This window comes from Vigna unguiculata, chromosome 4 (assembly GCF_037176805.1).
Source record: "Vigna unguiculata cultivar grain cowpea cultivar isolate G323 ecotype 2 chromosome 4, ASM3717680v1, whole genome shotgun sequence".
NCBI classification, from domain to species: Eukaryota; Viridiplantae; Streptophyta; class Magnoliopsida; order Fabales; family Fabaceae; genus Vigna; species Vigna unguiculata.
Genome location: NC_140795.1, coordinates 45,994,472 through 46,065,698, shown reverse-complemented (window position 1 = coordinate 46,065,698; position 71,227 = coordinate 45,994,472). Strand labels below are relative to the sequence as shown.

Here is a 71,227-nt window from a genome sequence, read left to right as displayed (position 1 = left end):
TGGATTTGAACTTTGATTTAGACTTAGATCTTTCTAATGAAATTTTTTATAATTATTAATATAGAAAAAATAGGAATTAAGATTAATCTCTCTTGTAGAAAATACATATAGAGACTTAATTTATAATAAAGAATATATGGACTAAGTCCTAAATATATATGAAGAATAATAACAGAAAAATAAGATATTTAAATATATCTTAACAATAGTATATTAAAAAGGTTTTTAGTATATTTTAAAACATCATAATCAATATATTTTGAAGTACAACATAGGAACCGAAAAAAGAAATTGAACAAATTAAGTAGAAAATTCAAATTTGACTTTTTGCTTTTGTAATAGCAATACGAATGCTCTAGCCAGTGAAATAACTGTCCCGTTTCTTAACAGTTGGTTAAAGTTTTCATTTTGGCTTTGCTTTCTAGCCACTTGCTGATAGTAGGTTGTAGAAGAATTTGGATTTTTTTTATTGATTTTTTTTTGTTGTTTTTTTGCTTTACTTCAAAATATACATATGAGCATTGATTTTGATGTTTCAAAATATATTAAAAAGATTTTTAAAGTACCAATATTAATATTTAGTAGAAAATAACATTAAAAAACTCAACTGAGAATTTGAGAATTTGAACTTGTTGGGGAGAGGTTGTTTGTCTATCTTTTTCTCCTTGCATTTGTAGGAATTCATGCCAAATATCATGACCAAGTACTTATTCAGCACAGATATGTAAATAATTTATTGATTAGTATTACCTAAATTATATCAATGTACGCAGACCTCGTAATATTAATAAGAAATATATTGAAATTCCAGTTAAAAGCGATTGGATGACAAATTTCCTGATTATGATTTAGGAGATATTGATGACGAACCCATGTATTACCATCAGCTAATCACTAACAGAAGGCCAAAGATGTACAAGATTTTACTAATCTCAAGGATTTATTAAACCACGTAAGATATAAAACATTGGTCTTAACTGGAGTCGGGGTAGTCAAACAATAAGAAAATAAATAGAAAGCATATACACGAACCACTAGTAATAGGTCACGAACACAGTAAATATACATCGGAAGGAGAGGAAAAAGGGATTTGAGAAGCCTTATTTCAGTACATTATAAAATTTTTTCAAGCCCTGCTGATCCCTAGCTATTGTATTGATTTTAATTCCTGTGGTATTCAACTAACACATTAGGATGAAGTAAAGATGGAAATGGTTGACAAATCAATACTATAGCTAGATGATCCTCCTGAATTCTGACCCAGTGTGATGATAACATAGTGATGTAGATATTCCAAGAGGGAAACACCAACTTACAGCATGTTACATCATTAAGTTGTATGTTGCAGGGGAGAAATTTTTATTTCATGTCTACAGAATCACCTTTCTCTACAATGAGGATCACTATAGTTAGATTTTATGTTAGTACCACGGACTTGCCCTATTACTAATTGAAGGGTTGTGAACGGGGGAACTTTTCTATGTTTATGACTGGGTAGAAAATGTAACTACTAGCCATGTATAAAAGCTCATCTGACTATACCGTAATTGTGACAATAAATTAACAGATGCATTGATCTTCGAACATATTTTTTCACTAGTTTAAGACATTTTACAAACTCACGAACCAAAGTTATCTGATAAAACCTACTTGCTCTACTATTGGCTTTACATACATGTACACTAACATTGGATATATGGGAATCTAGCACCTATTATATAAATCAGGTATGTAATCTTGAAGATTGATTTCAAGGCCTCCCCTTCTAGTAGATCATTGAATGCGTTTTTCACTCTAGGATTACGAAATATGCATGTATAATGACAGACGAAGATAGCTGCACGTTCAGATCACATCATGCAATCATTCTTGCCTCCTCAGGGTCCGGAATTATAATGTCAAGCCTCATCATGGGCTTGTACTCATCTGGTATCTGTGCTCCAGCTTGCGTGCACACTTCAACAACAGCAGGAGCCTTTCCATAATATCTCCTTAGTGCAGATGCCAAGGGAGGCCCATTAGGGTCTCTCACGTGCCACACATAATTTGGAGGGAAAACTTCATCCACAGTAGCATCCTGCCAACCATGCTTCCCATCCCTCCACTGATGCTTAAATTCACCACAAAGCTTAGCATTGTGACCCCATGGCCCCACATGAACCTCAGTGCAATAACCACACGCTTTCACAGTGTACATCCTCATCAACTTCCTGACACCCTTTTTCACAATTTCATATGCAGCCATTGTTTCTTCGGCAATTTTAGGTAGATCTGACAATGATGGTCGAGAAAATCGTTCAAAAGCTCTGTAAGTATCGAAGTCATTGAGTGAAGAGGGGTCCGCAAAGCGCCATGGTTTAGGTTCCTCTAAATTTCCACCTCTATCAATTACTCTCTTCCCTAACATCCGTATGGGATTGGTCCTTCGGCGTGAAGGATATTCTGGGATATCAACACCAGCTTGTATGCATAGCTCAACAATGGCTGGAATCCGGTCATATTCAAATCGTGTATCATGTTTAATACGCCTACCAAAGGGGTCAAAAAGATGATAGGACTCAATTGGGACAAGTATATCATTGACGGAACCCTTTACCCAAGCATGAGAACTCCGACGCTCCCTACCATTAGGACCAGAGCAATCCCGAAAGTTGTGACCAGTTTGAGCTACATGAACTTCTGAGCATTCGCTGCATGAATTCAATTGGTAAGAATATAACTCTTGTATCAACAAAACAAATGCAAAGAAACTAAGACATTCATCAAAAAAATATAATATAATCTACCTACAGCCATGTACAGGAATGTGATGCAAGAGCTGGGCAAGACCCTTGATCAAAAGCTTCCAAGCTTCAAACACTTCATAGGCAACAGGAACTAGGTCTGGAACAAGCAATCCATTCTTCGGAGGCTCAAGAGGTTTCTCTATTCCCATCTGCGCAAGTTTCTTGTCCTCCCTTGCAGCCTGTTGTATATCCTTAAAGGGAATTGGGTAGGGTTTTTTCTTATTCTTTGGTAAAATTGGCGGTAAATCCTCATTTTGTGGTAATTTTTTTCGTTTCCACACAGTTTCTTTGCTTTTGGGCCTTCGACTGGAACAAACTAAAACTCCCGGCATTGTTGATCTACCTTTGCAAAATTGCTGGCACTTAAACTGCAACATAAGCAAAACTAAACTGTAAGTTCCAACAAGGATGTTTGGAAAGAAAAAAAATAAGGACAACAATTCATTTAGAAGACTAAGAAAATACTTTCTTCAATGTCAGATAAAGGATAACAGCAATCAGAATTTTCTGCAGCTAATCAGTAGGAGTAAGGCCACAATAAAATTGAATTTCAAGAAAATTAGACTACATAAAATTTAAGAATCTTGGCAACTAGAGTTACAAACACGCATCCATTATATATAGCACATAAGTGACTTGAATCACTACATTAGAAATAAATAACATTTTCTCAAAGGTTTATCCAGAAGAACTCATTGCAATCCACACTTAGAAGTTGAAACTAGTAGATTACGAATATGAAGGGAGGACCGAGTATAATAATTAAAGTGCACAGGACCTAACCAATATTGTGTGAAGATTAATAGCTTTTGCAGTTAGATTAGAGAATATTACAACTCTGCCTAGCACAAGAAGCAAATTCAATTGAGGAACAACAAATTGCATTGAATAACTAGAAAAGGTTAAAACAAAAAAGTGAAATACCGGGATATCCCTTGAAACAGCATAGAAGGTATTTTGGGAAATTCTAACAGTAATAGCAACCAAGAACTACATCTTCAAGATAGTACAAACAAAAATCACTGATCTGTAGCTAATGCTTTATAAATATCTCAACAGTCCATAATAACCTCCGAGATAAACAATCACCACACCACCACAACAAAAGCCAACCAAATAAAATAAAGATGTAGTCTTAAGATAGAGGACTCCAAAAGACATTGACATTGAAATCATTTCTCAGTCAACAGATTAATTTAATGTGACGCTTATTTTTTCCTTTAGCAGTTGCTTCCCCAAGGCTTGTACACGTAATTCCATTTGAGGAATGAACCAATACAATTCTAGAAATGTGTATATTATTAAATAAAAATAAATGGGAGAAAAGCAAATGCAACCTTCAACCCAAGACAATATGACTTAGAAGATAGATGGGGCCAGATAAGCTTCACATTGGGGGAAAAACCTGCAAATAAAAAATCACATTAAAACAAGATAAAGTTGTTGTTGTTTCCCTTTTTGGATTGTATCCAAAATATTGTTAAAAGCAAAATATAATAAAATTAAATTAAGAGCAAAGCGTAACTCACAGCTATGAGAAGGATCCCATAACGCAGAAGAAAGTAGCGGCAACCCCATGTATGTCTGTTCTCTGTTCCTGTAGTTCACTGCAAACTAGAACAAGATGGGCTTTGGAATCAAACAAAGCTGTATTTGCAGCAATGAATCAACACAGGAAGAAGACAGGGAAAAATAATATAGATTTAGCGGAGCAACTGATGCTGGTGACAGAAGATGAGAGCTTGGATTTTTAAATTTTGCCTGAGCACAGAAACTGATTAGTGCTAATTCATGTTCCTAAACTTCTGGGACGTTCATAAATTAATCGGGGAACTGTTAAATGTTACCAGAAGAGATAGAACCTTACCATTGTTCCCACGGAGGTGGTATGTCCAATTTTTAAAAAAAAACTGAAAAAACGAACAGCATACAACCTTTGGTTCTCACTTCTAAGAATTGTAAACCCAAACCAAACCAAACCAAACCAACACAACTATTTTCCCCACAATGGCCTTTTTACAAACATCTTACAGGCTTATACTTGCAAAGTTTATATTTTTCTTTACTTCAAGAACTTTCGAATTTAATCCACGATCAAAACGCTGCCGTTTCTTAGTTCCAATCATGGGTATGAAGAAAGATGAATAGCCATACCTCAGTCTTTCGCCGCTTCTTCTCTGTTTCTGAGACGTGCGCGAAACAGAGCACATGTGGCACGCCAAAGTGATATTTCGATCAGAAAGTTTCTTTCACTTATAAAATTAATTTTATTAGTTTAGAGCATTCTTTAAAAACAATTGAAACACTTTAATATATTTTTAAAAAATTATTAATGGAAAAATTAACTAACTCATATGAAGATTTCTAATGAGATGACAGCGTAAAACTAGTGCTATGATGAATCTTCAAAAATATTTGAACTTAATTGAGATACATACAAAAATCAAATTGTTTAAAATAAAAATTACGTTGAATTGATTTATTAAGGTGATTTTTAAATTTATTGAAGAATATACTTCAACATTAGATTTCCTCTTATAATAATTTAAATCATTCATAAAGTTTTAAGTCACTGGTCATTTAAACAGTTTATGAATTTTTAATTCACTTGAGTTTAGTTCAATTAATTTAAGTCAATATCTTATTGAATTCAAATCTTTTAGACTATTTTTAAAGTTTAATTCAAATATACAATTCATATATTTTTCATAACTTATTTTTCTTTTTAATAATTTTTCCTTTAATATTACACTATTTTATTATTATAAATTTTATAAATATTGATATTTTTTTCATCGTAATGTCAAATATATATTACTTTATATATTACTATTATCTAATCATAAACCTCCTGATTAAGGAATAAGAAGTACCAAACTACTACTTCTGTTCATTAATGTTAGATATTACTTTACTCTATGTGTCCTTGTTTATAACACCCTTTTTAACAATTTAACATCTTTAGAAAAAAAAAATTATTTAAATTAGTTAAAAATAAACAAATTTTGTAGTGCTTTTGTATTTGTTGTTCTAAAATTGTGCTTACACATTTGAAAGCAAAGTAATTAAGAGAAATTTTGTTATCTACCAGTACTTATATGTTTAAAAAATATTTTAGCAAAAAAAATAATAAATGCATTATTCTATTATAGACGAATGTTATAAATAAATGAGAAAATGGTTCTTGTAAAGAGGAAGTATTACCCTTTTTGTTTTTATTTTCTTGACAACAAATCTTAAATAAAAGATTCAGTAGTTTTGTAATGGGAAGATGGTATGCGTTTAATATTAATTTTAAAATTCTAAAATTATAATTATCAGAAGAATTATGTCATATTATTATTCAGTTAGTTCAACAATTAAAAAATTTTATGAATTATTTTTAAGGGCAAATGGGAAAAATCAAACAAGAAAAACGAGTACCAAAGAAACTGAAATACACTTCTTCAAAGTTCTTATTTCATTCAAAACCACAGCACAGCCATTTATTCATGAATGTGTCCTATTGTCTCATTCTCTATGAATATGAACTTGTAGATTCATCCACAGTTATAGTGCTTGTCAACAGCAACTAATACATCCCAAGTGCAAGTCAACCCTTTTGGAAACACAACCAAATCACCAGCAGCAATTTCCACTGACTCCTCTTTCCCATATAGGCTAATCTTCACTTTTCCTTCCAAGATATAGCAAGTCTCCTTATTTCCATATGTCCATCCGAATTTGCTCGGAGGGCAATTCCATCTGTTATACATCAGAATGCAAGTCACAGAGAGAAAGAACTTCATAAAAGAAGAACAGACATATAATTCAAGAAAATGTAACTGCTTCGTCTTCAAAGTTCCAGGCCCGTTTGATTTTTCATTGGAAAATCAATTCATGTACTTTCCAGTGAAAAATACATGTCTCAATGTAAGTTTATGGTTGAAACTAACCAAGACAAATATTAATAAGTGATTACATTTGAGTGCATAACTGCAAGCAGAGTGTGCCTCGCAGAAAGCAAACAGAAAGAATTTATAAATCAGACAAAAACATGCGCACATTCTTCACATGTTTGTTCACCAATCTGGATTAGTGGTCTCAAATTTACAATGTCATCCATGATAATGACAAAGTAATGAATGAATTCCAGGTACAAGTTGAGCATCATTTATTGAACCTCGTTTCTGCAGTAGATTTTTGGTAAATATATACCTTTCACCAAGGATTTTGATCCACCAAACCACAAATTCAAAGCACATGATTAACATAAGGGTTTCATATCTCTGAACATGGTATGTGACATTGTTTAGCAGTTAGTGGTCCTCTGTTCCCTCATTCCGTTTAACATCGTGAGAGAAAATGTGTAGCAGAAAGATCTGAATATGTTTGATTTTTTTTTTTCAAACTAGAGCTGGCCAACAACTATGAATACATCATTACTAACATTAACTATGAAACACCTAATAGGGTAATAGAAAACTTACTAACTAGCAAATATCAATCATTTATCCTGTGCCTAAAAATATAGAAAAATCACTGTGAAAGTAGATAGCAATCATAAAAGGAGTCAAAAATGCAACACAATTAAATATGTCACTGTCAATTTCATCACTGATCTAGAGCTAACCATCGCAGATTTCAAGGATACTCAGTTAGCTTTGTCAGGCATCACTATGATATTTTTTGTTGTCTCTATATTGACACATTTGCACAATACAGTAAAAAAATCTCAATTAACTTCTCTAAAAGTAATTTTTTCCCTTTGAAAAAAGTTTAATTCAATCTTCCTTTTGTATTTTCATATCTTATTAATGTTTATCGGAAGGTTTATCAATGCCTAAATCAGGTTGCATTTGAATAATAAACGATCCAAACCATCCACACATCCATTCAGATTAAACCATCTGCTACACAGTTTCAAATCCATCAAAACATGTTAAGAAAAAGGCTCAAATTAACGAAAGGCCTTGAAGAAATTAGTCCAAAATACATATTTCCAGACCTTAATAGTGAAATTTAAAATTTTCTCATGTCAGAAAAATTAGATTCATTACATAGAAAGCATCATAAATAAAATCAAACACAATCCTTTGGTATTCAATGCTGAAGAATATCAAAGAATAAATACGAGAAATTTAGGGTAAAAGTGAGAAGAAGATGCATACTTTGTCCATTTCCTAACACCAAGTTCAGTGAGGTTCTCTTCAGGAGGGTTCCTTACAATCTTAACGCCAAATTTCTCGATCACGTTACTCATTATTTCTCCCTTCTTAGGTTTTTGCGGAATCACTGATACAATGTAACACAATTGCTGGTTAGGGTATGTTTTACAGGAAATGAAAGACAGTGCTTGGTTTATCAGAAAAGATTAAACTTGATTTTAGTGTAATTAAGAAATCTTCATGTAAATTTAGAAAAAAAAAATTACCTTATAATTAATTTTGTATGTATACTTACTATTAATAGAAGGATTCATTATTTAATGTACACAAATTTTTTCAAATTTACCTTTTTAGTAATCCCTTCTCTAAATTTAAATAATTATTTAAAATATGAAACAATTATTTTTCACTTGCTAATTATTTTTTAATTCATATAATTACACAATAAAAAATTATTAATAATAAAATTATATTTTTTTTTACTTTTATGAATGTGTTTTAAGATCGGAGGTGCTAAGATGATTCTTTTGGAGAGCATTTTCTTTTTTGTCTGATCAATTATTTCAATCTTGTAAGTTGAACTTGTGTTTGTTTTTATGTCGGTTTTCACTATTTTACCTTGTATGCAGTCTTTCTTTTGGTTGTATGTGTCATTTAAGTCATCATTATGACTCTTTGATCAATGATCATAAAGGTTTGTTTTGATCACCTTTGTGATATGTCTATGTAGATAGAGCATCTTGTGGAGCTAAATATGTTGAGTTGTCTTAGGGTTGTTTGTGCAGTTTGGTCAAGTAAGGGAAGCTAGTTTGTATTGCTTGTGTGAGTGAGTTTGATAGAGATTGATTGAGTTCGGTAATGATCATTAATTGTATGGTTGATTTTGGTATGAAAATTGTATAATGAATCTTGTATGATTGGTTGTGAAGGAATGCAGGGAAATATAGGATTTGAGCCATCAATTAAACTAGCACCAATTTCTATGATTTAAAGACTGTTTTAAACCAATACCTAAAAGAGGAGACCCAAATTGAGTTACGAAACAAGTGCTGATTTACAAAATCTTAAATTGATAAATTAGTGTTAGACGCTGAGCGTGAATGATGAAACAAAGTTGAGCCTCATCATGACAACGTTGATCGCTGGTTTTTACAAATTGATCAATGTTGGACGCCATCTGGTGTTGGGCGCTACCCAGTTTTTAGCACGACATCCTCTTGGTAAAATGAAGATTCCTGCTCTGTTAACTGTTGGATTAAGCTGAAATTTTGACAACTAATCTTATACACATGAATTTTCACTTTGACTAATGAGATCTTTGTTTTAAAATCTGTGGTTAGAAAATTGATTTTCACCGTTTGAAAGTATTTTATGTATAACGTCATTTGCCCCATTTTGTTTTTTTTTTTTTGTTACTTTGGATGTCATGTGTATACTTAAACTAGATTATATAGTCGTTATTGCTATAAATTAAGTTGAATATATGATTATAAGCATGAAATGTGTTGTTGATGAAAGAATTTCAAGGAGAAATTCTAAGTGGTGGTATTTTAGTATATGCAATGACATAAGGATTCATTATTAGGAGGCATCCTTTCTCCAATCACTACTCACACTCAAGTATAGTAGAGTAGGTTATGTGGTGAAGAGAACAAGGAGGTCTTAGTCATTGGACTTTATTAGGTCCTAGGCAGAAAATTTACCTTGTGAGTGGTTGGGTGATAACCCCTTGAAGTCAAACTCTACGTAGTTTGGGAACCACCATAGGTGTAGGCCACTAGGAAATATGATGTCAATTGCATGTATCCGGATAATTTAGTTTAGTGTCAACTACTTGTGTGACTATAGATATAGATATGTTATATACCATGTTTGTAGGTTTTTGGGATGATATAAATATACGTATAAATATTTCTTTTGTACACTAGCTTACCATTTTGTGTGTTTCGTGTCTTCTTGTGATGTTCGTCTCTTCTTTTGCGATGATCACATATTTGTTGTGGGAGCATATGAAGTTGTAGGTATAAAGGCACCTCTATAGGATGAAGAGCTATTAGTTACTGGTGGAAGGTCATGAATAGTTTTAGTAAGTGGTTAGTTTTGTATAGGGTTTGTTAGCTTAAGTTGTGTATATAAATAGTATATTTTTATAATTATATCTTATGTAAGACTATAAATATTTTAATTTTAATTTTTGAAGGCCAATATCACGTTCAGAATGACAAGTAATATATCTGAGATTAGCAACATTCTTTTACAACATCAATAATTTCAAATTAAAATATAATAAATTTATTAATTTTATCTCTACAAGATACCTCTAATTTAATAATTTTATATCTTCAAGGACTAATTATCTTTTATATATTTTTTAATTAGGTCATTTTACTTTCTAATAGATAAAAAAGTTTATTAATTAATAAAAATAATAATTTGAATCATTTTTCTTTTAAGCAAAATTTACATAAATTCATTATTTAAAAAAAACTACTACCTATATCATTTTAATATTTCTTTTATAGAATTTACATTATTTGAAATTCTATTATTTAATTTTATTTTATAAAAATATAAATTTTAGAACCATATTATCTATAACAATATATAAAGAGGATTTCTTTTTTTGTGTTCACATTTCAAAATACCAATTTTACTCTTTAAATATAATAATTTATTAAATTTTTAAAAATTCACTGTTATTTTTACAAGTTTTTATAAAATCGGCTATCTCTGCTTTTTTTTTCTTTATATTCTTTCAAATATTCTTATATATTTCACTTTATTTTTAATAAATATAATTTTAATTTATATATTAACTTAAAAACATTACAATATTATTACTTTATAAAATATTATCACGCATATTTAAAAAATTATATACGCAGAAGGGTCAAGCCTGTATTTATTTTGCTAATAATAATTATTTTAACACTACATCCAAAATTCTTCCTTCCTTTTCTGTAAGAAAATGAGAAATAGAATATTTTTTACCCTTCGAGATTTAAATAGAAAAGAAATTGACCTTTATTTCCCTCTTTTCTATCACGCAGATTGACAGAAACTGCAAACAGATACATCGCAACTGCAAAAGATGGACGACGACAACAAGGGCTTGCTGTGGAAGCTTCCGCTGGTCAAGTCCGACCAATTCGGCAAGTTGGGCCCCGCCTTTGGCATCGGCGCCGGCTGCGGCCTTGGTTTCGGCGCTGGCGTTCTCGGAGGTTCGCTTCACTTGCTTCAATTTCGCATACTTGTTACTCGATGCTTTGATATTTCAGCGGGAAAAATCATTGTGTCACTAGAGTTTTCTTGCATGTGAATCTTGAAAATTTATGTGCAAAATCAAGTTAGGGCATTGAGCTTATACTTAAGTCTTTCTACCAGTGAAAATAAGGAAAAAAAAAATGAAAATTAGTTTGTTAAGTTAATTTGTAGAAACAATTTCTTATCATCTTTTAAGTTATTTTTTTTAGCACTGTTAGAGAAAACCTTATTTTTCCTTTTTAGAGAACTTGTGTAAAAATTTGTGTAAAACCATTCTTAATCACTCGGCGAAGAAAAGGACTGTTTGGATTGAGAAATCGTTTTCCATTTTCATTTTTTTGTACTTTATGTTTATGTTTAAGTTGCATATGGTTTTCTATGAAAGAAAGAATAAATTGTCGAGTTAAGCCCTCCACTTGTAACTTTGTCGAATACTCATTTGGAGAACTTTGTCATTCATAATTTTCTTAGTTAGCTTGAGCAATATTTTCCTCCTTAGGAGGATAGATGTGGTCTGTGCTAAAGAAAATGTGAGAGAAAGGTGAAGTTTGTAGTTAGAAATAAAAACAGAAATACTAAGGTGTTGAGTGTGGTGGAAAGGCATGTTCTTCACAATTTGGTGAACCAAGGTTTGAATATGTAATGTATTGGAGTAGTGTTCACATTTAGTGTCTGACGATGCATTGAACAAGACTGCCTCCAAAGCAAGATACAAGTGGGGAACAAAAATAATGAACATAGAAAACATTTTGTACCTTTATAGACCTTTATTTGTCATTTGAGTTCTAGTTTGCTGTTGAATGATTGAAATCTCAAAATCTGTAGTGTTTAAAGGTGCGATATTTTTTTATTGTTGACTAAGTAATGACTTCAACCCATTAAAGACGATGGACTTTCCGGAGAGAAATCTGTGCGATGGAGTGAGAGAAAAGGGAAGAACTAAAATAGGAATTATACTTTTTCTTGGAGATGTTGGCATTAAGTTCTTGCATGGGCTGACAATTCTTGGGAATCATTGGTGGGACTGGGATTAATAAATTTGTGTTAGCTATAAATGAATGGAAGGGGGCTCTCCTACAGTTGCTCAGTTGCACATTGTGATTGTTTTGCTCTATTTTGGGCTATTGCTCTCCTGTTGAGCCAAATATGACTGAGTCAACTATCTAAGACAGGTTGCCACTTTCTAACCCTATACTCAGTCTTTTTCATTCCGAAATGTAAACACTAAATTATGGAATACCCATTATCCCAGAAGGAAGGAGGGGGGGGGGGGGGGGGGGGGGGCGAATCGATGTTTATGGGGTACTGGAAGAGATGCCCATTAAGGCAGTGCAAGTCATTGGTAAATTACAGTTAAATTTTTGTGCTCGGTAGTTGGTTTGATCATTATGGTATAACCCATACACTTTGTTGACATCCTTAGTTATGCCTTCTGACAAATCTTTGTTAACTTTTGACCAATGGTTTTTTATTCCTCGGTGGAATTGGTGAAAAACTGAAAATATTCCTATAAATCTAAAATGGCATAATAGTAAGAGGTAGTCTGCTACTTTTCATCTTTTTGTTTCAACATTGCTGTAGATTCTTTTGTGCATGGCTTTAGGCTTGTACTTGCCTCTTCGGATGGGGCTATTAATAATTAGGACTATTCCTTGCCCTATTGCAGTGAGGAGATATAGTTTCTTTCTGTTGCTTACTGATTTGTTCTTGTTTTAATCATTAAGTTTGAACATATTTCCTGTAATGTTTTATGCTTCATAGAATCTTACACAACATTTGTTTGATTTCAGGAGTGGGTTTTGGCCCTGGAATTCCTGGTTTACAGGTTGGTGTTGGATTTGGTGCTGGATGTGGTGTTGGTTTAGGGTTTGGCTATGGTGTGGGGAAAGGAATTGCACAAGATGAAAACAAGAAGTACTCTAATGTTGGAAATCCTTTTCGTGGAGCTAGAAGCATATCTGAGTAAGTAAATCATCTAACTATCCGTATTTTTTGGTTTTTTGGTGTACATATTATCATTCTGTCTGAACCCTTTTTAATTATTTCATCCTATTAGTTTACTAATAATTGGTGAAAATCCTTTCTATTTTCTTTGCCAATACTTTTAATTGCCAAAAGAGATAAAATTCCTGTATTTGATATTTTTTCAAAAATTAATTTTGCAAATATGAATAAATAATGTCAGAAAAAAATGTGAAGACTTTGGCGTAGAATGCAAATAAAGTTCTTATTTTTACTTATCCTAAAATTTTCGTAAATTTTTGTTCGGTCAATTAGCTGCTCAATGAATTTTTAGATTTATATATTTATTAAATTTGAGACTACTAATTTTGTAAGAAGATCGGTGTTTAGATGTGGCGTTGAGAAAATCCGTGGACTTGATGATTTGATCTGGTTTCAAAATAAAACGCGATACAGAAATTGATAGATAGGTGCTTAGAATACTAAAAAATGTTAGCAACTTAGCACATTCAGGCCTATTGATTGCTCCAATAAAAAACACCAGAACCTGAAATAAAACTCTTAAGATTTTGCTGCCACTTTTAACAAAAAAATTTAGTAGTACGAAAATCTTGCAGCCTTGCTGTTCAAGTAGTATTAATTCTTAAGGCTTGTCGCTTCACATGATTTGACTAATGCTTCTTCAAAAAATATCTTGTTTGATATACATGATGGCACTCCACGACTTTTATGAAAGATGACATCGTCAAATTATGTGGTTATAATGAGCTCTATTCACTATTATTCAGATATACCATAACATAACTTCAAAGATCTTATTGCATGAAAGATTTTTATCCCATCTGATACTGTTCCGTGACTTCTGGCTGCTTTTCAAAATTCATCTCATTTTTAACGCCATTTGGATATTTCGTGTTATTTTCAGGGATGATATTTCTGCACTTGTGGACGACCTTGTCATCAATACTAAAAAGCTTATCAAGGCAACATCAAAAGAATTTGACAAGTGGAGAAGATAATGGAAGAAGCCATTGAAGTACATTTGTATAAAGTATAAAGAAAAAACTCTCTACTAGTATATTCAATTCTATATGTTAATTCATGGCAAACTCTGCATATTCAAACTCGTAGAAGTACACGAGATACTAAATTTTCATATGAATACTTAGCGGGGCTATTATTGAATTCTGCCAATGTTTAACTGGGGTATGAAATTGAATGCCAGAATATTGTGAAGTAACCAGAGCATTAGTGTGGCCTTATAAGCTAATTTTTACAGGTTTTGGTCAATTTCCAGCACCCGAGATATTAACCAGTGTCATCAAAACCGGTATATAGCTGGTCCGAACTGGTTGTTGGAGGAAATGCTATGGAACCTCTAACTAGACCGGTTATTTTGAGTGAATTAGTGATTTGGTGTGATGTGTGTAGTATGGTTCATTTAATAATTTTTTTAATCTGAAATTTACAGGTTATGAACTTTTAACAAATTTTAGTCTATGCAACTTAATTAATGATTACTAGTTTTAATAGTGACTTTGTAACCTATTTGTCTTCTTGGTCTAAATTGATAACAGAATCTCATACTATTGGATGAACCTTCTAATATCAAATTCGGACAGGGGTTTCAAATCTGATACATCGATTCATCGATTTTTAGGGGTGGGTCGTTCTTTAACAAACACTGAAATACTTGCAAGTATTTTCGTAAATAGCAAATCAGTAAGTGAACTCTTGCGTAGAAGAACAGCCACAAGCTGTTTTGTGGGATATAAACTTGGAAGCACTCACAATGTTGTTTTTGTGAAATCTGGTGGTCCACACACGAGACTTGGTGAGATTTTCTTTCAAAATACAAGACCGCCCACAGAATGGACCCAAAAGAAAACAAATTCTTTCACTCTTACTGTTTACTCATGTGAGTGTAACTTCAATTGTGTGGTAGCCCTTATTTCTGCTGAGTCTGAAGATAATTACAAAAAACCTAAAAACCTTGCCTGTGTGGGTATACAGAATGTAAATGGTTGATGGAAAAAGGTCCAAGATGTTAGAGGATAAAACATGTTATCAAGAACCAAGCAATCTTCCAGCTCAGGAGATACCATCATCCTTCACACATCAGGGTTTAGCCAATCAAATCCTTGCATTGGATTGCAAATCTCACGTCTAGGCCAATCAAAGTCCATGTTGATGAATCTGACGTGGCACGTTTACATCCACCAGTCCATGCATATAGTATCTGCATCAGCATTCGCTTAACCCTTCATCCTTTGCCCTCCTCCTTGTGACACATTCACCTGAGTTTTTGAGGCTTCCAAAGCATGGCTTCCCTTGCAGCTTCCACTGCTGCTGCATCCCTTGGCATGTCAGAAATGCTTGGAAACCCGATCAACCTCAGTGGTGCCACAAGGCCTGCTCCATCTCCCTCTAGCCCTGCCTCCTTCAAGACTGTGGCTCTTTTCTCCAAAAAGAAGGCAGCACCACCTAAAAAAGCTGCTGCTGTTGCCCCTGCCAATGATGAGCTTGCCAAGTGGTATGGTAAGTCCTCGAGTTATGTGTGCTTCATCTCAGTTATGTTGCTTCTGATGCTTCACATCCATATCACAGCCTTCTTAGTTACTCTACAGTGTAATTTGAACACAGTTAAATAAATTTTTGCTGTCCCATTTGTTTGCAGGTCCTGACAGAAGGATCTTCTTGCCAGAGGGTCTCTTGGACCGATCTGAGATCCCAGAGTACTTGACTGGAGAAGTCCCCGGAGAGTATGTGGCTTCTCCTCCCTCTAGTCCACTTTAATTCACATTGATATACCACCAGACATTGAACATACAATGTTTGTGAAGATTTTTATTTTAATTCTGTAATGTGTGTCTATGCAGTTATGGTTATGATCCTTTTGGTCTCAGCAAGAAGCCAGAGGACTTTGCCAAGTATGCCTAACACTCACAATTTAGATGTCTGTTTATGTGTTGTGTTACATTTCTTGTGTTGTAATGTTGGGGAGGTTGGTTTGTGGTCTGATGCAGATATCAGGCATTTGAGTTGATTCACGCCAGATGGGCAATGCTTGGTGCAGCTGGATTCATCATTCCTGAGGCCTTCAACAAATATGGAGCAAACTGTGGTCCTGAGGCTGTTTGGTTCAAGGTTTGCATTCTCTTTAGCAACTCTCACTATGCCAAGTTTAGTAATACATTGTTTTTTTCTGACAAGACTAAATAGATCTTACAAGTTCAAACCAAATTTTGAAACTATAATTTCATTTAAACAGGACTTTAAGCCTAATTCAAACTTATAAAATTAGTTTGTAAGGAGATGTTTGTTCCTAATTATATACTGTAAATGACAATTATGGTGTAAATTCAACATAGACTTGAACTTGGAAGAATGTTTCTTTCACTTGTATTTTATCCATCTCTTATTCAATTTTAGTGCTCATTTTTAACCCATGTCTTGAATAAATCCTGATAATTGTGCTAATAATGTACTTTTTACTCAATAGAGTTAATCTCAACCTTTCAATTTAGCTCATACCAATCTTTTTGTGATTACATATTGCTTACACTAAGCCAAATCAATTTTCTTTATGGAATTGTGCAGACAGGAGCTCTGCTTCTTGATGGGGGTACGTTGAACTACTTTGGGAAACCCATTCCCATCAATCTTATTGTGGCTGTCATTGCTGAGATAGTTCTTGTGGGAGGTGCAGAGTACTACAGAATTATCAATGGCCTGGTATGTAAATTTCTCAATCACAACATTTTCTGCAGCAGTTCTCATTGCATTTTTTCTTAATCTCTGTTGTAGCATCAGGATTATTACAACAACAAGGCTACTTTTTATTCAACCGAACAATCTTATTACTGTTATTTTTGTGAACTGTTTGAAAATTAGCAATGCATGTTCAGAAACTTGTAACAAAACTTCTAGTGTGAGCTTGTATATACTTTTGCAAACTTTCTATTTTCACTGATATTGATTTCATCTGATATTGAATTTGAAAGAGTTATGTTTAGAACCTTTGTCTCATAAGCAAGTTTGAAGTAAAGTTTACTATAACATTCTCATCCCAACACCAAGTTACATATTTTCACAGTTAGATGAATGTCTTCTATGATCATAGGAAACAAACTGCATTGAAAACGGATTCAGTAACTTTGGTAAAAGTCACGTAACTTTAGTTAACTTTGTTCAATGTTAACACATGAAAATCAACTAAAATTACGTGACTTTTCTTGAGAAGAAGTCACTGAATCCGTTCCCATAACTTTTTCTCCACATAATGAACTTTGTGGAGCATGAACACTCTTTCAAAGATATGATTAATCATTTGACTTACCAAATTGTGACATATTTTGAGCAGAATTTCGAAGACAAACTTCATCCAGGTGGTCCATTTGACCCATTGGGGCTTGCAAATGATCCAGATCAAGCTGCACTGCTAAAGGTGAAGGAAATCAAGAATGGTAGACTTGCTATGTTTGCCATGCTTGGTTTCTACTTCCAAGCCTATGTGACTGGAGAAGGTCCTGTTGAGAACCTTGCAAAGCATCTCAGTGACCCTTTTGGCAACAACTTGCTCACAGTCATTGCTGGAAATGCTGAAAGAGCTCCAACTCTCTAAACCATTCATCTTCTTCATGTTTTTCTCCAATCTTAATGTACAATACATATCAATGAGATATTTTAAGCCAAATCTATCTTTGTTCCTTGGAACTCAACTCACTCTTCATTTGTAGAGCCTGCCCTCAATCTCAACTTCACAAAATTCAATTTCTCCCAGTTTTTCTGTCTCTGATTAAGTTAAATCATTCCACAAAAACACTACGTAGAAGCAAAGTCTTAATTTCAAACTTATAATTCATAGTGCTTGAGCTGTTTCAAATGGGGCATGGCAATGAGGTTCTCTGGTTGTAGATCAATCATGTGTATCTCAGACTCAGTTAATTCTGATACAGACATCATTTGACAGAAAAAAATAATCGCAAAAAAAAAAAATTATACAAGGAAATTGTATGGTAAAAATCATTAACTTCAGGATAAGTTAAGTTCACAGTAAAATACTGCAGTTTTGTAGCAATAACTGGTTGCAGAAACATGTAGAGTTTCAGCTAGTATATACTCTCAAGAATCTGTGAAAGCTAATCATAAGAAATGACATAGGTGATTTTTCATGTATTAGGAAGCAAAATCATGGTTGGCGCACAATCAATGAAGTTGATTTTGTTAAAAAATGATTGTTAAAAAAGTAACTTATTTTTAAGTGATTCTAAGTAAAAATTGTTATTTGTTATTTTGGTGTCACAACTTATTTCTCTCTCTTTTATGACGTATATATTTATTTTTATGAGGAATAACTATTTTAAAAAGAAACAGAACTGTATTTTTATCTTTCTGTTTTTTTTTAAACAAGTTTATTCAAACATGTTAAGTGGTTATTTATTAAAAAACATTTTTGTGAGAGATAAATGCTTCTGAAAAAACAGAAAACTCTTTTTTAAATATATTTATCCAAACATGATAAGTGATTGTTTTATTAAAAAACATTTTTTTCCTAAAAACCAAAATTTAAACAACATGCTTTAGTGCATCCAAGACATGCAAAGTTCAAACCCATGAGTTTATTTATTGTTTTAGTGAGCAAAAATTAATCATACAAACTCAATTTAGAGAAACTATTTTTTATTGCCTTTTGTCTCGGTTCAAATTATTAATTTATTATTGAGTTTTTTCTTGCTTTGAAATAATTTTTTGAAGGCCATTTCATCCTTCTCCTCAATGATTTCGACCTACACCCCCATAAATTTTTATATTCCAAATTTTAGAATTTTGAATATAATTTTTTATATTTTAGATTGTACATGTTAAAATACAAAATAAAAAATAATTCTGAGTTATATAATACAGAATATAAATATATTTTAGATTGTGTATTTCAGAATACATACATACATATATATATATATATATATATATATATATATATATATATATATATATATGTATAAAGGTGCAATTATAAAAAAAAATTAAGGCCATGCAGCCCAGTCTAAAAGTCCACTCTAGAGCAAAGCACAGCACCTAAAAAATGATCCCTGTCATTGACACCCCCAGGTTACTATTTAAACTCCCATTCAAAGTGAAAAGTCAAACTTTTTGTATTTAATTGAAAATACTTCCGACATAAACATGTTTTTACTGAATAAGTAACTTATTCTTTTGAAAAAAAAAAAGACAGAAATTTATTTTTCCTTGTATCAATTTAAATAAAAAACAATAAAAACAAGTTATCCACATGTTATATTTCTTTTAAAATAATCAATACATCATAAGCAAGTTTTCAATACCTTTTCTTTTCGTTAAAAATAACACTATATAAACAAATTTTTGATGTATTAATTTTTTAAAAATTATATTTTAGAAAAAGAATTAGTTTAACACAAACAGAACCGTTAATTTTTCTTTTCAAAAAAGTTAACATAACACAACGGAAACTTATTTTCTAATGTTAATATTGTCCATTATGTTAATTTGTTTTTGAAAAATTAATACATCAAAAATTTATTTCTGCTGTATTGTTTTTTTGTAAAGGAAAAACAGAGTAAAAACTTTTTTCTTTAAAGATATTTTCATTAAACATATGGAGATTTTAAGTAGAAATAAAGGGACAATAGTAATTCAAGTAAGAAACTCCGTTATGGAACTTGGGCCGTGTAGAAATAATGCTGGCCTCTCTTTATGGAACTGATTATGATATTTCACCCTTTTTCGTTCTGTTTCTCTTTGCACCTTTTCATACTTCATACTTCGAAAATTATTTTTTCGAAAACTAGTTTTTAGACAAAAAATAAAGGAGGGAACGTATAAATTATCCCACGTAAGATCGAGTATTTGCAGGGGCTTACTTATTTCTGTTTTACTTTTGATTATTAATTAAAAATTATAGGGTTAAATAAGTTTTTTGTCTTTTAAGTTTCAGTAAAATTTGGAATTAGTTTATTTTGGAAACTGTTAACCAATTTAATCTTTCATTTTTAGAAATGTATGGATTTAGTCCTTTCAACCAGATTTTGTTAAGTTTATCTAACGTTTCAAGTGCATTTCATGATAGTATTTAAATTATTTATATCGTTTGACTCATTTTCGCTTAAATACTAACTCAAATATTATCATAAAACGCGTTCGAAACTTCAAATAAACTTAATAAAATTTGATTAAAATGACTAAATTCACGTATTTTTAAAGATGAATGACTAAATTGGTCAAAAATTTCGATGAGGGACTAATTTCAAATTTCACTAAAACTTGAGAGACCAAAAACATATTTAATCCAAAATTATACGATTAAGATTGTAATTAATTTTAATCTTTGTTATATATTTGTTTTTTTTTTTTTTGCATTTTATCACAATATCTAAACCAATTCTTGTGATAGTCTAACAAATTAAATTCTCATTTCCTTAAAATAAGTTCATTTAACGTCACACACCATGTTCTTCGTTGAACAATGCTTACCTAAGTTGAGAGTAGTTCCTTCTAAACTAATCAATACAAACTTTTTTATTTATAATTTTCATGTTGTGATAATACAATTAAAGATACTTTCTTTAAAACTTTAAAGCTATTTTAATGGGTTTATCTAGCATGGGCTTGCATAATAAACTAGAGTATAATAAAAACCTCTCTTTTTAGCATGGTATTTATTAATTAGTTAACAATCTAATGAAAGGGATAAAGGAAACCTAATTAATATTTTTTTACTTAAGTTGGATACTTGGGTCCATTGTCATCATTTCCAACTTTATGGTTGGAATCTTGGTTTTTTTATTTTAGGTTTTGTGTTTATCTTTTTCACCCTTTTCTTGCAGTGTAATGTATGAAAGACAGCCTAAGCTTTCTGCATATTCTATCAAAAAGAGATGCTCTTGATGTTGTTGATGTTGACCCATTCCTAAAGACTCCATTTTTCTAAGTGGAATGCACAAAACAAAGCACACATGCACACCCACTTCAATTCTCATACTAGACAAAAGAAAACTTCCAAGAAACTTTCTCCAATTAAGACAATTCTAGATCATCATGCAATTTCTCACACTTCAAAAAAATACAAAAAATATATTATAATTTTGGTATCTTTTAACTTTCATGCATCATTTTTTTTCTTTTTTCTTTTTCATCTTTAAACTATTGTAGTTTTCCATATTTGAAAATACTCATAATTTCATCCCATACCAAGTTTTTGGTAAATTTTTTTTCATATTTAATTAAGTTATTTTTATGGTGCCTTGAATATGTTATTAGATATCGTTAAATAGTGGACTTTAAACCTAACTCAACTCTATAAAAAATACAATAATACATTACAATTTTGTTATCTTTTTTAACTTTCATCCATCATTTTTTCTTTTTCCTTTTTATCTTTAAACTTCATAGTTTTCCATATATGAAGATACTCATAATTTCATCTCATACCAAGTTTTTGGTACATTTGTTTATTTATTTAATTAATTAAGTTGTTTTTATGGTGTCTTGAATATGTTATTAGATCTCATTAGAAAATGAATTTTAAGTCTAACACAACTCCACAAAATTGGTTAGTAATGTGATATTTATACCTCACCTTATTATGAAATTATTTTATCTCTAGTCGATGTAAAACTTCCAACGTATCTAAGATTTCATTAATCGAAAAAAAAAACTTGATAATTTGATCAAAATTCAAATTTCTTTAGAAAATAAAACTACACATCGAAAATTAAAAGGATGGTCAAAATTAAAAATTTAACCCAAATAAAATATCTCCAATCACCCACGAGAGAATTGAGTACTCACCATGTTATATTATAGTGATGCAAAGTTACCTTTCAATAATTATGCACATGAATAGAGAGAAAAAAAATTATATAGAAGAAGTGAATAATGTGAAAGCATGATAATTAATTTCCATGTTTGTTCCTTCCCTTCTATGTTGGCAGTTGCTCCATTACTACCCAACAGGGATGAGAGAATAACGGCTAATAATTTTTAGCCACATGACCTTAAAATCGTCACATCCAAGTTTTTTAATTCTGATTATTGTTTCCATCATTATTAAGCTGGTTGGAAAGAAGATTATGGAAACTAATCTTTTCATTTTTTTTTCTTTTTCATTTTTCCCACAAAAACAAGATATTAAGGTTAATTGAGCAAAATGATTTTATGCTTCTATTCAAATTGTTCTTCTTCAAACACTCAAGTTTTTTCTTTTTCATAGTGTGTAAGAAAAACACACATACGGCATTTTGATTATGAAAAAACTAATATAGGGTTTCTCGAATTTGGGACCATATGAATGAGGTATATATGATGTCTTATTAAATCTATTAGATTTGGACTTAAAGTTATTCGTCTTAACGTGATTATTACTATATGATTCTTTTGATATTATTTTAAAATAGTTCGATTAGTCATAACTAGGTACTAAAATACGTATTATTCTATCGGAATCTTCCATGAACATGTTCAATATTAGTTTAGAGGTTTGTGAAAGTAAAAAAATCCACTATAAATGATATAATAACGATCTTAATATAATATGTGGTAATCATTATTGTTCTAACTTCAATTTAGTTAAGATAACATTGATTATTAAAGTCCATTATTAAAATTTAAAAGATATGATTTGTTTCAAAATCTATAAATTTTTCATACTTTTTATATTTAAAAGATGTCTAAAAAAAATTAAGAAAAAAGATATATATTAAAATTATTTTATATAAACTTCTAAATAATATAAGATTATTGGATATATTAAAATAATTTTCAGTCAGTATCTGAGAAGAATGATGATTGCTTTTGGAATCACTTTATTATCCTTTTGGTTAAAGTTTAAGAAACGATAATTCATCTTTAAAATCTAATTTCCATCCTCACGTACAGTGTCAAATATGTTAATAATATAAGATTTCTGCAAATAGAATATTCTAGAATGGTATAATTGTGTGGTGAAAGTGAGTGATAAAAATATAACTTCCATGGGGAAAAGAATATTTGAACTCGCAAGTAATTATAAACATGTATTTTGTTTTTTTGATCGATTGAGGAAGAAAAAAGAAAATAGTATGTGTAATAAATGATTAATGGAAAATAAGTGAAAGATAAGAAGATGCGATCGGGGACGATCTTCCAAACAAATGTTTTTGTGAATTTCTATCAAATTCTTAATATTTCACGGTTCTTCTTTCACTCTTAAAGAATAAAACACAAATATTTTTTTTTTATCAGCAACAAAAAGATCTTGTGTTCACTCTTTAAAACATTAAATATCATTTTTTTTAAATCTGGTTCTAAATTTATTTTTAAATATTCAAAATGTCTTTTAACATCAGAATCAAAATTATATCTATAATAATATATAAAAATATGTTAATATTTCGTTATTCCATAATTAATATTTTAAAAATTGATTATTTTATAAATAATTTATCTTTAATCATTTTCTTAAAAAAATTATCTTTAATCATTATTTTAAAAACTTTTTTTGTGTACATATTTTATTTTTTTAATTTTACATTTAAAAATTATTTAAAAAGTTAATTATATATTTGTTATTGATCTTAACTCATATTTATATGAAAAAATAAAAAAATGTGAATACACGTACACAATGTACATGTGTTTTCACTAGTATTATTATATTAATATTGAGAGATGAAATTCTTAGTAATCATATCCTAAGATAATATAGTAGACTGTTACATCTATAATAATATATATATAAAGAAGATATCATCTTTGGTGTCTACATTTCATATTTCTACTTTTACCTTTAATTATTATTTTAAAAATTAATTATTTTATAAATAGTTTATCTTTAATCGTTATTTTAAAAAACTCTTCTTAATCGTTATCTTAAAAACCTTTTTTATCTTTAATATTTATTTTAAAATTATATTTCATGCATATATTTTATTTTTCTAATTAATATCTAACAATTATTTTAAAAATTATTTATATATTTTTTATTGATCTTAACTTAAATCTTTATAAATATTAAAAAATGCGAACACACGGACACTGTCGCATCTATGTGTCTTATTCGTTGGTTAACATAAACGTATTGATATGATAAACGAATGACACTTTACATCAATATTAGAGTGATAACTTTATTCAAGACATTTATTTTAATGAAAGAAAATTGTTAACTATAACTGAATTGGAATGATTAATGTTGTATTACTGATAAATCATGTTTGCTATAAAATGCTTTAGTATGAATATTTTGAATAGAAAAAAAAAGTTTTAGGAAAGATATTTTATTAGTTTCAAAAAAATTATTTTATTGTAAAAAATTTCACTATGATATACTGGCCCGTAGAATTGTTCTATTTAAATTAAATAATTTGATTCGTGTTAATTTTATGTATTATATTACTTATTTTATGTCGTATAATTTTGAAAAACTATCATATTCCTATACATATTTTATATCAATGTCTTTAGTCGTCATATTTTGTGAACTCTAATAGATGACACCATATATGAACTTGTTAAACATATGCAATTTTTTTTTTTTTATGAATAATTAGATACTTTACTTTTTCATTATAAATCAAACTCATAATTTGAATACACCTAAGTCCATTAAGTTCATTCATACACATAAAATTTCACCAATGTCCATTACTTTTCTTGTTTAATAGTCTAATTTAGAAAGGGCAAGTCTAGGATTCCAAGCTACAGCAAATCCAAGGCCTCAAAAGTAGCAAAATGCAATATTTATCTATTGTGCCAAAACCCTAATTTTTTGGGTCACTAATTAATTAATAATTACCAACATTTTAATTTAATTTTATCTTTAGTTAACCAATGCACTAAAACATAGTTATCTCACTACACATTCACACTATGCTCCAATCTCGAAAAAGGCTAATACTTCAAACCTAATCTTTGTGAAGGAATCTATGCTTCTTCAACACAAGGACAAAGTAGAAAGGTACAACAACACTAATAGTGATTTATCACACAATTTGTGATTAAACTAATGCTAATGACACATAACCACTTTTTCTTTTTTTTTTTGGTACAATCTTTCCATATTCTTCTTTGTCTTAACCTAATGTTAGTTGCATCATGAACTTTTTACTCTTCTCTTACGACTTGGATTATTGTTCTTCTTCTTTTACATGATTAAGATCATATTAACCCAAAAAAAAAAAGAATTTTTGAAATGGAATCATCTTCTTTTTTTTTTTTTTGTGAGAAAATACATTTTACTATTATTTTTTGTCTGGCTTAGAGATATGTATAGTATGGTCAAATATTTTAGGCCATGGCTATTGGGCAATGGAAGAAAACAAAAGGTGGATGGATATTTTAACTTATATTAATATTAGGACAAAATGGAAACAGTTTAAATATTTAAATAAAGGAATCTTCCATCACAATAGTCCAATATTTTGAAGAACATGGTGAGAGATGGTAATAGAAAATTACAAGTTAATTAAAATTTGGTTTTTAATTAGTCGGACGATATTCACTTTTATTTTGATGTGTCAGTTTGGTATCCGCTTTTAAAAATGTGTCAATCTAGTCTAAATTTGTGAGAAAGTGTCTTAATCAGATTTTTTTGGACAAAAAATACTAAAATCGTTAACTTAATTTATGATTTTTACTACTAAATTTTGATATAAACATTAATACTTAATTTTGTAAGTCATTTTAAATATTTATACCATTATTAATGTTAATAATTTGTTGGTGGAAAGGACCTAATTGAGATATTTTTTTTAAAAGTTAAGACTCAATTAATATATTTTTAAAAGCGAGTACTAAACTGATACATATAAATAAAAGTGAGTATTATCCGATTAATTAAATCTTAAAATTTTGTGATTGATATTTTTTGTGTGTAATGTGAAGATGAATGAGAGAGAAGAAAATGTAGAAAGAAGAAGTGGGAAGGGGTGTCAGCAACCTCTGAAACAGCACAAATGGGGAGAACCCAAAAAAGCTGAGAAAAAAAGTGCTTTGAGAAAACGCACTTTTCAGGTTTTCTTTCATGCTTTTAAAATATTATAAACCTCATCTCAATTTCCAGCTATTAACTCTCATATTCATATATTATTATTAAAAATGAATTATAGTTTTTAACCATGATTTTATCTTCTTGCTTTTATGTTATTTTAGTTTCAAATTTTGGAAAGTAATTAATTTTTGTTCCATTGAAACTATTTCAAACTAAAATCCATTCATTTTTTCTTCATCCACATGATAAAATTAGATAAAATAGAAATTAATTCTAATTCTCAAATGATAAATTTAAATATAAGAAATGTAATTAATTGTAAAGATATGAAATATGTAACTTTGATAATTAGATCAAAATTATATATAAATTGATGAAATAGGTAATGCAAAATCACATTATAATTCGATAAACATATTTATTTATTTTATCATCTTGTAAATGTAAAGTATTTATTTATTTACACTATCACGTTTAATCTATATCAAAAATACGATTAGTTATAATATAGTATTCAATTTCAATTCAATCATAACTTTTCATACACATCATTGATATATTATTAAGTGTGGGATAAATATTGTCTAAGAATAATTATGTGAATATTATTTGTGTTTTAAAGTTCTGTTTTTGACTAACTTGAATTTTGAACGAATCACATGGAAAGCGAGTTTGAGCTTACGATGGGTCTTGAAGCACAGGATTGTGGCCAAGTTTGAATTTGAAAAGTCTGATTAAACGAGGGAATCTATGCCCACTCCAAGAAGGCCTACCACGCGCTCGTAGCGCGTGTGGATCATGCTGTACCCTTTCCACGTGACAGACGTAACCCGATTACAGAGTAGGACCCACACAATTAATGGTATCCGTTGATTTTCATCATATATATATATTATTGGCACGTTGCACCGTCTCGTCAAGAATAACAAAGAAAATATTAAAATTGATAATGTAAATTTTAAAAACCTTCAATATTTTCTCAATAGCTAAATTATTTTAAAACACATTTAAATACCCTAAACTTTAGTAAACATTTTGTATCTATAGTATATTTAGAAAAGCTTATCCATAACATTTTTTAACTAAAATTATATCGTTCTTTTAAAAAATAAAACTGCTTTTTCATATATATTTTGTTCTAAAATTAATTTAAAAAAACTCCTTAAAACATATTTATAATATAAAAACGTCTCCAAAGCTTTAAATATTTTTTCTTGAACAAAAAGTAAGCTTTGAAGCTAAGCAAGAAGCACATAACTCGCTCAATAATTCTAGTTTGACCAATTTTGAAAAGTTAATTTTGATATCAATCAACAGTTTTGTATTCCTAAAGTAATTTTAAATACATATGATAGAATACAATCTTACTTTTAATTAAATTTTTTATTACTTGATTATAAGAAATGGATATATATATTTTTTGTGAAAAATATTGAACGGGGACACATGCAAGAATTTAAATTAAACCAAACAAATACCAAATTGAGTTTTTAAAGTGTACTAATTTTTTTTTTTTGCGATGAAATAATGAAATTAATAAAAAAATCAATTAAATATCAAAATGGATGCATTTAGCATTAAATAAGGTTTAAACTGACAAAACAGTACTCATAAATGCAGTTGAAAAAAAAAAAATCATGGATACAACTGCAAGCTGTATGTCCCATAATGAGATGATAAAGTTAGAGTGTCAGGAACAAAATTAAATGAAGTGAGATAAATCATACATATTTATAAAATTTATGAATTTTTTGGATTCAACATAAAAACAAAGTACGTGAAATAAGGTATTGTTGTAGTTTTTATTAGGACTGAAGAGTGAAAAGAAGGGGGTAAAAAAATGAAAATTGAAATACATAAATTAAAGAAAAAAGTGAATAAAAATTGACATTTTACTATTTTTTTCCTTATTTTTTAATGTAAACTACACTTTTCCTTTTCATTTTCTTATTTTCACTTTCCCATCTAAATAATCTCTTTTAATTTTAAGCAAATCTTAAGGAAATTAGAGAAAAATAAATAAAATATTTCTATTCTTATTTTCTTTCTACTTATTCTTTAATTCAAATAATTATTCATTAATTACCAATTTTTTATTTAAATATCTAATTAAATTTGAATGTTTTTATAAGTTTATTTTTAATCAAATTTTTATTAATATTTTGTTTATTAAATATTTTAAATTTTTATATCTTCTATTTATTTTTTTAATTAGATAACGTAATTGTTAATTTGTTTTCTTATTTTTTTAATTTAGTAAAAAACATAAATTTTACTATTAATATAGAATGATATTATTCAATGATAAATAAATTTGTTATTCTGGTAAATAATAATTATTTAATGTTAATAGTTTTCTCACAATAGAAATACTGATATAAAAATCATATAAAAAAATAATGATCTGGTTATGTAACATGTTTCATTATTAAAACAATAAAAAATGTTCATTATTTTATATTTGCTATAGTATTACTTTAAATTAATTATAAAATTCATGTGATAAAAACTTTGATTAACAAAAACTTATTTAATAAAAAATTAGTTAAGAAAATATAAAAAATTGAAAAAAAGATAATTAAAAATATTGAAATTAAAGAAATAATTAGGTTTTAATTAAATCTAAAGTAGAAAAATAAAGATAAATAAAGTGAGATAAACCACAATAACTAGACAGTAGCAAAATTTAAATTTAAATGAAAATAAGACAAATTCATTATGAGTGCCAAGTTAAGAATATTAATTAAATTTACATCATTCTCTCTGCTTTGTTTAGATAGGTGGAAGAATCTCTTTTGATTTTAGTTATCATAATAAAAATGATGATAGCATGCACCACACTGTGACACTATCTTACTTTCTCTCCACCCAAAAATAAAAATCCCTCTTTTCAGTTCCAAGGAATGAATACACAGCAGTAATATCAGAGAACAAATGTCACGTCCAAACACAAACTTTGAACATGCAACTTCACAACCCTCACACACCTTTTCAAGCTTCGACCAATCTAATGGTCAACACTGCATGTGCATCATAACTTCCATGCAATGTGCACCACTGCTTTTCACCCCTTTCTTTATTCTCACAAGATTTGTAGTTATAGTTACTAATCATGTTGCTTAAGTAAAGGATAAGCTACATTAACACCCTCTGTGTTTGGCCAAATTTGTCTTCAAATTTCTTCAATTTTTACACCTGTGTTTGAAGTTACTGTTTATTATTTTATGTTTCCTTTTCAGTTTCTGACATGTCCACTTCCCTGCACCTTTTGTCACTTCCACCACCACTTCTCTCTTTGGCCTCTTAGTAGAGAGAAAAAGAAAAACGCACAAAACCAGACACAAACACTGCTGTTACAGAATCTAGTAAAATAGTTTTCAGAACAACAACATAGAGTTGAAAACAATAAGTTTGGTTGAATCAGTAACCATTTTCATCTGAACATGGCTTGTTCAGTGCATCTCCTTCCACTCTTCTTCACCCTCCTGGTTTTGCTCTTCAACCCAACACGTGTTTGTGGTAATGACGAGCTTAAGGCTCTGATGGACCTGAAATCCAGTTTGGATCCAGAGGGGAGGTTTTTGTCCTCATGGACCATGGATGGCAACCCCTGTGGTGGATTCTTTGAGGGAGTGGCTTGCAATGAGAAGGGTCAGGTGGCAAATGTCTCTCTGCAGGGGAAAGGTCTCTCTGGGAAGCTTTCGCCAGCCATTGGTGGACTTAAGCACTTGACAGGACTCTACTTGCATTATAATTCTTTGTATGGGGAGATTCCAAGGGAAGTTGCAAACTTGACTGAGCTCAGTGACTTGTACCTGAATGTGAATCATTTGTCTGGTGAAATCCCACCCGAGATTGGCAAGATAGAGAAGCTTCAAGGTATAATGATGCCATTTTTGGTGTAAAAATTGAAACTTTCAGTGTTTCCCACCTTGATTTGGCTTCTTGTGGTCCTCTGTCCAAGGTTTTTTGTTGGGTCTTTTAAATGCTGTGCGATTGCGGGCTTTACCGAAAGATTTGAGCTTTGTTTTGTTTATTTGCTGTGCCATTGAGTTTCTTTTTGTGTTTGGTATTTTTATCCTTTTTTCTCCGTCCAATGGTTGGTTCTCTTGCACCGTGATGTTCCAAAATAGTTAATTCACTTGATAAGGAAAAAGAGTGGTAGCTTTGAATGTTTTTGCACTATATGGTTTTGGACCAGAAGGCGGTTTTTGCAACTATTAAGATTATTTTGAACAACCTGGTGTTAACTGCAAGAGGTAGGTGTGAACTAGAAAATTAAAGGATAACAGCATTTTTAACCTCTTGTCCCAGTTTCTGAGATCTATTTAATGTTTTTTTTTTTGTGGAAATCTCTTACCTTTTTTTTTTTTTGCATAAATGAAGGATTTATGTAATGCTACAATGCATTCAAAATTCTAGCATCCAAAATTGTTCATAAAAAAAAGTTCTAAACACATATCAGGATTTATTGCCCAGAACTTATTTCTTACTGTCTGCTTTCGCTTTTTTCGTAGAAATAGTGTTTGATTGGTGGTTTAAGTTTGGGAGTGTGCTTATCTGTTCTTTTTTCATGTTTTGCAGTTTTGCAGCTCTGTTATAACCAGTTAACAGGAAGCATACCTACACAGCTTGGCGATTTGAAAAAGCTCAGTGTTCTTGCTCTTCAGTCAAACCAGTTGGCTGGAGCTATCCCTGCTACTCTAGGAGATTTGGAAATGTTGACGAGGCTAGATTTGAGTTCTAATATTCTCTTTGGTTCCATTCCCACTAAACTAGCCAATCTTCCTTCACTGCAAGTTCTGGATGTTCACAACAACACTCTCTCTGGGAATGTACCTACAGGTATAATGATGCCATTTTATTGGTTCTGTTCTGTGAATTTCCTTTTTGATATTTTTATGTAACATAAGTTTAATATACTTTTCTTTGTTTGATGAAGCTTTGAAGAGACTAGAGGAGGGATTTGTGTATGAAAACAATGTGGGGTTATGTGGAGTTGGGTTTTCATCCTTGAAAGCTTGCACTGCTTCAAGTAATGTTAATCTCACTCGACCTGAACCTTATGGAGCAGGAGTTGGAAGTATCTCTAGAGATATACCAGAAACTGCTAATGTAAAGTTTCCTTGCAATACAACTCATTGCCAAAATCCATCAAAATCCAAACAAGCCACATCTATCACAGTTGGCATTGTTCTAGTAACAATTGCAGTATCAGCAATTGGTGTTTTGACCTTCACCGTGTATAGGCGCCGGAAACAAAAGCTTGGAAGTGCCTTTGATACCTCTGAAGGACGACTAAGTACAGATCAAGCCAAGAGTATATACAGGAAAAATGGATCTCCTTTGGTTAGCCTTGAGTATGCTAATGGGTGGGACCCTTTGGCTGATAGCAGGAATTTCAATGGGGATAAGCAAGATTTGTTTCAGAGCTTCAGGTTCAACTTGGAAGAAGTGGAGTCAGCTACTCAGTATTTCTCAGAGTTGAATCTGTTGGGGAAGAGCAACTTTAGTGCAACATATAAAGGGGTTTTGAGAGATGGATCTGCTGTTGCTATCAAGAGCATCAGTAAAACTAGTTGCAAATCAGATGAAGCTGAGTTTTTGAAGGGATTGAACATTTTGACCTCACTGAGAAATGAGCATTTAGTGAGGTTGAGAGGATTTTGTTGTTCAAGGGGACGAGGGGAATGCTTCCTGGTCTATGATTTTGTTCCTAATGGAAACCTTACACGCTACCTTGATGTGAAGGAAGGTGATGGAGAAGTTCTTGAATGGTCAACTAGAGTTTCTATTGTGAAAGGAATTGCTAAAGGTTACTTTCTATCACACCTTTTATTAAAATAGTTTGATTCTTCAACAATCAGCATCTTTTCAATATTCCAAGATATAAAGTATACATACACCAACCAACAACATGCTATTACTAAGAAAAATGTTTGGTGAATAACTGATAGCATTTCTTTTCTTGCTACTATTCATAGATGCTTCAAGAGATGCTATGCTAACACCATCATAATGCTTGAAATAAACACATGCTCAGTTACAAACCTATAGCCTAATTGTAGACTAAACTTCCTTTAACATTGTTGTGATCCATTTGCATTCATTTTGATGAAGTGATCATTTAATCACTGAACAGAAACCTTGTTTTCTTAACCAGGTATAGCGTATTTACATGCACACAAAGCAAACAAACCAGCCCTTGTTCACCAAAACATTTCAGCTGAGAAAGTGGTAATCGATCGGCGGTACAACCCGATGCTTTCAGATTCCGGCCTGTACAAGCTTCTCACCAATGACATTGTCTTCTCTGCATTAAAGGGTAGTGCAGCAAAGGGATACTTGGCTCCAGAATACACCACAACTGGCCGGTTCACAGAGAAAAGTGATGTTTATGCATTTGGAGTGCTTCTTTTCCAGATTATCACAGGGAAACAGAAGATCACAAGTGCAATGCGCCTTGCAGCAGAGTCCTTTACATTCCAAGAATTTATTGACCCGAATTTGCGTGGCAAGTTCTTTGAATATGAGGCAGCTAAACTAGCAAGAATGGCTTTACTTTGCTCCCATGAATCTCAATTTGAGAGGCCAACCATGGAAGCCATTGTTCAAGAACTGGGGAATTGTAGTAGCTGTCTTTGATTTGAATTAGTTTAACCATCAACACCACATCAGTTTTCTAGTATTTGGCCACTGGTTCATAGTCATGGTCATGGTGATGGTGACCCTTTAAGGCATGACATGTTTCTGTGTCCTTAACGTAGGACTAGCTTTTATGTGAATGAATGTGAATGCCTTGGACTTTGGTTTTAGTCTAGGTAAGTGATTTTTATCTCTATTTCTATTCATTTCAGCCATATTTATTCCCTCTAATAGTCTGCATTTTGGTTTTTCCTTTTCTTTTGTTTTAATCACCTTTTTCCAATCAACCATGGACAGAAAGCAAAAGCAATATAGAAATGAACTGTCATGAATGCAATGCATCAAATTCCCTAGTGCTACAATACTTTATTGCTGCTATTAGCACTTTGTAAAGCATCCATTCCTTTTTTGGATTATGGAATGCTGATTTGAGATTATTACTTTGTGGCTTCTTTTAGTGATGCTTTTGAGTGCTAGGGCTTACCACTTTCTTTTCTGTAGTGTAATGTAGGGTGAAAATTATTAAGCCTAAAAGTAATGTGTTTTTGAAAAAATGATAAAAAAAGTGATTTTTACATGAAACAGGTGCAACAGCTGATAGAAGTTTGAACAAACGTATACAAAGAACTGTAAAAACTGTTTCTTTCCATTAGAAACTGTGATGTTCTAAAAAGAAGAAACTCAAACAAATTTATCCATAAATAGGATTTGAGGCTAGCCTACCCTTGTGCTATTCTATTAATGTTTATAAAAAAAAAAAAAGATTCAAATGGTGTTAAAGTGGATCAGTTCATAAATATAGAAAATCTCTTCAATTAATCAAGTCACTGGTTGTGTTCATCAAGAGCCTACCAGCAAACAATGAGGGCCATTGATATGTGTTGGATCCAACTCACAGAACATGTTGTGAAGGCTTATAATTGCATGTTTCTTTGTGGTACATATGTAACTGTAATAATTGATTTCTGAGACCCCATGCAGGTAAAAGCATGTCTTGGTGAATTGTGGAATTGATGATTTACTGGAATGATGTCTTGTCACTTCTAATTCCCATGTACATTGGTTGATGAATTCAACAATGTTTTTTTTTTTTTTTTTCTTTTTAACTGGTGTTGACCTTGGCTCATCTCAATGAACTATTATTATATGACTTCTTTTTTATAAAACCTAAGCTATCATTGAATGAATAATAAAGAAACAGAGCAGGCTAAAGTAAAATATCAATGTTATTCATTGGTGGTGTATTGACATGATTCTTAAAAACTAAATAGTGGATCTTAGACTAATAATTTTGGATAAACAAATAAATATAAATACAAGCATACAATGAAATAATTACAACCTTCTTGATTACCAACAATGCCAACTACGAGTTTGCCCTCGTAAAGAAGCTCCAAAAATGGTGAAAATCCATAATGTTTATATTAATACAAAGGTTTAGCTAAAGGTGCCTTAAGGACATCGGTTAAAATAATGGATCTTGTTAACCATTGTCCTAAGGACACTAGTTAAGAATCATTAATATACATTGAATTTTACAAAAGTATATAGTTGAGTGTGATATTAAATAAAATCTAACTTAGTAACTATTAATGTATTTTTATTTTATTTAAAAGACAAAAATACTCATAAGTGTGATTTATATGTGTTTAATATTTTATTTAATGCTCACCAATAAAAGTTAAAAAACAATTAAATAATAAAATAACTATATTTTAGTGTTACTAAAAGTTAAATAAGTTTATATTAACTGAAAAACCAATAAAAAAGATAGGGTTAAACATTTAAAAAATTTACGGAAAAAAACAACTAAAATATTAATTTGAGTAGAGACCTTAAAAATTCTAAAGTATTTGTTTTGTATTAGTAAGTTATTGTCTAAAAATTTAAAAAGTATTTTTATCTTTATAAAATTTGTTATATACAGTTTTACTATTTTAATTAATATACTTAATTATTTCAACTTTTAATATAAAAATATGGAACCAATACGCATTAATTATTCTTTAACTAGTGTATTAAGGACACTCGTTAGCATTCTCCTAAAATAATTAATAATCATCAATGCAGTTTACTTTATTTAAAGGACAAAAATATCCATAAATATTATACAATTCTCATTTATTTCTTTGATGAAAAAAAAGTTAAAAATAACTAAATAGTAAAATAATTTTAACGTAATTATATCATTAAAATAATTAAATAATAAAATTATCTCATTTAGTGAAATTTTATAATTAATTTTTTCATTCATTCCTCAATTTAACTTTCTATTTTATTTTTAATTACACAATAAACTAGTTATTTATTTTTAAATTATTTTATATAATATTGTATTAATAATTTTTATTATAAAAATTATTGCAAAGTTCTAAATTTAATTTGAATCTTATTTTGTTATATTCTTTTAAACCACAACAGTATTATAATATTCATATTTTTAATATAATTTTATTTAACTACATTACAAATATTATTTAATTGTTTTAACTTTTATTTTATGCCTTTAAATGATAGTTATATAACACTTAAGATAAAGTTATAATTCATTTAATATTATACTTAATTATAAACTATGTTTATTAATTATATCTTAATCAGTATCTCTATGACACTAATTAACATTCTCTTTAATATAATAACAACTTAATATTTCGCAGGAATTATTGTAATGAAGCAATATAGAGTCTCTCGTTAAAACAAAAATAACACCTACTTATTAACATATGGAACAGTATATATAAGGTTTAAAAATATATAAATTTTTAAGGGCCCATCCTTTGTCCCCACAAATCCAGCCCAACATATTTAAGTGTGTTTAAGTGTGTATATGGACTTAGAATAGAAGATCTTTTGAGTTTGCATGGTGACATTTTCTAACCCCACCTCTATACTTTATTCTCTCACCCCATAACTATAATGAATTTACAAAAATATTTTTGTTTATTATTTAAATAAAAAGCCACACTTCTTTTAGAGTATTTTGAAGACTTTCCGAATTATGAAGTTTGTAATTATTTAATTTTTTTTTTTTGAAAAAAATCTATCCTTAAATATGTTCTGCATTAGTTGTTTCCAGAGGTTTGTAATTATTGTTTCAATAGTGAATTATAAATTGAATAATTCAAGATAACTTTTTCAAAATTATATTTTGGATACTATATTTAAGATTTTAGATTTCACAGTTGAATTAAAATATATTTTAAACTACGTAATCTGTATCATATTTAAATTTGAGATGGTATAATTTATGATACAGTTCTATATAATACCATCTAAAATATATTTACAGATGATATAATTTAAACATTCATAATTATATTTTAAATTACATAATCTGAAATCATGATTTTAAATTCTACAATCTAGAACTGTCATAAAAAAATATATTCGAGCAGTTCAGAATAATAGTTTATATTGATTATGAAGTGTTCTCGAATCTCGACAAGAGATCAAACTACCAGTGACGATGGGAAGGATATTTTAATCTTTTTATATCGTATGACAGGTGCATTTAGTAATAATCGGGTGCGATAAAACTTATCCAATGTTCCCACAATTATCCAATAATTAGCCCAGTTTTGATGTAGAATAATTGTTTCTTTAACCTTAGAGGTTATCATCAATCAATCTAGTTTGCTAATGATTAAACCTCATTAGAAGATTTTTTTAATCATTCTTAATACTTTTTTTCCCAGCTTTTATGTGGCCAATACAATGATACAATGTCGAGTGATTTATCATCGAAAAATATTAGTTATTAAGTTTTGTCAATAAGGGAAGTTGAACCCACGACTTAATCTATTTTTTTTTCTTCTAAATTTATTTGCAGTGACAGATCTTGACCAAAAATATTGGAGAGGTCAAAGTAATATAATTTTGAAATTATTAGATTTAATCATTAGTATAATGTTTCAAAAAATAACTTATTTACTAAACAACTTGATTATCTGTATAATGCTTTAAAATATGTGAAAAAGTAGAATTATCTTGTTTTCATCAATAGTTTTTTCTTTTATCACTTTTAAACAATGAATTTATTCTTTTACTCTCTATCAATATTTTTTTTTGTAAATAATATTAAAAAGTAATTATCATAATCTAATAAAAAATTAAGGCACATAATTATTAAAATAAAAATATATTATCAAATCACAATTTAAAATCAGTTATGAAAAAACACTTGATACGCTATTTTTTTTACTATATTCATAAAAAAATGAATAGACAAAAAGCTAATGAGATAAAAAATAATGTTTTCATTATCAAGTGAGACAAGAAAAGAAGAGGATAAATGAATAATGAAAGCAAAAATAATGAGTTTGTGTCTAACTTTTTTTTTCTTCAAAAACAAAAAGAAAACATACAAGAGTCTGAGAGATGATCACAATTTGTGAAAAAAAAAAACTAAAAAGACAATAAGAAGGAAAATAAAAACCATCTTAATAAATATTTGGTTTAATTATTCTTTTGATTCATGTTTTCTTAAAAAAATGTTAAGTTGATAATCTAGTTTTTTAGTCTCAATTTGGTCTTGATTTTTTTAAAAAATTAATGCAATTTGACGTTAAATTTCTTGAAACGAATCAATGATTATTTAATTAAAGTTGAAATGATTTGTTTTGTTGATGTAATTAATATAATCTTAGTGGTCAATTATTTTTCAAAAACTGTGACAAAAAAAATAAACTTAAATATTTTTATTCTTTATTATCTATTAACATGAAATATTGTGTTTTATAAAAGAAATAAAAAAATACACAATTTAATTTTCATCAATTCCTAAAATATACTACCTACAATTTAAAAAATTTAATAAATATTCAATATATATACATAATTAAAAAAAAATCAAAATTATGAGGGGCCATGGCACGTGCCTGCCCTCATTATCATCCGTCTTTATTTATTTGTCGAACTAGTTAGGAGAGGAGATTGAAAAACACATCCTTTTTCTCTATTCTCTTCCATCTAACTATTAAGTCACCTTATCATTCGTATATAATGGGTAACTTTTTCAATTCTCATCTCTGCTCAACGTAGAATTTAAACTCACTTAAATTCAAAAAACTTACAAGTTTGACCTTAACAACTTGTGATTTAATTTATGCAGAAGTGTATGGATGAGAGAAGGGTTTGCAGGATCACATGCAGAGTGATTGAGTAAACGAGGAGACACCAAGTGTTGTTGGGTGCTAATTAAATAGTTTGTGAATAATTTATTAGATTGTGGTGTGTCTGATAGCATATATAGTAGAGTTATCCATGCATGCAACATGCATTACAAAAAGATTGTGGTTGTGATTGCAGAGACAAAAAGCAGAAGGGCCATGTTATAGGGCAGGTAGCAACCCCCGTAACTATGTCTTTGTCTTCCTCACTTGGCTATAAAACAAATCATCCTTTTAGCCATGTAAGAATGTTGATTAAGAAGAAATTTTTTTTCTTTCATGTGTCTTTTTAGTTATTGTTTTTGTTTGTTTCACTCTCTTTTGTTTCAGAAGAAAAAAAATGAAAGAGAAAATTAATGGTTATGTGTTTTTTCATGGCCCATTTTTAATTTTTATAGTTTATTTTTTAAATCTTGAGCTTTTTAAAAAAAGAAAAATAGGTGTTTTGATGAAAAATAATAAATGCATTTTTAAAAGTGATAAATGAAAACAAGACATATTGAATTTCTTCACTTATTTTAAAACATGATACTATAGTGATCTAATTGTTCAACGAAAAAAATGTTAATTTAACATGGATTACTATTATTTAACAATCCTTTATAGAGGTAAAATGGTACTAATAAAAATGATATTTTCTATTTCCAAAGGAAAAGAGAGAGAAAATGTAGTGAATGGTAATTGTTCTACAACAGTAACTAAATCGTAAAAATCAATTTAGAAATCAATTATAATTTTTCATTCATAATAGTGATTATTTTAGTAATCAAAATTTTTTTTTTTATAAATTGATAACTAAATTGGTCACTATAATGACTAACAATTTTTTATTATTAAAATTGGTTATTAATAAGTCATTTTCTTATAATGTAAATATTTATTTTTATTATATTAATAATAATGATTAAATATATAAATTTTTAATATATTATTTTGATATTATAAAATTGGTAGTGAAGTTAATATTATATAATAAATATTTTTCTATTCAATTACTTTGTACTTTTGTTATCATATAATACTCGTTTTATGTAAATGATATAGTTCGATGATCTATTAGATTAGTTGAATCAATATTACTAGATTTATATTCACTCACTTCTACAATAAGTTTTATATATTGGTCTACATTTTCCAAATTCAATAAAAGAGAAGAAGAAAGAGTTAATAATATGAAAGAATGTTAGCTAAATATGAAAAGGAATATAGAATATATTACCCATCAATTTAAAGTGGGCATAACCAACTAACTGCATGTCTACGTTAGAAAAAGAATTGATACAATTAATCTATCAACTTAGGTATAAACTAATTGAACATTAATTTTAATTTATTTTTAATATTTATTAAAGTCGAATTTGAACCAAAATTAATTGTATTTAATTTTAATATTTATATTTGTTGAAGTTAAATTATATTAACAAACATCATAGTATTTATTTAAATTAGTTTTGTTTTGATTAAGTAATATTAAATTTTTTTTCTGATGTTTGTTTTAGTATATATTAGTTTAACCCATTTTCAATTTAATTTGTTTTTAATATTTATTTAAGTCGGTTTATTTTATTTGTATTTATATTCATTGAAGGTGTTATTGATTGGAGGTATTTTTTATTTTAATGTTTATTTAAATTAGTGTTAATCTTTTTATAAATTTATTTAAACTATCAGTCTAATCAATACTATTATTTATTTATATGTTATAAATTTATGTGTTTCTTTTAAGTTCGAGTGTATTTAAGTCCTAATTCAAATGCTTATATTTAAACATAAATAAAGTATTGTAATACATGGAAGTCTAAATCCTCGCATTCAACTCTTCAAAGATTATAATGAATGAATTGTCATATTGTTTATCAACATTTGTTAAATTAGAGCATTTCATACTTAAAATCAATTTTAAAAAATCAATACTAATTAATTAGTATTCTTGATTTTAAAGTTAGTTGCATATTGTATATGATAATTAATGTTAATTTTTACATGTTACCATTTTTCATTGATAATAAGTGTTAATATGATACTAGAGTCATGGATTAATATCATAGAAAAATTTATTGTTTGTTGTTTGTTGGATCTATTGTTTCATCCATTCTAAAGTCTCTATTACTTATTAATATTTAGTTTTATGCTCGAAATATATATGCTTCGACTTGAGAAAATTTGTTGGAAGTCTTACATCGACTAGACATAAGACTAATTTAAATATATAACTGAGTGCAAACATTACAAGAATATGTTTCATTAACAAACAATTTTAGTGACCAAAAGTTGTTTGTTACTATAATGATCAATTTACAAAAAAATTATTGGTTACTAAAATAATCAGTATTATAAATAAAAAAACATAGTTAATCGTTATATATATATATATATATATATATATATATATATATATATATATATATATATATATATATATATATATGAATGAAAGAACACTATCTTTTAGGTATGTTAACGGAAAACTTTAATCCATTATCCCTCGAAGAAACAGAAAAGGGAAAATAGCATGGAATGTTAGATCCTAATCATTTTGGTAATCAAATTAACCACATGTTAAAAAGACAGAAACCCAAAAAACATAAAGGCATCAATTAGACTATGTTTGGCTTAAAGTTTCGAATATATTTTTATAAATCTTAAAACTAAGTAACATATTCCAATGTACCAAATAAGCGGAAAATTTTGTTCTTTTAGATTAAAAATACTTCTAACGTTTAAGAACTTTAATTCAAATGTACTTTATTATATATAAGTTATTCGAGGTATGAGTAATACCAAATTCCTCTAGTAAAGTGTCTTGAGTTCTTTAAAAGGAAAAAAAAACATAAATAAGAAAAAAAAAACGAAATTGGTAAAACGAGTTGGCTTAAGTATTTAGTAGGCATATAACTCACACTGATAAGAACCTTTTGAGGGTTAATGTTTTGAGTATGATAAAGGAGTGTAAACAATTAGTATATTTTGATTTGTCATGTACAGAAGTTGAATTACCTTTAGTGTCTTATGTAAATATTTTTTTTATAAAAAAATATATATCATATTTGTTAATATAATTATAAATTGAAAGTTTCACATTAAAATAATAAGACAGTTAATTTATATATTAAAAAAATTTATAAAATTTAAGTTTTATAAGATAAAATCATATTTTTATGAATAACTTATAACATGGAAATATTAAATTCATCCGTATATCTTTCTATAAATTTCAACAATATATAGGACATGTATATCTACAAAAGGTTAAATACGTTTTTGGTTCCTAAACTTTTAGTGAAAATTAGAATTAGTTCATTTTTGAAACTTTAACTCAATTTAATCCCCAAATTGTAGAAATGAAATACGTAAACTTAGTCCTTTTAACCAATTTTTGTTAAATTTATTTGATATTTTAAACAGCGACAGATCTTCAACCAAAATTTTGGAGGTGTCAAAATGTTGGTTGAATTACTCTTTTAGTTCATTTTTTTGTTCAAAAATGTCAAGTTGGTCCTCTATTTTCTTGGTCTCATTTTGGTCCCGTTTTTTTAAAAATTGATATAATTTGATCATTTTGTTAAATTTCTTAAAGGGGAATAAGATTTTTCATCAAAATTGACATTAGGATTATGTCAATTACACTAACCAAATAAACTATCTTTAATTTTGATGAAAAAACCTTGATCTGATTCAAAAAATGTAACGAAAAAGAACTAAATTGCATCATTTTTTCAAATTTCGTGACCAAATTCAGATTAAAAAAAACTAGAGGTCCAACTTGATATTTTTGAACGAAAATATGAACCAAGAGAGTAATCACAAAATTTTTATATAAACTAGTAAAAATATCGTATTTGCTTTTTTATGATAATAAAAAATAATAAAATTATAATAATTGTTATTATTATAATTATATAAAATTAAATACAAATATTTTTTATAATTTTACTATAATTAATTTTCATCAATAATAATTAAGTTTAAAAAATTAGTCAAATCCAAAAAATGTTAAATTGAACAAATAATCACTTAAAAGATAATATTAATAAAATAATTATTTTTATTTTAAAAAACATTTAAAAAGTAAATGTGTACAACAACAAAAAAAGAATACCTTTAGATATAGAGATAATAAATATATTAAAAAAAAATTGGTGGGAAAGTACCATTGTACATGTATTGAGAAACTTAACGTTATATAATTGGAGATGATGTAATTCTATGGACAAAACCACAACCTCCACGTTAGAGAGGGTAGGAACCCTATAAGGTGTGGCTCTCTTATTATAGTTAAAGGCTAGTCATAGCGCAAAACAGTGACCTTAAGGTACTCTAATTGTTGTGTGCACAGCCTGTTATCTGTACCTGCTGCTTCTCACTGTCTTTGGCTTCTTTCACATGTATGATGCTCTGTGCCTTTAACTTTCTCCAATAAAAATGTGCATCTCCATTAATTAATGCACACTTTTTGTCATTCATAAGAACCTTCAATAATTGGGGTGCCAAAAAACTTCAATTCTCAATTTGACTGCATAAACTTTTGGCCTTATTCACCAGATAAAGTGCTCATCTTGAAGAAATTTTTAGGCTATCAACTAACACAAATTTGGTCAGGCAAAGAAATTGTTACACCATGTAGACAAAGGCCAATATAATAGAGGGTTTGTTGCACAACTTAAGGTGTGTTTGTTTATGCTCTTAATTATTAATGCAGAAATGAAGACTAGCCAAAAATGAAAATAAAATTGTATTTTGAAAGAGAGAACAAATATGGGAGAGACACAGAGAAAGAGGAGCTTTTACTTTCTTTTTCAAAAAATTTAACTTGCTTAAGTTTGGGAGAGCTTTTCATGAAATATGTTAGATTCTTGTATCACAAATAAATATAAATAAGAAAATAAAGAACACCACTTTTAACTCAACCTTAAAACGATAAGTTTATAGATTTTTTTAGTTATATATTATTTATCTTACTATTTTTTATCAACTTGAAAGTTTATCTCAACTTGAATATAAGAGTTTTGTTTCATAAGATTTACATGTAATTTTATGACTCAGAATGTCTGCTAGAAAACTTCTGGTATAACTTTGTCTTGTTGTGGTCATTTTATTTGCTACAAAGAGGAAATGAACACAATATTTTTGAGAAGGAGAATGGTCGAATTTTTGATCTCTCTTCATCAGAAGTACTTATGCAAGACAACAAACATTTTTTGTAATAATAGTAATAACAATATATCTATAAATTGCTATATATACATTTGAACTTTGACCAACACCAACTCCTCTAGTTTGATTGCAAAATTTAACCACTCCATTTTCCCTATGAAGTAATGGAAAAGTAGCATGGTGGCTTGAACCAAGCACTTAGCCACATGATCAAGCTTGAATCACTTTTCCCTGTGGAACTCTGATCTTGTACACATGTTCTTCACCAGTGCATTTATCTACCTTAACAATCCAACGACTACTTCTGGTCTTACTCACTCCAGATCCATGTTTCGGACTTGCAGCACTTGCTCCAAATCTTGTCACCAGAAGCCCTTTTCCTATAGGCAGCAACTGGGTTCTTGATCCAGAAGACCACCATGACCCTCTGCAGCTGAGTGCATTGCAGCCAACAACAACTGCACCATTTTGCATGCCACCATCTTGGATTGCCTTAACAATCTCTCCATGGCTCACATGGTTGCAATCAATCACCACAAAATCTGCTTGCCTCAACAAAAGTAGTTCTTGTTGAACCTCTCCAACAATGAACTGAACTTCACTGGCATTCACTCCAAGAACCTTTTTTGAGGCATTTAATTCATCATGGCTTGAGACAATGCAGACAACATGGCCACCGGTTTGATGTGCAGCACTGACTAATGCCAGCGTGATGGAGTCTGCTGCACCAGGACATGCCACAACCATCTGGTGCGCATTGTTGCCAGCAGCTAGTGCTGATATGAACTCTGAAACTGCTGGCTCTTTTGCCTTTTGACCCTGTTGAAAAAGTAACCAAAAACCACATCAGAAAAAACTGTGACAATATCAAAATTGGTGTTTTATTCATCTCAATCATTCTTGCAACAGAGATTTGTGTTAAGGGTCAATAGATTAAAACCAGTGATTGTAACTGTCTTGTGTATATATGGAAATAAGAAAAAACTTTGGTTAAGGATTAAGGTATGAAGAGAATACTAACTAACCATTTTCAGTGTGTTGAGATAGGCCTTTGTGGCATTTTCTGCAGACCAGCAAGCCATGGCTCTATGGAAAAGTGTTATATGACTCTTTTTTTGAGATTCTATGAGCCTTTTCTTGGGAGAAATGAAAGAGGGTATTCAAAGTTTTGATGAAAATGTTGTGTGCCTTGGATTTGATTTAGAGGTTATACATACATATATACATAGAAGCAAACATGGGATCTGGCTGGACACATGTGGTGGGTCATGGTCAAAAACGTGTAACATTTTAAAATATGTGTGACAATGGTATTTAATTAACAGGTTGTAGATTTATATATGTTACGATTTTATGTTTAAAAAGGTATTTTAAGAGTGAAATAAAAAATATTTAAACTATTTTAAGTATTAAAAGTGAAATAAGATTATTTAACGTTATAAAAATAAAAAGATTGTTTAAATATTTATTTTATGTGTTAGTTTTTTACATAGAACTGATAAGACTATGAAGTCTGGCTATGTCTCATCAATGGACGTGTCCCATGTTTTATGTTGTTCAATTTAATCGTATCTTCCTGTCCGTATCTGTATCTGAACTTCTTAGTAAGAAAGTACAAAACTTGTTAACTTGTTAAAGAAAATTAAGGATGCTGTGATGATTATGTAGTGGAATGATAAGTTATGCAGATACAGAGTATATATACATATATACTGATGGATTTCATCAATGTTTATGTTGACCAAAGAAAAATAAGTGAGTTTCCTGGATATACACATTACACAAAATCACAAAAAAGAACGTTGAATGATTTAAACTATTTATAAAAAGGAACCTAAAAACTTAACCGATTCGACTAACTTCATATCAGAATAAAGGACAATATCGTTTTGGAGTTTATCCAAATGTAGGAAATACACAAGTAATTTCCAAAATTTGGATTTTCTTCGTGGGCAATTAGGTAATTTACTTGTTCAAGTCCAATTGGTCCGTACTTTAGTATTTTCTTTTTATGTTTGGAGGAGATTTTATAAGTATTAATAAAAGGAAATCCCTTTGTACTTTAATGACCTCTTTATTTATTGGGTTAAATATGTTTTTAGTCTTTGAACTTTGGCTAAAAATTAGAATTCATCAATGGTTGAAATTTTGATAAATTTTGGTCCCTAAATTTTAAAAATGAATGAATATAGTTCTTTTAACCCAATTACGTTGACTTTTTTCAACATGTCGAATGTGTTTCATGTTGATATTGGAGTTGTTTACGTCGTTTGACACGTTCTCGGCTCAATATTTATTGAGAAATGCGTTCGAAACCTAAAAAAGAGTTAACAAAATTGGGTTATAAGGACTATATTCATTCATTTTTAAAGTTTAGGGACCAAAATTTATCAAAGTTTCGATGAGGGACGAATTCCAATTTTGAGTCAAAGTTCAGGGACAAAAAATATACTTAACCCTAATTTATTTAATTATACTTCACATACTTGATGTTTTAAATATTTATTTGAATATTGTTTAAATATTATTTTTAAATATCAATCATTTGATAAAGATGTGAGAGTATTTTTATTGAAATAACCTTTAAGTGATTCATGTAATTTGTTTTTTTGGAATTAGTCCAGTTTGAAACTTTGGACTAATTTAGTCATTCATCTTTCAAAATACGTAGATTTAGTCCCTTTAATCAACTTGTGTTAAGTTTATTTGACATTTCAAGCGTATTTCATAATAGTATTTAACTTAATATTAGAGCAAAAATGTGTCAACCATGATAAACAAATCAAATACAATTCTTTCTGAAATGTGTACAAAATATCAAATAAACCTAATAAAATTTCATTTATTAAAAGGACTAAATCTATGTATTTCAAAAGATAAAAGGCTAAATTGGTCCAAAGTTTTGAAATTGACCAATTCCAAAATTCACTAAAAATTAAGGGATTAAAAACATATTTAACCCTTATATATATATATATATATATATATATATATATATATATATATATATATATATATATATATATATATATTACATGCATTGTATGAAATGAATTTAAACTTATAACTTATTCTTTTGGAAGATGAGCTTGTAAAGTATGGTCTTATTTGTACTTGTTATAGAATGTTGCTCGAATAACCTAAGATCTTTATTAACTTCAGATTAAAAATTGAAATGTGTTAGATATTATTCAATTTTATCGAGTTGCTTTCTAATAGACAATAAATATTCGAAACACAATAATCAAAAAGCATAATTCAAACGACCAAACACACTGCATCACTGTATCAGTCAAAATATTCTGCCATTGTAGCTGTAATGTCCAAGTGGAAGGACAATTTTTTTTTTTTTAATTTTAGTGTGTCTGTATAAACATATAATACCAAAATAAAAATAAAAAATGTTTATTACAGACAAAACATTTATTGTTTAAAAATATAAACACATTCAATGAATATTATTATATGTTTCTGAAAAATCACGTCAAATTTAATCAATTAATCATTTGCTACTATTAATTAATCTTTTGAAGACAAAGTAATGAGTAAACATGTGAGAATATACAATGATATTTAGTGTGCATGCACACCAAAATCATGCTGAGCCGTAACATGCACAGTGGTTTTATTGTACGGATTATGTTTGCATTATGCACATGCACAATACAACAAAGGGAATATGTGAAAATATTTAAAAGAAAATTTAGATATATTTTTCTCTTTAAATATGTAAATTTTAACAAGTATTGATATATTTTATTTTTAGTTTAATAAAATTATTATCTTCATATAAAATTTTAATTATGTTAATTTTGTTTCAGCTTTTTAAATGGTTAAAATAATTTAACAAGTATATAAGATTAAGTAGTTAATTAAAAGATAAATAAGTATTTAATTTTTTTAATAAGATTAAAAAAATTAAGGAAATTAATATATCACTATTTATCATATCTACTTTATTTCTTAATTATTGAGAGCTTTAACATCAAAACCAAATTCAAATCTTTTAGAATACATAGAATGTATATATAATTGATCAAAATCAAATCCAAATCTTTTAGAATATGTATATAATTGATGCTGTTACATGTTTATAATTATATTAAGTTTAGGACATGAGTCCTCCATAAAAATAAGAGATGAACCATGATATTTTATTTTTTTACTTTGTAGAATCTAAGATTAAGCATATTTATTTCACACAAAGAATCACTTCTCCAAATTGTGCACATGTTTTAATGAATAATTTATAAACCACACTAAGTTTGACTCACATCTTAATTATTCTGTTTAATATGCAAAAAATAATTTTAGTTATTGAATAATTTCACTCAAAATTTTAAAATAAAGGACCTTGAGTTTGATAGGTGAACTAAGGTACGGTATTGAGTTAACAATCAACCGTTGCACGGAAAATAAAATACAAAAATTGAAGAATATTTAATAATTTCTAATAAACTAATACATATTTTCATTAATAAAGTTTTTGTCGTCTGTGATATTATTTTACACATACCACTCATATTGGATTACTTTTCAATTGTGCACCAAGCTCCATTCCTAATTGATTTTTTGCAGATTAATTTATGTATAGATTCATTTTATGATGTGAAATAGGTTTATTTTATTTTTGTTTTATTTCTTCAGTTAAAAATGTTAATAAAAAAGTTTATCTAACTGTCTATCATTTAAAACTATACATTGTAATAATGGTTTTCTAAGAACTGCATTTTAAATAATATTTATAAATAATGTTATCAAATTTGCTTGCCTCAAAGTAAATTTTCATTTTATTAGATTGAATTAATTCTAAATTTATATTTTACTAATATATATATATATATATATATATATATATATATATATACACTGACATTTATCTTTGGTTGGTATTATAATAAGTACGTTTATTTTCTGAATTTTTTTTTAATTGTTGAACAGGAAAAAAAAATGAATTTGCTTTTTACAAGTTAAAATTGAATACAAAAGTTTAGAACGAAAGTTTGAAAAAATTATATACAGATCAATTCTTGAATTTGCTAAAAGTGAAACTTGTTGTCGATAGTGTTATCCGCTTCAAATATCTTTGATTGAGTGAGTGTATATGACATCTTTATATTCATTATATAAAAATTTTATTTTTTATTTCTAAATAAATTTGAAATCATTAATTCAACCTTTTGATTAAGAATTTTTAGAAGATAGTTATTTTCATAAAGAATTTTAAATATATTAAGATATAATATAGCATTTGAATAGAGATATTTTTATTTTATTTTTTATGAGGATGATTTTACTATTTAAAATTAGAAAAATCTAATTCAATGTATAAAGACTTACAAATTTAAAATTTTGTATACTCTCTCTAATCTTAAATCAATGTTTCTTCTCTTTCTATTTTTCTTTTCTCCACCTAGGTTAAAGTATCATGATTTTGGCAAAGGCATAATATGTCATCTACTCAATTTTTATTGATTTAAGTGATGGTGTTTTGTTTTTAATCAAAATTTATGATTTTTCTAGGTATTTTTTATATATTCTCAATTAACATTAATTAGGATTTTTTGTCCATATATGTTTTGGCATATGTCAAACACTTTTTTTTTCATTAAGATCAACAAATGTTATTTTTATTCGATTTTCATCCAAAGTTATTTTCAAATAAGATTTGTTATAATAAAAATCAAGGATTAAAGTAATTTTTTACCAACATTAATAAAATAAAATGCGACTAATAATAAAAAAAATCAGTAAATACTAGTTAGAAATTTTCCTTGACGTTTAATTAGATTTTTTTTTACTCATTGCAAAATTAGAATTTCTTAATTGATATTACTATTTCTCTTTCATGAAACTATTTTTAATAAATCTCAGCAACAATTTCTTTTTATTAACATCTAAATTTTTTTTTTATTTTATAGTTTATATGATAATTGAAATATTTTTTCCAAACATAACAAATTTAATAAATTAAAATGAATTAACCAGATACAAGAGTTAAACCGTTTCAACTAAAATAACTCACATTTAACATATTTAAAATTCTTTGTTTTTCTCAAAAGAGAATTTATACATCGATAACTAATATCTATATTAAACTAAAAGGAAGAAGACACAGATACAAATAAATATATTATATAATTGTGAAACCCTAGATAGGTGCCAACAGCAACATGAACACGAAAGAAACACGAAAGAAACACGAAGTGTATTTAGTCAGAGGTTGCATAATTGTTGGAGGATGAACTTAGCTGGCTATGTTACATTAACAACTCCCTTTGATTCTTTCTGTTCCAATAACCCTCAACACAGATCTAGATCACATCACTTTGTTTCCCCTACCAAAAACATCGTTAACATTCACAACCCCATCACTCTATTTTCTGTCTAATTAATGTTCTTTCTATTATATATCTAACCCACTCATGAAGAACATAACAAATATTTAGGGACAAGTTATACAGATGAATTTTGTAACACCGTAAATCTATCTTATTTCTAATTAATATGAAATATATACACTATAATACATGTACATCTTGAACGTAAAATTAAATATTACACTTAATAGTTCACTAATAGTTCAATAGTAGGTGATAGGAGTAAATATATTTTTGATCTCTCAAGTTTTAGTAAAATTTGAAATTAATCCACTTTCGAAATATTATACCAATTTAGTCATTCATCTTTAAAAATGTGTGTGAATTCAGTCATTCTTACCAAATTTTGTTAAGTTTATTTAATATTTTAAACGCATTTTATGATAATATTTGAGTTAACACTGAACCGAAAATGTGTCAAACCAGTATAAATAATTCAAATACTATCATGAAATACACTTGAAACGTCAAATAAACTTAACAAAATTTGGTTAAAAAAATGACTAAATTCACGCATTTTTAAAGATAAAAGGCTAAATTGACCAAAAAATTTGAAGAGTAAATAATTCTAAATTTCACTGAAATTTGTGGGACCAAGGACCAAAAGCATATTTAACCTTAGGTGATACAATAAATCCAATAAGAATAAATCTCATCGAAATAGACTTTATATGAGTATGATGTTGTGTTAAAAAAATTGACTTTAAATATAATTTAATCTTACAAAATCGATTTGAAAGATGAGATTTGTACCTATTTATATAATATAAATCATTCTTATTTCTGTTTGATATAAAACTTTCATATCTTAAACTATTTTTTTTTCATTCATATTAAATTTAACTTATATATTACTATTGTCCCATTTCGTACCAAAATCCAATTGGATTATGAAAATCTAATGAATAGATATAGATACAACAAATGATGTTGAACATTAGTATATGATAGAGAAATAAACAAGTTATGGGTTTATAGATTCTTGTAGATGGGTTTTGGGTGCATCCATGGAATGGAGAACACATGTTTGTATGGATCTACATACCTAATTTATAAGCTTTGTTGGTGCTATTTTTTGCCTTTTTTGGATATGAAGGAACAAGGCTTTTATGAACATACATCAATGATGGTGTTTATATACCAAATATGTATGAATGTAGGTACATTACCACACGTGAAAAATATGCATGCATATCTTTTTTCATTGTGGCACAAAAAAAGGAGAAAAAAGTGCGTTTAACATGGGACTAAATTTAGGTGCAGTTAATGTTTATTGCTTTATGAAATTTTGCCTTCTAATTATCTAATCACATAGTAAATACTAATGCATAATACAATTTTTTATAAGAAAAACCATAAATATTAAAACCAACGTAGTTTTTTTTTAATATGTTTCTGTTCTTTAATGTTTAGTGAATTTTAGAATTAGTTTATTTTCAAACTTTGGACCAATTAGCCCTTCATCTTTCGAAATATGTAGATTTAGTCATTTTAATCAAATTTTGTTAAGTTTATTTGACATTTTTAAAGCGTTTCATAATAGTATTTGACTTAACATTAAAGCAAAAATGTGTCAAAGTATAAACAACTCAACTACAATCCTGAAATGTATACGAAACATCCAATAAACCTAACAAAATTTGATTAAAAAAACTAAATTCACGTATTTCGAAAGATAAGTGACTAAATTGGTATAAAGTTTCGAAATAGACTAATTTCACAGTTAACTGAAAGTTAAAAGATAAAAAATATATTTAATTTTTTTTTTTACTCATACCTTCTATTTAAGGTCTACGCAAAAATTTTACACACCACCCGTGTCATCTATATATAGATCAAAGATATTACGTATTAAATTTAGAGCTATTTTTGGTTCTTAAACATATATTACTATTATTATTATTTCAATTTACATATGTTTTTAAAAAATTGGACTAATGTAAATATATAGTATTATCACTTAACAAACATATTTTTTACTTTTGCTACAAATTTGTCAAAATTTAGATTGGTTGTAACAGATTGCACTTTTAAAAACTTCATTATCATTTTTTCGTTTCTGAAATCAATATATTTTTTTTTACAATTAACATAATGTTTTTTTTCCTATTATTTCATTACAACAATTTATGCGCTTGCCATTAATTGAAAAGATCTTATAACAGGTTACACTTTTATAAAATATTGTACTAAATGGTACTCTATCCCCTATAGTTCTAAAGTAATTATTTATCTCACTTAAAATTATGAAATAATTATTTATCTCTATTGTGATTTTAATAAAGTGATACTGATTTTTCTTTTGTAATTTTTTTTTTCAAAATAAACATGTATGTCCCTCATGTTTTTAATAAATGATCTTTACTTTCTATATTTTAATAAAATGATACTCATTTATTTTATTTCATTTATATATATTTTTTAATTTCTATTTTAAAAAACATTGTTAATTTTCATTATATTTTATTTATTTTTTAATCAATATGATGTTTTTTATAAGAAAAAATCATAAAATGTAGATAAATGTCCTTAATTAAAACATAAAAAAATTTATATTGTCCATTTAATTTTAAAATATATAAAAATGTTATTCTATTAACATCATACAAAAAATTAAATATTCATTTTACAATTAGAAATTTTTTTGATTATTATTTAATATAATATTATATGAAAAAAAAATGCTGAAATACCTTGAGTGTATAACTCCTAGTAAAAAAAGTTAGAAAAGAAAAATGATCATTTTTCTATGCAATGCTAAACAAACCAAACCTTCTTCTATTCTATTGTCATGTCTGCAAAACATCACAACTCCATTTTCACTCCTTAAAATGTGAAAAACAATTTTCATTTCTCCACCGGAGCAATAACACAAACATCTAATCTACTTCAATTCTTTCACTATGCATACACAACACAATCACCACCCCCTTCCTGCATTGTTCGTCACTATGAATTCCAATTCATGCAAATTACCCTTTCACTATGCATACACAACACAATCACCACCCCTCTCTTGCATTGTTCGTCACTGAATTTCAATTCACACAATTTGCGTAACAATCATAGTAGAAATAAAATATTTGTTCATAAAAGTGATTATATTTATTGTTCTAAGAGAGAAGAATCGTACCGGTTCAAGTCCACGCAACGGAGATGCAAAGCCATTGAACGAGCAACGAATATGCACTTTAGATTTCAGAAAACGCAACACCTATAATTGGATCTCTTAATAGAAACAAACATTAAGGATTTCAAAGTCAGAATTTAAAGACAAGACAAAAAAAAAGTTGAAAACCTAAAGAAAAGAAAGGGAAAACCATTACCGTTTGGAAGCAAGGTGAAAATTCGAACGAAATCGCGAGCTACAACTGCAGATGCAAATGGTTTTACTAAGATTGAGATCAAGAGTGAAAGTGAAATTGAGGAAAAATCGTAACCAGGTGAAATTTGAGGAGAGTGGATTTCGAATATATGAATAAAGTGAACTAGGTTAGTTATTCGAACGTTAGTGTATACTAAGTCTGTTTTCGAACGTACGAAGAAAGTGATTAAAAAGTTTTTAAAAACTAAATATAAAAAGTGTCTAAAAAAAGATGTGAAGAGAAATTAAATTTTTCCGGGAATCATCCTACAATCCTTGATACTTATCAAAGGTTTAACAAATTTCCATGATATATATAAATTATTGAAGGTTTTATAACCTCCGTTAATAAATCTTCATTAAAATTAATATTTTTTAGTGTAATAATACAGTTTAAAAGGAATAAAGAAAACAAAAATTAAATAGAAAATACAAATATTATATAGTATGACTTCCCGGTATCCAAAGAAATTGCAATTAATTAATATGTTAGACTTTGATCATTTCGAACTCAGCGGTGTAATTTTTTTTTTTTAAGCATATATAAATAACCGGTAAGAGATTTTACGGATAGGGTAATCGAAGATAGTTACTTTAAATATAACCAGTGAAAAATACAGGTATTTGTATTTTTTAATTTATAGAAATTTAAGTTAAGATTAATAAAAATATATAATTAATTTTTAAATAACAAATTTTAAAAAAATATATAATTTTTTTAAATAACTGTTAAAAGTAAAAGATAATTTTAAAATAATAATTAAATTATTTATAAAATAATTAATTTTTAAAATAAAAATTAATGGTAAAATTAAATAATAAAATATGGATAAAAAAGTATCTATTTGTATATTTTGTTATAAATTATATAAATGTTAATGATTGGTAAGCGTCAATTTAATTTTTTTTAGCAATAATTATATGTGTTTATACCTGGTTATGGACACAGTTTCATACTTGAACAGTTTCTTCAAGGTTATTTTTGTCCAATAAGGCAGTGGATTTGGTCAAAACAATTGAAGAGTCAAACTTTAACAATTAATATCTACATTATTGTATTGTTTATTAGTATTTCTCAACTACATCTAGTTTTACTAGAACTTTGTTAGTTTTAGAGAAAAAAAAAATCTTAAAACAACTTATCAATAACTAATTATATCAAGTCCCCCATCATATAAAATTAAACTAAAATTAAATGTGGTTTATTACGTCTTATCTCATAATTATACACTAATTTTAACTTTGATTCATGTAATTTCTTTTGTGTATCTATTTTATTTAATATTTTGTTTTGTCTTTTTATTTGCTTTTTCTCACACAGAAATTCTGAAGGAAAAGGATGACAAATAATAAAATCAAAAGACTTAAACATTACATAAAGATTTTTCTTCAGTAGTATGTTTACAAAGAACAAAAATATACCGAAGTCTAGTTAAAAGAGAACTTGTAGAAAAAAACATTGCTATACAAATATATATTCATAATAATACTAAAATTAAAAAAAAAAATAACCAGAAACATGTAGTTTTGCAAAAGAAGTTTCCTGTCGTTTGAGAAGTTCAATATAAAGAACATAAAATTGGATATCAAATTATAGTAACTAAAATAAACATTAATTATTAGATTTTATCACACATAATCAAATATAATAATTTGAGTTACTAAAGTTAATAACATTTAGACTAATCACATGACAATACAATTTCGTTCCTGTCTGTGTGTATATTATAATTAATTACACGATTCATAATCAAATCTCTTTTTTTTTTGGTCTTAGTGTTATCATGTTCTTTGATTTATTTTAAAATATAAAGAAGACAAACGTAATATAGTATTATTTCTCAAAAGAAAAGAGGTGTACGAAAAATTATGATGGGAGTGTAGAAAGAAAAATTTAATATTGTGAGAAGTGGCTAGATAATAAGACCAGAAAACCAAATGGGTCAAACGTGGTCCTAAGAAGACTTTTTCTTCTTGCACTCCCATAATGTTTAAAATGACAATTTTAACCTTTGTAAAAATCATTTCCAGATTACATGTTTTAAAAATCTTTTGAATTTTTTTTTTTGAAATTTTCAGAATATGATTTCCAAAATAAAATTTCTAGAATAGTATTTTCAAAATAAATGCAGTGGTGACGTGTTGTAGTGAAAAATGATATTTTTTTTATTGTAAGGTTGTATTTAATAATAATAGGGTGCAATAGGAAAAAGACCCCTAAGAAAATGCTTTCGTTAACGGGTCTTCCTATGATCCGAAACATAAAAATTTTGCCTCTGACGGTATATGAATGAGTAAATTAGTGTAAACAGTGGCTACTTAATTATTGCTACTAATTTTTAAAATGAATAATGCTATTTTAAGAATAATTTGTGTACTTAATTGTACTTTTTAAGCTTAAAGTTTGATGTTGTCTCTAATTAGTTTCTTTTCTCACAATTTTTAAATGTAGAAAAGTTTGTAGAAATAAGTAACATAATCTCAATATTTATTTAGTTCATTCTTACTAAAATATTTGTAGAATAAAAAAATGATATGTTTTTTCGTGCAATGAATATAAACATACACCTGACAACCAATTTGAAAATAATTTGAGTGCATTTCTTTATAAATCAAATTAACATATTTTTTTATAAAAATAATTTGTTATTGAAGATAATCATATAAACCATATTTTTTCCTGTATAATAAAATCTAATAATCAATACTCTTAAAAATTATTGGTGGATTACATTGTAAAAATTATACACCTTTTTCTTTTGTTTTTAAATATAACTAGAGGTTTGTTTTTAAATATAACTAGAGGTGGCAATATGGGCTTGGCTTGTCGGGTCGGCCCACAAGCCAGAAAAAATAACATGGGACAGGTCAGGGCAGTGAACCTGCAGGCTTGTAGTGGTCCGGCCTGTCGAAGTCTGCAACTCATGCGGACCGACCTGCAAGCCGGCATAAGAAAAAAATTTGCACTTGTGTGTATCAGTTATTTTTTTTTTCTTGACTCTTACATTAACGTTCTAAATTTATATGACTGAAAAAGACAAGTATTATGTATTGTTTAATGTATTAAAATTTGAAAAATACATCTTGTATGTCAAAGTACGAATATGAATATGATGAAAATGTTGAATTACCAATTTATCATTCAACTCTCCAAAGTCTTTTCTTTAATATTTTTGTGAACTTCTTAAACTTTCCCAATTTTTTGAACATTGAACGTTTTATCATAAAAATAATAATAAAAAAAAGCAGATTGGCCCACAGGTCTGCACTTATGAAAGCGAGCCAGACATTTCAACCTGCATTAAAAATGCGGGGAGAGCCGAATCGGCCTACATTGCCACTTCCTAACTATAACAAGCTTCAAACATGGTTATCATTTCTGTTAACTTTATTTTGTTATATTTCAGTTAAATTAATTATGCTATGTCCTATCTTTATATAAAACTTTTGGAGTAACAATGATAAACTTCTTAATTTGCTAAATGCTAAAGTATCTAGATTTTCTAATATGACACATATAAATATCTAGATAATTGACGAATTGGATTATTACAAAAACTAAACTATTGCCTTCTTTTATAGGTGGTAGAAACTAATTAGAACCAATAATATTAGTGGCTAAAACTAAAATATAATTAAAATCATTAAAAGTTAATGGCTATAATAATAAGATGAGAGCCACATGACAGGTAGATTTCAAATTCAACTAGTTGTTCATTATGTATTTTAAGTCCTTTAGATTCAAGTAATGTTGAAAAGCTTGACATTTAAAAGAGGCTTAGTAAGTGTAAGATATTATAAGTATTGTTAAGATACATGCAAATTTATTTCATAGCGTTCCAATAATCCTTGACAGGATTATGCATATATGCTAACAACATATGTTATACTGAGTCCACTGCACATCATTTCATACATAATGCTACCAATTATACTACACAAAAAGAAAAAAAAAAGATTATTGGTTACCAATTATACTACACAAAAAGAAAAAAAAAGATTATTAGTGGAAGAAATTTGTCAGTAATCATCAAAACTAATCGATAAATCAAAATTATCGACATATTCCTAATGACAAAAAAATTGTTGGTAAAATTTACTTATAGATAGAAAATTTTATTAGTTAATTGTTAATATCCAACATCCATCAGTAAATTTGTTGATAATTACCAATAAATTTTGGCCGATCATAATTATCTATTTGTAAACATCTCAAAAATTGATCTTTTTTACTTTTTTGTTATTTTTCTTTTTCCTCTCCTCCTCTGTCATGTCGTCACCACTATTGTGTTTATTATCGTCATTGTAGTCTGTTGTGTCATCGCCATCGTGTTCATCATTATTGTCATTGTGTCCATTGTTGTTATTGCCGCCATAACTATTGTTGTTGTTGTCACTTCCTTTGTCGTTATCATCACTACCATTGTTGCATTTGTGGTTGTTGTCACCTCTTTTTACTCTCCTTCTCCTTCCCCTTGTTCTTCCTCTCTTCTTCTCACACATATCCAATTAATTTATATAAAAATTTCGTTAAATTTGATGAGAAAATTGACACTCATTATTAATGAAAGCAGTGACAAATTTTAAAAATTTACTATCATCGATAAATTTTTTGAAAACTGAATTACCGACGGATTTTTCAAATTAAATATTTTTAACTATTTCTCTTTTATAAATTATTGAAGTGGGAAGTTGAATGCACAAATTAATAGAATATAATTTTAGGTTATATAATATTTTCCCACCGCTAAAGTATTTTATTTTAAAAATATAGGGCATTACATAATTTTATAATAATTATGGACAAATAACACAGCGAAACTTTATCTAAAATAAATTATATTTAAAACTCTATTATGTTTCATTTTAATTTCATTTTGTCTCAACTTGCATTTTTTTTAATAAATATCTCTATTTATCGTTGAATGGCTCTTATATTTAATCATTACAATATCGTTAGCAAATAAAAAAATGTGCTACACGTCACATTTTGTCAAATTTTCTACAGGCAGTTAGCATTAAATATAAACACGGGATTTGTTACCTTTTCTTATGATTTTCATAAATATTTAATACTTTGGTAGATATTTTTAGTATTTATTCTATAAAATAAATAAAGAAAAACAATATAAAGATATTGTAAAATATCTAAAATGATTTTTTCAACACCTATCCAATCAAAAATTTATTTGTGAGGGCAAGTCTTTCTCCAATGTTTAAATGGTCACGTGAAGTAGTACTCGTGAATTGTGATACAAATCCCCTTTTAAATATAGTAGAACATTTTAATTTAGTGTAACTTTTATGTACTTTCATTCAACAAATTAAAAGCATGACAAATGTAGCATTTAAGTTTAATGATAATGTAATTATAAAACATTTTCCTTTTGGACAATTTAAAAGTCGTCATTCATATAAATTCTAAAAATATTTACTAAGAACCATTGAAAATATATATATTATTTTGTATTTAAAAGCATGAAGAAAATCTTAAACATTAATCCCAATTAACATTTTTCTATTACATGATTACTTTTCCTCTTGAGTATGAAAGTATATAACATGTTTACTTCGAAGAAGAAGATATTTTCGTTAAGGTAGTGTTTGTTTGTTGTTGATTCTAGGATAGCAACGATGGGAAACACCTTCTGTTTCTTTTGTGGATGCGTCGCTCAATCTAGCGTCGGCGTCGTCGAACAGTGGGGTCGCTTCCACCGCCTTGCGCAACCTGGTTTCCACTTTTTCAATCCTCTCGCCGGCGAATGCCTCGCCGGAATCCTCTCCACCAGAATCTCCTCCCTCGACGTCCGCATCGAGACCAAAACCAAGGTCCCCAATCAATTACGTTTCAATTCCCAATTTTTTTTGTCAGATTTTTTATGTCACAATTGTGTAATGTTTTTAATTTGTTAGCATGGTGTGTGATTTTTAGTTAGTGCAGATTATGACCTATTAATGATAATGGAGAAAGGAGGCATATTGAGTGATTTGTAATTTTGAATTGTGGGGCAGGACAATGTGTTTGTGCAGTTGCTGTGTTCAATTCAGTACCGAGTGATTAAGGAAAACGCGGATGATGCTTTCTATGAATTGCAGAATCCTCAGGAGCAGATCCAGGCTTATGTTTTCGATGGTTGTGTTTGTTAACGGTTCTTTTTTGTGCACAATTGTGTGAATTTTGATTGGTTGTTTTGACTGTGTGTTGTGTGGTTTGATTGGTGGTTCAGTGACACGTGCTATTGTTCCGAGAATGAACTTGGATGAGCTCTTTGAGCAGAAGGGCGAGGTTGCCAAAGCTGTCTTGGAGGAACTTGAAAAGGTAACTTCTTATTTGTAAGTAGTAGGTATTATTTGTATAAACTTGCCTACGAACACTGGTATAAGAAGACATGGATTTAGAGTAAAAATCAGTGAGCTATTGTTCTCCGTCGATGGGTCTTATACATATATAAGAAAGATGAGAAAAGTACAATAAAAGGAATAGCTACAACCTATAACACTTAATCCTAGGCTAGGTACATATACAAAAAAAAAACAGCTTTATGATACAATAAAATGATAATCACGATTCCAACACTCCCTTCAAGTTGGTACGTTTAAATTGTATGCACGGAGCATGGAATATGTAAACTGAATTCTAGGTCCTCTCAAAGAGAAAGTTAGAATAACTGTAAGTTGGTCATTAGATCTCATAAAACCAATAATTTCCTTGGACAAGAACTTCTGGACAAAATGCCAATCTTTGAATCTCTTATGAAACACTAGATTTGAGGCAATTGAAGGAATACCTGATTATCCCAATACAACTTCATCTACTCAACTTCCCAAATTTCAACCCTTGAAGCAGTTACTTAATCCACTCAAGTTCACAGGTGGCCAAAGCTATAGATGTATATTTAAATTTTGCAGTGGATTGAGAATCAACATTTTGTTTCTTGCTCTTCCAAGAGATGATATTCCCTCATGAAGACACAATATTTTGTGGTATGGGACAACTAGCTCATTCTGCATTACAATACCCTATAATTTGAGTATACCCCATGTCCTCATAACGATCTTTGTCCTGGAGTTTTTTTGATATATTTGAGAATGTGAATTACAACATTCCAATGGTCAATGTAAACATTTTGCATTAATTAACAACTCTATTTGCATAAGAAATATCTAGATAACTAAGTTTCTCCCCCACTCTCCCGGCCTGCAGCCTCCTACATTTCTGTGTATCTTGAACAAATTTCACCTTGATCCATCGTTAGCTTTTGATGTGGGTTTATAGTACAGTCAATAGGCTTGCAATTTGCCAACCCTATCTCCTCTAGAATATCATGAGCATATTTTCTTTGTAAAACAACAAAACTTTCCTCTTATTGAGCCACTTCAACACCCAACAAATATTTCAGATAGTCAAGGTTTTTGGTCTAAAAATGGCTAAATAAATGCTCCTTTAGTTGAGAAATCCTAGTGGGATCATTTCCTATAATAATTATATCATCAATATAGACTATCAGATAAACACACTTCCTGGGATAACTGCTTTAGTCCACAAAGAGAGCAATGTAATTTACACACTAGACCATACTCCCCTTGAGCAACAAATTCGGGAGACATGGAGTGAAAATCGTAATCCGTTAGGAAAGAGACTTTACCGACTGTGCAAGGATGCTGATTACGCAAACACTGAAGTTGGGTTGTGCTCCTTACGGTGCACATAACTCTGACTTTTCCAGATGAAAAAGACAGCGAACAACAATGGTAGCAGCCGGAGACAGCAAACATTTATAAGCAAGTGTTTTGAAATATGATAACTTGATAAGATTTTGCTTTGCTTGTCCACTCATCCTTGATTAATTATTTTTCTGAATACTAATGGTCTTTATCTCCTGAATATCAGGTGATGGGAGAGTATGGGTATAATATAGAGCACATACTCATGGTTGATATTATACCCGATCCTTCTGTGCGTAAGGCAATGAATGAGATCAATGCAGGTAAACAATGAAATAAATTTCATGGCTTTCATTATTTTTCATCTTTGTTTTATCAATTAGAAAATGGAGCATGATACCGTTAATATTCTATTCCATCCTTTCCCGCCAATCCAAATATTAGTGGGTTAATTAAGATTATGATACCCTCAATTCTATGCCACGGTATTCAGCGAGGATTTATTTTCTTTGACAGCTCAAAGGATGCAACTTGCAAGTGAGTACAAAGGAGAAGCTGAAAAGATATTGCTAGTTAAAAAGGCAGAAGCTGAAGCTGAGGCCAAGTATTTGGGTGGGGTTGGTGTGGCTAGGCAAAGGCAAGCTATTACAGATGGCTTGAGAGAGAACATCCTGAATTTCTCTCACAAAGTAGAAGGCACTAATGCTAAGGAGGTGATGGATCTTATCATGATAACTCAGTACTTTGACACAATCAAAGACCTTGGGAACTCATCAAAGAATACCACTGTTTTTATACCCCACGGACCTGGCCATGTTAGGGATGTTGGAGAGCAGATACGCAATGGACTGATGGAAGCAGCCAGTGCTCAAGTAAATGTGGAGGACTGATTTTGTAATATTGCCTTCCAAGGTATAGCCCTTTACAGTCACACACATAGTCGAATTATTATAATGGTATTACTCGTGTAAGTAATAAATTTCTGCTTAGTTTTTGTGGAATAAAAGTTTTTGGTCAGTTGGATGTAAAGTCAGATGTTTTTCAGTCGTATTATGTAAACTTTGCTGTCATGCTATATTTTAGAAATTCGAAAGGGAATATAGTACCAAATTCATATGAATTAAAAGAAACAGTTTGTGGCCTTCCTTTTTTTGGAGTGGATTACCTTTTTGAAATATTATCTATTGTAATTTTTATCTATGAACATATTAATATTAATATATTATCACTCAAGTTTCGATTGAACTATTGTGACTAATGAATTGTATTTTTAGTTTTTTTTTTTTTTTTTTTTTTTTTTTTTTTTTTTTTTTTAATTTGAAGGATTAATGTGATAACTTTGTATATTTTCAAATATCAAAATGACCTTTTACCTTTGAATATATATATATATATATATATATATATATATATATTTGTAAATGTGTAGCCAAACTCTAGTATTGTGTTGCACAACAGTGTTGAGAATGGAAAGTTTTGTCTGTGCTTTCAATACATGAGTTTGAATCATTTTGAGCTTCTATTTTCCAGATTCAGGAGATGCAAGTATATTCTCCCTTAATAGTATAGCTAGGGATGACAACGGATCGGGTACGAATAGTACTTACCCGGAAAAAAAGAATCTGTTCGTTATCCGTTCGTTTACCCGTCGGGTATCCGTTTATAAAATATCCGCGAATATTTTTAAAATCCGTGAATACCCGATACCCACAAATATTTTTAAAAATATATATTTTATAATTTTTTTAATATAAAATTATAAAAAAATATAAATTAAATTAAATTATAATTATAATTAAATTTGACACAATAAAATATACTGTTAATTTTAATTTTAATTAAATTTAACTTAATAAAATATAAATTAAATTTTAATTTTAATTTTTTGCGGATAACGGATACTCGCGGGTACGAATAGTATCATACCTGCATCCGACCCGTTTAGAAGCAGGTATTAAAATATCCGCTACCCGCGGGTATTTAATACTCACAGATACTAACTATCTATTGCGAGTTTTATCCGCTGATATCTGCGGACGCAAATATTTTTGCCATCCCTAAGTATAACTTTATAAAAAGATTCTCGACAACCAACCTTCATAGTTTTTCAATTCGTATATTATTTAACATCATGGAAGCAATCTTAAAACTAATCCCATATTCACGTAGCTTCTAACATTTACATCTATTTTGTCCAAAATTCAGAGTTGCTCGCTCTTAAGCCTGTAAGATGCTCAGCTTAAGGTTTCATAAAGTACCAAGTCTACAAAACTTTACTGAGCTCATAAAAGTTGCGCCATACAATCACGAAACCATGATAAAACTGAAATAATGACGGTCTGAGGAAATAACCTTAAGGAAAAGGTATTGGTAAATATCCAAATATAAAATAAAAAAATTTGGAACAGAGAGACCTATACGAAATGGTCAAGAAGAACTATACAATTTACTCCTCAGTGGTTGTGCTTTACCTGTTCCAACAAGAACAAAACTTGAGCTGGCATAAACAAGCTATTCTTTGTTCAGTACATGTATAGTGTATACAATAGAAACAGAAGTGTACAAACTTCAGGCAACTTCCATTATCTGAAGCTGTAAAGAAATGACAGCACCGTAAGGGGCACTCTTCAAGAATTAGCTAAAATCCCCAAAATTAAGAGCACCCTTTAATAAACCAATTGGCGAACTGTTCAACAATGCAAATAATGCTCATAGAAGGCCATTCTTCCTTCTTAGAACTTTTCTTATTAGTATGTAATACGGGAGCTGATCACATGGGCAACATTATCGTTTGTGTTAGCAAAAATCTCTCATCAAATGCATATCTTTGTCTGGTCAACTCAATGTGTGAATGAATTTGCCAAATAAACAAAAAATGCTCCATTGTGTCAAAGGTGGGCAAAAAGGAAAAAATGATGGCTGAAATTCATTGACATATGTAGCTGCTTCCTTATCTACCAGTAGTCTTTGCAAGAACAGATTCCATCTTTGAAGTGATGATACCTTGTCCTGTCTCTTACTATAATTACCCGATCATAAACTTTGGAGATGAACTTTGTTGCTTGGTGGCAATCCCCACAAATCCTTAAATTCTTTACAATGCGAATTGGAGTTCCATATGTCGTGTTCATCAATCCATAAGCAATAGCCAACTTCTCACTGTGAACAGACAGAGCAGTCTCTTTATCTTCCTCATCATCAATATCATGCAAAAGTTCTCCTAACTCTGGAACATACCCAGCACTCTTCAACTTGATCGTCATCTCATCCAAAAATGAATAAATCTCCCTACTTTCAGGGTGAGATCTATCTCCAACAAGGAACTGATGGAATGTCCCCTTCAATTCAATTGAGCTGCAACCAGGAATCTTTTTTCTCTCATTACTGACTTCATTCTTTTCTCTAAGCATTCTTGCTTCATTCCATCTCCCAGATGTTGAATATATATTACTCAGTAGAACATGACACCCTATATGGTTAGGATCCATGTCTTTAATGGTCCTTCCTATTCTATGTCCCCGCTCTATGTCTTTGTAGATTCTACAAGCATTCAACAGTGCTCCCCAGATTGCAACATCTGGAGCCATTGGCATGCTTGAAATCATGTCTTCAGCCTCTTTCAAGAAACCAGAACGACTAAGTAGATCCACCATGCATCCATAATGCTCTATTTCTGGGGTAATAGCATAATCACTAACCATCAATCTGAAATATAATTTCCCCTCCTCGACCATATAGCCATGGCTACAAGCATTCAATAAGGCAATGAATGTGACTTTATTAGGAGAAACTTTTTCAACCTTCATTTGTTCAAAAACATTTATGGCCTCGTTGGGTTTTCCATGCATTGCAAACCCACCAATCATGGCATTCCATGGCCAAACCTTTTGCTTTACCTTGTAATTAAAGAAAACTCTGGATGCTGATTCTATTTCCCCACACTTTGCATACATGTCAATGATACTAGCTAAAAGCCTTTCATTCATCTTAACCTCGCCTCTTCCAATGTAAGCGTGTATCCACTTTCCTTGATCCAGTGCTACTAGATTCGAACAAGCGGCAAAAGCGCTTACAAGGGTATATTCATTTGGCCTGGGACCTATTTGCAACATCTCGTTGAAAAGATCCAAAGCCTCCATGAAACAACCAACCTATAGTAAGCATGAAGTAACTTTAGACACGGCACATTAACAATTAAGTCAAACACAACCAATATGACATACTTTCAACCGCGTACTAGTGAAATGTCCACTTTCAACCAATATCATTATTTTGTTTACTTTCAAATCCAGCAATACCTGAACATAACCAGCTATTATAGTACTCCATGACACAACATCTTTTTCTTGCATTCCGTCAAACAATTCCTTAGCTCGAATCATGTCACCAGATCCAACGTAGGCAGCAATCATGGTGTTCCAAGAATACAAGTCTCTATCCACAGCCCATTGAAATACTTTCCAGCCCTCCTCCACAAGTCTCCACTTCCCATACATACCAATCAAGGCATTCAAAACAAATATATTGTTCTCCAAACCAACTTTCACAGCATGAACGCGAACCTGCTGTCCCTCTTGCATACTCAGCCCATTGCCACAGGCACTGAAAGCAAACACAAAGCTATATCTATTCGGAAAAAGACCCGAATCCCGGATTAATGAGCGGAAAACAGAAAAGGAATTGTGGCAGGAATGAGGTAACATAGAATGTGCTTTGATCATGGTGTTGTAAATAAACAAGTCTGGTTGAGGAATTTGATCAAACAATTTGTGGGCATAAGAAAGAGAAACATGAGCTGCAAGCTTGAGGAGCTTGTGGGCTGAAACAGAGTGTGATATTAGAGCTGTGGTTACTAATTGTGAATGGGTCTGCTTAATTTGTTGCATCGACTTGCATGAGTCAATCAAAGAGACAATTTTACAATAGTGATCAGAATGAAAAGGTTTTGCAGAGGTTGAGTAGAACCGAATCATTTTTTTGGCATGAAATCATGCTGATTCAAGAAAGAACACTTCAACTTAAAATTTTTGATAGATAGCCCAAACCTCGTTACAGGCTGGGCCTATTATAATTATAGCCATGGCCCATTTAATTTTCTGATACTTGTTGAGTATGTAGTAAAAAATGGTGAGAAATAACAACAAAATTTCTAATATTCGTTTTGGAGTAAATAAAATTTGTGTGCTGATAGTAAATAATATTTTTATAAAGTTATATGATTGTAAATTTCACCAAGACAGTCTTGTAGTTTGAATTATGTTTAAAATTAATTTTTTAATATGGTATCACTTCTTTGATACAGAGTCACGGATAAAATCTATCATAATAAAATAATTTTTTTTGTTCAATTTATTGTTTCACTTGATATTCAATTGTTATCAAAATATTTATTACTATTTAGTTTTTCGCACGCTTGAAAAAGTATATATCACATAGTAAGAGATGTATTGAAAATCCATATTTACTAGAAATAAAATCAATTTATAATATGTGAACAATTTAAATCTTAGTTCAAAATTTATTTTGTAGAATTAAGTTTTATATATATATATATATATATATATATATATATATATATATATATATATTAACGAATCTAATTTGTGGAGGACATATTTATATTTATATGCTTTGAACGATTGATCTTGATCTTGATGTTTTAGTTTTTTTCTTAACGTTTAGATATTTACTATTGTAAGCATATACAAAATATAATATTTTCAAGAAGATTGTTTTAATGTATACATAACTTTACTGTATTATTGTAAAACCATTCAAAAGTTTTATTTGTAGGTTTCTAAAAAAAAAAGAATGTAAATTATTTTCTTTTTTATTTTTAATACAAATTTCCAAAGAATGTATATCCTTTAATCAAATGGATTACTACTTTTTTTTCTTCCTTTATAAACACATTAATGCACAGTTGTATAAATTTTTATTCATCTACTTACTTTATTCATTGGTTTCTAGAATTATAATATAATTGAAGATTTTATTCCTAAAAATCATATGTATTTGTCAAACTGGTTATGAAATGTGTCTTCTAAAACATTGGCCCATGGCCCAAATAATTGTTAATCACATATCTATTGCAAGACTATTCTTCCACCACCCCCATAATTTATTATATCTGAACCTCCAAATTCTAAAATTACCATTTTATCTTCCATAAAAGTGCAACAAGAGAAGGCCTTTGTCATCTCTTTCTCATTCTGAATGTCAAATATATATTTTGAAAAGTGCATAAATAATGAATAAATAAAAGGATAACAAATATATTAATAAAATAAAAAATAGATAAAGCCCATTTAAAATTCAATTTTCCTCTAAAAGAAAACATCACAATTTAGTTTAATGTAATAAATAAACTAAATTAGACAATAGCTTATCAATAGATATTATTAGATATTTTTAAAATATTATGTGTCTATATCGTCTTACATGACACACACTTAAAATTTAATTTAAAAAGAACAATAAAACTTAATAATTTATTGTGTGAAAATAAAAAATAAAAAAATAGCCTCAAATGATAATATTCCAAATAATTGGTTCCGTTTGAGTCTTCAGCCTTTTACTATTTATTATTACCATCTGCAACGAAATTCAAGGTATGACCAAACAATAGGGTGATCATAATTCTTGATTATAAAAAGCTAAATATACAGTCACAATTAATCAATTATTATTTAACCAAATCAACAATGATTTTAAAGCCAACATGATAAACAAATATTATATAACAAAACAATAATAAGTTATATATCCAAATTAATAATCTAACTGGTCATCATAACTAAAATTCGCTATATAATTACTATATCTATTAAAACCAATAAAAAACAATCCAATGTTTAAAATCAATTTCAATCAAATTTAACACTGTTTTAAGCAATAAAATCGGTCGTAAAATACAAAAGCACTTTTTAATAGTTATCAGATTCTTCAACAGTTAAACTTTTGCCTCAACAGACGCAGCTTTGCATGAGAATACATATTTTTTATTTTTTTTGTATAAAACAAAAATACTTTCAATAATTAAAATAGTTAGAAGTGGACTTTAAGTCTAACTTGACCCCACAAAATCAGTTTGTAAGGTGAGAATTGCACTCACTTATATATTGTAAATTGATTTTATCTTTAGTCGATATGTAACTTCCAACACACCCCTCACACCGAGGTATATTCATCTCGTGCGTGGGACTAGAAATTAGTGGGTGGTCTGTTAGCGGTTCGACAACGGATGGAACAAAATGTTCAAGAAAGTTTGTTAGAATAGGCTCTAACGTGACTCTGATACCATGTTAGAGGTGAACTTTAAACCTAAATAAAATCTCTCGTACCAACAAAATATTTGGCCTTGTTTATAATTAATATATAATACATTGTACACAAAGTTAATCAAAAGGAATTTGGTAGAACAAAAGAAACTGTTTATGAATAAGAATAAAAAATAGTATAATGAAGATAGGTTAGAGTAATTTACACTTAAGAAACAATGGTATATGATATAATTAATATGATATTGCAAAACACTATTGTTAGAAACGAAGATGATTAAGAATGTGTTAGGAAGCTATTAGGTTTAAGGTGGTCCAATGAGATTAGATTTACATGTGTTTTTGCTATGATGTTTAGTACAACAATAATAGGTTTTGGTGGCCACTTGTAGGGATTGTTTGGGAGTACAATAGTAATTATGAAACTAGAGGAATACAAGAATATGAAAAGTATATAATAAAGTTTTGTAATGATCATACACCATAACCATTATTAGGTAAGGTAATGTAAATTCCAGATTTGATGGCTGCACTAATTTCTTCTCTATGAGAGTAAAGTTCTAACTAAGACGACAAAACTTCATTATTAACATCACATTTCCCTTCTACTTTTTATTCTCTTTCTTTTCATTCAAAAACTCTTCTTATCTCTCTCTCTACTTCATCCTCCTAGGGTTTTCAAGACCATAGCATAACATTCATATCTCATGAGAACTTCATCAACTACTTTGATAATGAGGGTATGGTACATCGTTAGCTTTCAAGTCTAAATGATTATTATTGGTTGGTCACTTTCCCAAAGTAGTGTAATCTAATTGAGTAATAAAAATCTTCTTCATAACTGCTATTATATATATATATATATATTATATATTTTAAATCAAAACCATATTAAACATCTAAGTTTTAAACGGATTTGGATTCTTTGATAGATTTTCCTGTACTATTCATATGTGCCTTCAAAATATATTAATGACTCTATTTTTTTTTTAAATATATTAAAAAAAATTCAAATACCAATATAATATACTTTTAAGGGTTAAATATGTTTTTGATCCCTCAAGTTTCAATGAAATTTGGAATTAGTCCCTCTTTAAAACTTTTGACCAATTTAGTCTTTCATTTTTAAAAATACGTGAATTTAATCCTTTTAACCAAATTTTGTTAAGTTTATCTGACGTTTCAAGCGCATTTCATAATAGTATTTGAATTGTTTACACTGTTTGACACATTTTTTGTTTTAATGTTAACTCAAATATTATCATAAGATGCGTTTAAAATGTTAAATAAACTTAACAAAATTTGGTAAGAAGGATTAAATCCACGCATTTCTAAAGATGAAGGACTAAATTGATATAAAGTTTCGAAGATGGACTAATTCTAAAATTCACTTAAACTTGAGGGATCAAAAACATATTTAACCTTATTTTTAATGCTAAATAAAGGATAACACAAAAAAAATTAAGAGAATCTGAACTAATTTGAAACCTAAGAATACTATCTTAACAATAGTCTTAGTCTTGTTAGAGTTACTTTCACTTATCTTTATATTAATTATAAGCGATATTTATGTATATTAGTCTTTGTCTAATGTGTATTGTGTAATAATGCTAGGACCCATCTTTAATGAATGGAAATTCTATAAGGATTTGATGGTAATAGGCTAATAATACCATACAATAATAATAATTATTGATATAATTATTGTTATTATTTGTTTTTGTGATTCTCTTAAAATTGGGGCCACTGATACAAGAGCCAATTATGCCATAGATTGGTGGGAAGAACAGTGAAGACAGAATGAGAAAAGAAAGAAATCTCATGCAGAGGAGATTTGTTTGGGCAAAGTTTGTAGGGTCAAGCTTGAAGTGGGAGCTGCAAAAGTAACACACCATGTGATACAAAATAGCACATAATGGCTTGTACTTAAAGTTTCATGCCCAACAAGTGTATGCAGAAATGCAACAACTGTGGTAAATGTCTAATTTAACATGCTATGTATCACTTCTTCATATTTATCTTTCATCATGTATCCTTCAATTAGTACTCTACTTATTCTGATTCAAGTTCGTCCGACAGTCATCATTAGGAATAATTATCGCATTTCTGAGATATTGTCCGCTTTAGATCGTTTGAATTCCGTCACGGTTTTGTCCTTAAAAGGCGCCTCAGAAAGTAGAGAAAGATAGGAGTATTTAAACTTCGTTTGACCTCGACTCCTAAACGATGTGAAACTTATTGAATGTATCGGAACAAGACGAATGAGAAGGTTAAAAAAGAAAAATATATTTAAACTGTCTTTAACCTAAAGAAATGACGTAATAATTATTTTTAAGATGCATCTAGATTTTACTGAGCGTTTGGATGTGAATTACTGTGTGTCCAATATGGACAAACACCTCTCCACTAAACATTTGCAATTTGCATGAATATGATGTTTGTTACAAAGCATTGGTTGAAATTGATACTTGAACTCTTTGAAACCATATATATAATGAAGGAGAAAACAAAAACCAAAGAGAATAAAAAATATCTCCAATCCCACTTTCAATCTGAGCCTCAGATTTATGTGATATTTTTTTCACCTTTGATTTGCTCATGAAAATTAGCTGCTAGATTCATGTTCATCAGTGTTGTTGAAAACTATTATGCAAATCAGAGAATATGAATAATTTTTATCTAAACAAATAGAATACTAAGTCACGTGAGATGAATCTTGGTGTGAAGTTTCAATAAAGCCTTTGCAATTGCATAAAGGAAAGAAAAAATGGCTTTTAGAGAGTCCTTATTAAAATAAGAAACCTTTACTATATATTATTATGCTTTGATTTTGCAATGAATATGTGGTAGCAAAAAAAATTAAATTAAAAAGTATAAGTTGAATTAGTTGTATATATAATGGGTAAAGAGGAATAAGAAACTTTACTTTGAATGAATAGTATATCTTTTGTAGTTCAAAGACATAAAAACTAAACATGATTTCAAATTTGAACTTTGCACATAATTCAAAATTTGATTTGAGAGTGCAAGTGAGTTTGAATTGACTACCAACCAAATTAAACCCAACACGTTTTATGAAAAAAATCGACTTTGGTCAATTCATCATTCCAATTTGAATTCAGAAAACATCAAACTTGATTATCTATTTAGACTATCAAAATAGTGTTTTTTTATTTTCTTGAATACTTGTTGCCCCTTTTTAATATTTAATAAAATTTATCTAACAAATAAATATAGCACGACCAACAAAATATTTCAATTAGTTGGGTCATTTTCTTCCCACTAAATTCAGTCTAATTAAGTGGTTTACACTCTTTTTCTTTTATTATTGAAATAACGAAACATGGAATTTTCACATCATGAAAGACTCTTTTGTCAGAAATATGGCAAAACAGAAAAA

At 29.0% G+C, this 71,227-nt stretch overlaps 9 protein-coding genes across 11 annotated transcripts in view; 5 read left to right on the top strand and 4 right to left on the bottom strand.

Moving 5' to 3' along the window:
• Positions 1-10, top strand: part of LOC114182297 (TMV resistance protein N-like) — a 4,012-nt gene extending 4,002 nt beyond the window's left edge. The window contains exon 5 of the mRNA XM_028069143.2: positions 1-10. This exon is cut by the window's left edge and continues 616 nt beyond it. The gene's annotated coding sequence lies outside the window, so the exon portion shown is untranslated.
• Positions 11-1,547: 1,537 nt separating this feature from the next.
• LOC114182299 (APO protein 1, chloroplastic) lies at positions 1,548-5,093 on the bottom strand. 3 transcript variants are annotated; one of them, XM_028069146.2, is made up of 5 exons: positions 4,941-5,093; positions 4,316-4,400; positions 4,124-4,191; positions 2,787-3,154; positions 1,548-2,690 (listed from the first exon to the last, which is right to left on the bottom strand). In XM_028069146.2, the coding sequence occupies exons 2-5, from the start codon at positions 4,362-4,364 to the stop codon at positions 1,856-1,858; spliced, it is 1,320 nt and encodes a 439-aa protein (XP_027924947.1). In that variant the 5' UTR covers positions 4,365-4,400; positions 4,941-5,093; the 3' UTR covers positions 1,548-1,855. The 3 variants fall into 3 exon arrangements, with proteins under 3 accessions (XP_027924947.1, XP_027924948.1, XP_027924946.1); XM_028069147.2 differs by having other exon boundaries at positions 4,316-4,393; positions 4,941-5,016; XM_028069145.2 differs by lacking the exon at positions 4,941-5,093 and adding an exon at positions 4,654-4,906.
• A 1,135-nt stretch (positions 5,094-6,228) lies between these two features.
• Positions 6,229-8,141, bottom strand: LOC114182303 (uncharacterized). The gene is made up of 2 exons (XM_028069152.2): positions 7,937-8,141; positions 6,229-6,530 (listed from the first exon to the last, which is right to left on the bottom strand). The coding sequence occupies exons 1-2, from the start codon at positions 8,026-8,028 to the stop codon at positions 6,326-6,328; spliced, it is 297 nt and encodes a 98-aa protein (XP_027924953.1). The 5' UTR covers positions 8,029-8,141; the 3' UTR covers positions 6,229-6,325.
• A 2,816-nt stretch (positions 8,142-10,957) lies between these two features.
• On the top strand, positions 10,958-14,399 carry LOC114182301 (glycine-rich protein). The gene is made up of 3 exons (XM_028069150.1): positions 10,958-11,154; positions 12,988-13,159; positions 14,085-14,399. The coding sequence occupies exons 1-3, from the start codon at positions 11,025-11,027 to the stop codon at positions 14,176-14,178; spliced, it is 396 nt and encodes a 131-aa protein (XP_027924951.1). The 5' UTR covers positions 10,958-11,024; the 3' UTR covers positions 14,179-14,399.
• A 1,002-nt stretch (positions 14,400-15,401) lies between these two features.
• On the top strand, positions 15,402-17,880 carry LOC114182300 (chlorophyll a-b binding protein CP26, chloroplastic-like). The gene is made up of 6 exons (XM_028069149.2): positions 15,402-15,697; positions 15,837-15,921; positions 16,039-16,089; positions 16,186-16,306; positions 16,760-16,894; positions 17,523-17,880. The coding sequence occupies exons 1-6, from the start codon at positions 15,481-15,483 to the stop codon at positions 17,781-17,783; spliced, it is 870 nt and encodes a 289-aa protein (XP_027924950.1). The 5' UTR covers positions 15,402-15,480; the 3' UTR covers positions 17,784-17,880.
• An 11,535-nt stretch (positions 17,881-29,415) lies between these two features.
• LOC114182451 (Leucine-rich repeat protein kinase family protein) lies at positions 29,416-33,028 on the top strand. Its single transcript, XM_028069320.2, has 4 exons — positions 29,416-30,047; positions 30,753-31,013; positions 31,111-31,983; positions 32,332-33,028. The coding sequence occupies exons 1-4, from the start codon at positions 29,612-29,614 to the stop codon at positions 32,811-32,813; spliced, it is 2,052 nt and encodes a 683-aa protein (XP_027925121.1). The 5' UTR covers positions 29,416-29,611; the 3' UTR covers positions 32,814-33,028.
• A 10,080-nt stretch (positions 33,029-43,108) lies between these two features.
• Positions 43,109-44,345, bottom strand: LOC114181613 (uncharacterized). The gene is made up of 2 exons (XM_028068114.2): positions 44,164-44,345; positions 43,109-43,957 (listed from the first exon to the last, which is right to left on the bottom strand). The coding sequence occupies exons 1-2, from the start codon at positions 44,218-44,220 to the stop codon at positions 43,349-43,351; spliced, it is 666 nt and encodes a 221-aa protein (XP_027923915.1). The 5' UTR covers positions 44,221-44,345; the 3' UTR covers positions 43,109-43,348.
• A 14,070-nt stretch (positions 44,346-58,415) lies between these two features.
• Positions 58,416-61,692, top strand: LOC114182420 (SPFH/Band 7/PHB domain-containing membrane-associated protein family). Its single transcript, XM_028069288.2, has 5 exons — positions 58,416-58,711; positions 58,895-59,015; positions 59,110-59,201; positions 60,774-60,870; positions 61,064-61,692. The coding sequence occupies exons 1-5, from the start codon at positions 58,517-58,519 to the stop codon at positions 61,435-61,437; spliced, it is 879 nt and encodes a 292-aa protein (XP_027925089.1). The 5' UTR covers positions 58,416-58,516; the 3' UTR covers positions 61,438-61,692.
• Positions 61,693-63,236: 1,544 nt separating this feature from the next.
• Positions 63,237-65,547, bottom strand: LOC114181559 (pentatricopeptide repeat-containing protein At3g62890-like). The gene is made up of 2 exons (XM_028068039.2): positions 64,846-65,547; positions 63,237-64,698 (listed from the first exon to the last, which is right to left on the bottom strand). Exons 1-2 carry the CDS (start codon positions 65,518-65,520, stop codon positions 63,502-63,504), a joined length of 1,872 nt encoding a protein of 623 aa, XP_027923840.1. The 5' UTR covers positions 65,521-65,547; the 3' UTR covers positions 63,237-63,501.
• Positions 65,548-71,227: the final 5,680 nt, after the last annotated feature.

What these genes read in the sequence shown, in the direction of transcription:
- LOC114182299 (XM_028069145.2), bottom strand. An exon ending in CATATTGTCTTGGGTTGAAG is followed by an intron (nt 3,155 to 4,123) that starts GTTGCATTTGCT and finishes CTTATGTTGCAG; the next exon opens with TTTAAGTGCCAGCAATTTTG. An exon ending in ATTCCTGTACATGGCTGTAG is followed by an intron (nt 2,691 to 2,786) that starts GTAGATTATATT and finishes GAATTCATGCAG; the next exon opens with CGAATGCTCAGAAGTTCATG.
- LOC114182303 (XM_028069152.2), bottom strand. Translation starts at nt 8,028, where the DNA reads ATGAGTAACGTGATCGAGAAATTTGGCGTTAAGATTGTAAGGAACCCT. An exon ending in GGTGTTAGGAAATGGACAAA is followed by an intron (nt 6,531 to 7,936) that starts GTATGCATCTTC and finishes GATGTATAACAG; the next exon opens with ATGGAATTGCCCTCCGAGCA.
- LOC114182301 (XM_028069150.1), top strand. Translation starts at nt 11,025, where the DNA reads ATGGACGACGACAACAAGGGCTTGCTGTGGAAGCTTCCGCTGGTCAAG. An exon ending in CGGCGCTGGCGTTCTCGGAG is followed by an intron (nt 11,155 to 12,987) that starts GTTCGCTTCACT and finishes GTTTGATTTCAG; the next exon opens with GAGTGGGTTTTGGCCCTGGA. An exon ending in GGAGCTAGAAGCATATCTGA is followed by an intron (nt 13,160 to 14,084) that starts GTAAGTAAATCA and finishes TGTTATTTTCAG; the next exon opens with GGATGATATTTCTGCACTTG.
- LOC114182300 (XM_028069149.2), top strand. Translation starts at nt 15,481, where the DNA reads ATGGCTTCCCTTGCAGCTTCCACTGCTGCTGCATCCCTTGGCATGTCA. An exon ending in TGAGCTTGCCAAGTGGTATG is followed by an intron (nt 15,698 to 15,836) that starts GTAAGTCCTCGA and finishes ATTTGTTTGCAG; the next exon opens with GTCCTGACAGAAGGATCTTC. An exon ending in CTGAGGCTGTTTGGTTCAAG is followed by an intron (nt 16,307 to 16,759) that starts GTTTGCATTCTC and finishes GGAATTGTGCAG; the next exon opens with ACAGGAGCTCTGCTTCTTGA.
- LOC114182451 (XM_028069320.2), top strand. Translation starts at nt 29,612, where the DNA reads ATGGCTTGTTCAGTGCATCTCCTTCCACTCTTCTTCACCCTCCTGGTT. An exon ending in CAAGATAGAGAAGCTTCAAG is followed by an intron (nt 30,048 to 30,752) that starts GTATAATGATGC and finishes CATGTTTTGCAG; the next exon opens with TTTTGCAGCTCTGTTATAAC. An exon ending in TGTGAAAGGAATTGCTAAAG is followed by an intron (nt 31,984 to 32,331) that starts GTTACTTTCTAT and finishes TTTCTTAACCAG; the next exon opens with GTATAGCGTATTTACATGCA.
- LOC114181613 (XM_028068114.2), bottom strand. Translation starts at nt 44,220, where the DNA reads ATGGCTTGCTGGTCTGCAGAAAATGCCACAAAGGCCTATCTCAACACA. An exon ending in ATCTCAACACACTGAAAATG is followed by an intron (nt 43,958 to 44,163) that starts GTTAGTTAGTAT and finishes CTTTTTCAACAG; the next exon opens with GGTCAAAAGGCAAAAGAGCC.
- LOC114182420 (XM_028069288.2), top strand. Translation starts at nt 58,517, where the DNA reads ATGGGAAACACCTTCTGTTTCTTTTGTGGATGCGTCGCTCAATCTAGC. An exon ending in GCATCGAGACCAAAACCAAG is followed by an intron (nt 58,712 to 58,894) that starts GTCCCCAATCAA and finishes ATTGTGGGGCAG; the next exon opens with GACAATGTGTTTGTGCAGTT. An exon ending in TCTTGGAGGAACTTGAAAAG is followed by an intron (nt 59,202 to 60,773) that starts GTAACTTCTTAT and finishes CCTGAATATCAG; the next exon opens with GTGATGGGAGAGTATGGGTA.
- LOC114181559 (XM_028068039.2), bottom strand. Translation starts at nt 65,520, where the DNA reads ATGATTCGGTTCTACTCAACCTCTGCAAAACCTTTTCATTCTGATCAC. An exon ending in TAATAGCTGGTTATGTTCAG is followed by an intron (nt 64,699 to 64,845) that starts GTATTGCTGGAT and finishes TGCTTACTATAG; the next exon opens with GTTGGTTGTTTCATGGAGGC.